Raw genomic sequence first — 72,089 nt, 5'->3', positions numbered from 1 at the left:
TCAATTTATGAAAAGTATTATTGACATTGATTTATGATTATTGAAGGAAAATTTTATTAATGCCTGTTCCACATCAGTTTCTGTTGATCTGAAGATTCTTGTGGTATAATCCAGTAAAGAAGAGTCTGAAATCAAGTTTTTCTCTGATACGGATGAAATTATATGGAAATGGTCAGAAAAATGCAAAGAAAACGCTGCAGAGATCATTCCGGCTGAAATTCAAGAAATGAATGCAGATAATGAATCTTATTCTCCACCAACGAAATTCCTTGATTCTGTGTCATCCAGTATTCCCCCGCTTTTAAAGAATTTTTTCAGTCAGTCAGTCAGCTTCACTTTTAATAGAAGGGATGAAAAAAATACTTTTTTTTCAACGATTGTTAGCTGTAATTTTTTTAAGAAATTTAAAAGAAAAAAAAATTGTGAAGTCCAATATTAATATTTTTTATTGAATTTTCATTTTTTTAGTACTCTGAGCGTTCTAGGGGTGAAAGGGTGCATTTTAAGGGAAAATTGGTCTGATAGAGTTAGGCCTAAAATTTTATGCTCTCAACTTTTATTTGAAATTTTTTTTGATATTTTCAAAACTTAACCCTAAAATTGTATTTCGGGGTAGTTTTTAATTATTTTCACACCCTTCCCGGGGGTTGAGAACTTTTTTACTTTGCCCATCGTTTTCTTTGCATTTTTCTGATCATTTCCATATAATTTCATCCGTATCAGAGAAAAACTTGATTTTAGACTTCTTTACTGGCCTACTAAAAATTAATATACATAAATCTATCATCAACAACAGAAGTTGCCTGTTAAATCTAATCAATATGCTACAAAACCTGAAAAGCAAGAAAACCTGGTGAGATAACATGTCTTTATCCGTATGTAGTAAGCTGCAATTACCCGCTGTAATTGTTAGTATTTAGTGATTCACGATTTAAAATCAGTAAGAGTAAGTATTTTATTGATATTTACATTGAATAAATTGTGAACGAATTGTGTGTACACTATTTAGCCTAGTTGATAAATTCAAATTGGTGAAACATAGAAGTACTGGTCTTAAAAATGCGTGAAACCTCGTTGGATTCAGAATAATGTCTAGAAAAATGTGCTAGAAGTGTCTTTGTGCACATAAAATATTGCAAAAGTTACAATTAAAGATTAAAAAAATTTATTTCGTTTTTTCGTCAATATTTCATAAAATATTAATATTTAAGAAATTGAAAAAAAAAGGAGGAACTTTCCAATGAAAACTTTCCACTCCCGGAAGTCTATCTCCATTATTTATGATTTTAATTTAACAATGAAAATAGGTCTTTTTGAGTCATTTTTTAGATTGTTTGAATAGTGTGTAAAACGAGTGTTCCACATTAAATAAGAAGAAGAATTTTTAAGATATTAAATATTATTTTAAAAATTTGAAAAAAAATGGTATATTCGAAACACTTCAAAGAATTTATTACCGTTGGAAATTAAATCTTAAAGCTAATTTTTTTTTGAAATCTGAAACATTTGTTTATTAAAAAAATTTTCTCGAATTTTTGTTTTCATTGAACCTAAATTAAAAAAGGTGTTTAAACAATTGGCATAAGCTTTTTGGCTTCATGGAGCCTCTCTTACATTCAGGTGTTACTGCAGAAATTCAAAATAAGCTCATTTAGAGCAACCTTGCCAAAATAAGCTCATTAAGAGCAACGAAAAAAACTCATTTACAAATTTGGATCTGTGGCCTAATTTGATAGATACGGGTATAGGAAAAATTGATAAAATTGTTCATTCACTTACTATCATTCAATAACCACTAGCCAATGATAATCAGTAAATCTTAGTAAGTGTCGTTAAATAATATTGGATTTTTGGAGGCGTTTCCATGGTAACGATACACTACTTTAATCATAGAATTGTATGGATGCATATATAATTGTATGGATTGCAATTTTGACTTACATTGAAAATTTAATATTATTGTCTCACAAATTTAAATAAATAATTATGATAATTAATTTTGAATAATAATATTTGTGCAATTTGATTTCTTATTTTCACAATTTTTAATGCATTAAGTCTAATTACTTAATATTTTTCAATAATTTTGATTTGACATTTTCTACAACATTAACATGTAAAGAATTGCAAATTAGTCGTAACAGCCTCCTTTATCGCCAAAATTTTTCACTGGAAGCGCTGGCATCGATTTTATTGTCCCTACCATGACTACGCACACAACGAATAGGGGGATTTTAAAAAAAGTATGAAATGATTTAATTGGATTTGGTCAAATTATCCCACTTCTTTTATTTTTGTTATATTATTGTAAAAAAACAATATTATTGCGAGTAAACATGATATTACTTTGAGTAAACAAACAAACCACACCCTTCAAATACCAGGAACCAGAGCTAAATATTTTTACCGCTTTTTAATAAATGTATCTTGTACAGAAAATCTTATAGATTTATATTTCAGATGTTACCAGAAATTAGAATTCTCCAATTTTTGTAAATGCCTTCCTTTCCACAGGATAGTTTAACGTTTGGAAAAATTCCAAAAAAGAATAATGAAAAGCTGAAAATAAGCTGAAAAACAATGCTAAGAAATTAAATTTTTTGAGCTCATTAAAATCCTAGAATGATCTTTGAACATATTTTATAAAGTTCTAATAAGTCGAAAATTGGGTTGGGATTTCTAGCTTAGAGATGAACTGTCTGGCGTTTATAATTAGACACACGACTCTTCCCAAGAAATTTTTGAATAAAGAATGCTTTTTTCTTGCTTTTGAATTATTGTTTCAAGAAAAAATGTGGGCCATATAAGTTATACAGATAAAGATACGATGTATAGCATTCTGCAAAGGTTTTCTAATATTTTTTCTTAAAATAGGTACTCAAAAGGGTGAAAAAAATATTCTTTTGGCAAGAAAAATTTCTTGTTACGAGAAATGGTTTTCTAAAGTCTAGAGTAAATTTTCGTTTTCTTTTAAATATTCTTGAGCCGAGAAGACGTTTGATCTTATGTATGTAAGCCATAAAATATTATATAATCATTATAAAATATTTGAGAAAAGTGGTGGTATTTTCAATTTTTTGTACAAGTACCTCATATATATACATTTCATACCTTTCCTACTACTACAATTATGTTCTCAACACTCGATTCTCTAGAAATTGTTTTACAAAGTCGACAGCCAATCAGTCAATCCATCTCATTTATATCTGAGCACATATAGCATATAAATTTACATACAACGAACGCATGTTCTAAATATACATAAAAAAAGTTATGCCAGTTAAAGTAATATTAAATAAATATTAGTATTTGAAAGGAAATGATGGTGAAAAGAAAATGTAGCAAAAACAAAAACTAAGTAGAAAATCAATATAATACAATAAATGTTGTTTCTAGGGCTCTGTACTAGGGTTCGGTAAAACTGAAGGGCTCCATCAGCAATGATCCGCAAGAAATAAAAAAATATTCATAATAGTTATACAGATTAGCCATGCCTATACTGGGATTAATTGGGGATGCATTTGAGGGATTTTTTTTTTATGTTCTTAATGAAGTGGTGGTGATTAATAGGATCGGATTGGTCTTTAATTGAGTCGAGTAGGTACTGACTGCTTGGCGTATTTTTTTGTTTTTACTATCATGAGTATGACAGGGTACATGCGTTAAGCAATGTGTCTAAGTGAGAGGTATTATAGATGTTATATGAAATTGCAAAAGTGACTTGTATCGTGGCTTCGATGTCTTTTATGCTATAAAACAATTCTTCTGTTGTATGCCTGCAGAGAGTGGGGGTCTACACATGTATATAATACCTCTCATTTAGATGGATTGCTTAACGCATGTATTATGTCATACTCGTGATATTAATATGCCTAGATGTCAATCGAACTAGTGGGATATAAAATGTATCATTTTAAAACTACTAATTTTACTGATATAACTATTCTACAAGAAAAATGAAACAAAGCTTCAAACAATTCTAGAAAGAGGAAATGGAAAACTTCATTTCATTTACCTTAAACAATTCGTATACGTAACCTTTAAATATTCGCCCTTCTATTTCTTGTTTTTTACGTGGTTTATTGTTTTTTGTATTACCTAACCAAGTAGTTTTCCAATTAGAATCATATCATACAATACGAGATTTGTTTTACTTTCATTTCAAATAAAAGAAAATACAATATTAAATTAATATAAATAAAAGAAAGTATTTGCAGCAGAAAACAAAAAACAAGATTTATTTGAATTGTGAAGAAAATGGGGATAACAAGTGGTTTCTTAACCATTTCTTTAAACACTTTAGTTTTTGTTCGAACTAGTGGTAGTTTATTTACGTATATTTATTGGTAATGATTAGTTAAAATGTCGAATGAGCAAAAAAACAAATTCTTTTGGATTGAAACTTTTTAGGGGAACGTTGCAAGACAGGGAAAATGTAGAAATGCTAGAAAAGTATTATTAAATAATATGCTACATAAACCAAAATTATTATCCGTAAAAAAAGCAACACTTTTATTCTAAAGTTATTTGGTCGGAAGAGTTTTTTTGTTCTAATCGAAATTCTCGCCAAATGTTTCATTATCCATTATGCACGGCTTTTTCGAAGCACCTGTTTTTGCATTCGCAAATTGGGAGAAAAAGTTACATTATTTTGCACCAAAATTTCTTTAACAAATGGATACCATTAAAAGTTTGAGACCGGAATAGAATTACATGCGACGAAAATATTTTCGCGATTAAACCGTGTTTTCTCGTAATGTTTCGAACGGATTTACTTAAGCAAGTCTAATTTTTTCCAATTTCTCAAACTCCTTTGTCTATTACAAACAATTTCCTATACTTCAATTTTTTCTAAAGTACGTTTTATTAAAAACTATTATTTTTCTCGTAAATATGTCGTTGAAAAACCGGATTGGAGAATTCGAAAGCTACAACAATAAAAGAAATACCGCGCTGAAATTTAATAGCGTGGCCATGACCTTAACATAAGAGTTCGTAAAAGAGCTACAATGGTGCAGAAAATTTGTAGGTAGCTTCGAATAGTGAGCCGGTTGATTCTCGTTTCATACTTAGCTTGTGCTTATCGTGTTTCCCGTTTAAGTACAGACCTAACCTATAAATATTCAAATTTATATAAATATTATATTTATAAATAATATACAAAGAATAAAAGGATTATTTTAAAGAAGAACAAAGGATTATATTAAAGGGGTCAAAGACTTCAATTTTCTAGGGAAACATTATTTAATTTTAAAATTCGTTTCAAGGCATGTAGATTCCAAGCAATTTATAAAAATATTACAAGCACTGATATTTAACACTATCTACTTTATAAAGTATTTTAACAATTAACTCTGTCAATTGTGTGTGCACTATTTAGTCTAGTCGACAAGTTCAATTTGGTGGAATATAGAAATGTTGGTCAATATATAATTTCTATAGTTTCTTCTGTAATTCACATAAATTTTTGCTTTTCAAAAAGTTGGGCAAATATTTTCAAATGAAGAAATTATATTTTTATTGTCTTACATCCGAGATTTTTTAATTTAACTAATTAATTTAGGTTAATACAATATACAATAATATACAATTTAGCTGAATAATTATTACAAATTGAAAAAAATATTTGAAATGTATTTCATTCAGTATCAAATTTGTAATAATTATTGAACTAAATTATGCTTTAGGTACTAAAAAAAGTTGTTTTTTACATAAACTTTAAAATTATCATGAAATAATAAGCTAAATTTTAAAAAGTGGCATATGTGACAATTAAAATATGGTTTCTTATACCCTGTGTATATATAATTTAATGCCAAGTTTGTAACGCTTAGAAATATTAATGGTAACAAAAATATGTTGTTAAAAGTGTTCACAAAATGACCTAATTATTATAAAAAAGTAAAAAAATTTTGTTAGAAATTTTTTTTTTTAATTTCCCAGAAGCGCAGAAATTAGGAAAACCTTTTATGTTCATTTCTCCAAAACTATGAAGTTGAAAAACTAACAGTTGAAAATTTGCATCAAGTTTTTTAATATTTTCTAAGTAATTACAAATAATGTAAACACAGATACTTAACACTTTCTATGGTATTTCAACGAGTTACTCAGCCGATAATTTATTTTCATTTATTTTAAGTTCTTGGATGAAAAAAAATATTTGAGGATAATGGTAGAAAAATTCTGAATACGATACACACACAAAAGACCCGACACCTTTCAATAAAAAAGAAAAGTTAAATTAATGGCGTTAGAAGTACTATCTATTAATTTTCAGGTCGGAAATCGAAAATTTATCTCAGAATTAAGTTAAACAAAAAGGTTTTTAATTAAAATAAAACATGACGCACACGGTGACGTCCTAGTATATTTTATGACACATAAAAAAATTAATTTAACATTTTTACACACACCAAATGCGATTGAATTATTTATTTTATTTTTTGTCTCCAAAATAAAATAAAAATATATACACACAAAAAATAGAACTATGTGTATGGTAATTTAAAAACTTTTTTTTCGGGTAAAAATTAAAAAAAAAAGTATAGGTACTATTACAGAAGTTAAGTATTAGGGATGAAAAAAAATTGTTCGTATAGAAATTTCTATGTAAATAGGTTTTAGGTAGGTAGTTATGAATAAGAAAATTACAAAGGGAACATTTACCCAGCCACCCACATTTAGAGTAATATTAAAAGTGAACTTTTTTAACTTTTCCAACAATAGTCTTTCACCATTCTATATAGTAAATTTTACATAATTTGACTAAATGTTTTAGAGACTAATTGGAAAAGTTGTTTTTTTTTTCTTATTCTTAGTACGTAATATGCTCTAAATCAGTTCCTATTTGCTGTTTCGCAAAATATGGCCCATGAATTGTATTATTTATGTTGAAAATAATGTGTTAGAAGTTCTCTATTTAGCACATTTTTAAGTTCTACCTATAGACCCGCAACTCTACTGCTCTTATTTGTCTGACCGTTTTTTGTTTTTAAGTTCCACCATCGACTTCGTGACCATGCAAAATATTATATCGACGGACATTAAAACGCTTTCCTTTTTATACCATGTATACATGTAATATATATCAAGGTATACTAGGTTTAGTCCCAAGTTTGTAACGCTAAAAAATATTGATGCTACGAACAAAATTTTGGTATAAGTGTTCATTAAATCAACTAATTATTCCATTTCCGGTTATCCGTTTTCCCGTTAACACGATAACTCAAAAACGAAAAGGGATATCAAGTTGAAATTGTAACAGGATGCTCAAATTGTGAAAAGTGAGGTCAAGTTCGTAAATGAGCAACATAAGTCAATTGGGTCATGGGTCCGTAGGACCCATCTTGTAAACCATTAGAGATAGAACAAAATTTTAAATATAAAAAATGTTCTTTATAAAAAAATAAACAACTTTTATTTGAAACATTTCTTTTTGTTAACATCACTGTTTACCCACGAGGGCGCAAATTAGATGCAAATTTTATAGTATGTATTATATGGGAATGTCAGTTACAATGTATGTGTAACATGTATGAATATGTAATGTGACAGGGTACTCAACCCTGTCTATACATGGTATTTCAACAATTAACTCAATCAATTGTTTGTTTTCACTTGTTACAATTATCTTATGAAATATAATGAGATAGGTATCTGTAATTTTTCCCATGTAGTGAAGTCTTTTCTTCATCAAAAACGATTCATATGAGATTCATCTTGTCTAATTGACTCTTTTTTGTAAGTGATATTACAAGCGCTGCTTTTCACAACCGATTTTATCTCTTCGTTAGAAGAAGTCACTTTATTCCTTCTCTAACTCCAAAAGTTTCAAAAAGAATGCTTTAGAAGAAAGTTTTAAGAACAATTGTAAAACATACGTGTGTGGTTAAGAAAAGACATCTGGCGAGTATAATTGGTATATTCGCTGTTGCTTAGAGTACAAGTCACTTTTGTCACAAGTCACAGTGTTGCAGCTTCGATTCTACTGCTGCTGCGTGTGCTGTGCTCTCATAATCCAAGTACTATGCCAAGATGGTAAATAAACAGTATAATAATTATATAAATCTGATTATTTTTTAGTTAGATCTGTATGTGAGAAGAACACATATTAAGATTTATTGATTACCATGGACAAAAACGGGAAATACGACCATAGTTACAACAAAAAGTTGATGAAAAAGCTAAGGTTTTACGGCAATATCTCTTATTGTCTGAGCTTTAAATTCTTATTAAAAGTCTAAACAACTGACGAACGCAAAGACAATCAAAATTCAGCTCAATAAATCTAAAATTTATCAGGCCTCGAACAAAAATAGAACAATAACTATATTGTTCGGTTGTATAATACTCGGCAATTCGAACCATTGACCTTTTTACAGTTTTATTAAAAATGAATGCGTTGTAATTGTAAGCCTCAACCTGTCGCCTTTTTTTCACATATTTTATTCGTATATTTCTATTTAAAATTACCATTTCTTCTTCGATAATATGACAAAATGAATTCCGAAGATTTTAAAAATCAATTTTTTCAATTATTAATAATAGACACTTGTTGTAGTGACAAAATATACATAGCACATAAAATATAAAATCAAATATTAAATTTTTCGCAAACAAAATGTAATTCAATTTATTTGAAAAGTTATATAAAATAAAATGTTCATTTTAATAATATGTAAATCAAGTTAATTTAATATTTAAAAACATATATATGATTGCCTTTTTTTTTTAAATCAGCTTGGATTTTTTTTCTTTCAATATAGTAGTAAATTATATTTTAGGATGTTTGTGCTAAAAATATAATAATGCACCTCCAAAAGTAATTCTTTATAGTTTGTAAGTATATTTCTTAGTTATCTTAAATATAGGTTTTATTATCATAAAGTTTGATAGTTTGAAGTGAAACTAAAAGAGTTCAAAAACTCTTACGATATCTCTAAGTTTGGCTCACTTTTAAATGATTTTCTATTCATACGAATGAGTTTCAGACATTGTTTTAAATAAAATAGAGTCTATAAAAATAAAAAATATAAAAATAAAAATAAAACAGTTTTTATGAAAAAAAAGTTAGTTTATGTTTCAATATTCGTAACCATACTTTTATTACTAAGTTATTCTTAGGAAATAGGACTAAGAATATAAATTAATTAATTTAAATAAATTGAACGTTTCGTCATTTATTTATGACCTTTTCAACAACTAACTTTAAACCAACAATGATTTAACAATTATGAAGTGTAAATTATAAGACATAAAATTAAGGTTTCGTCCTTTTAGTTGCTGAGGAAGTCATAACTAAATGGCGAAACGTTAAATTTATTTAAATTCATTCATTTATTCTCCTAGTCCTGTTTTCTATGAATTAATTTGCAATAAAAAGTAGGCTCTTAGATGTTTCTATAAGCAAAAGTGGGTTTCATAAAAAACTTTTACATCGAATTTAATAAAAACTTAAGCCTACTGCTAATTGATAACGTACAACTATGGAATATTTGTAAGTGTCCAGAGAGTTAAAAAATGAAATTTACAATTAGTAATATTTTCGAAACTAGGGTCACGTTTGAGACATAAGTTTTTAAGTTTTCTTTATTTTCAAACTCTATCGATCTGACTTTTCTATTCATGTCTTTCGATGAAAACTTTAAAACGTTTCTACCCGCCAAACCGTGAATCCATTATTTATATACACTTAATAATTAAAGTTGTGAATTTATTCAACGTATTTAATTTTTTATACGTAGCATTAAGGCATAGAATACTTGCCCCCTACTACTGATTAAAGTAAAAGATCTTGTAACATTATTAAACTCAAAATTAAATACCATTTTGTATCGATTATGTTAATAATGAAAAGTTATTTAATAAAATGAAAAGAATTTAATATTATTCTAAAAGTTAATAAAGAAATGTAATGTTTCATTTGATATGTGATGACTCCCACATGAATTTTTCCAACATTCAGCAACTCAATCTATTAATACTCTTGCTACTTTCTCACAAACTTGTATTTAAGGCCATTAACAGTTTATGAAATACAATTTGACCATCAATCTTTGGAACATAATGAGAATACAAAAATTCATCCAAAATGTCTTTCTAGTCAATTTTGATATGACTATAAGTTTTGAAAACCCAATGAGGTTAAAAATTGCTTTGATTGTCGAGCCCAATTGTATTAAGCTTGGTTAGTTTAGTATGTTTAAGATCCTGTTCTGTCAGATATCACCAAGTAGGTAAGAGAGGTTCGCAATTCCTTAGCCTAAATACCTTGGCTTCCTACTTCTAATCGAATTAAATAATGGGGAGTATAATGTAGTAGAGCTAGTAAACCTCTTAAGAAACGTGCTTTGAATTTTATCAGACATATTATCTAGCATAGGTTTCTTAACGACTATGTTTCGGCTTTATATAATAGCGTGCTATTTACAATTGAGTCAAATAATTTAGGCTTTAAGTTTCAGTTGGTACATTTTGATCTCATGAGTATATTCATTACCGATCCTAATGCAAAGTTTAGTTTTTTGATGGAGAGATTTGTCAATTTCAATTTTATTGCTTTTAATGTGGAACGATTTTGTAATTTTCTCTAACCTTCCCCTTTTTTAAAAATAATAATTTTCGATTTCTCTGTGTGTTGACAGTTAGTTTATTATTTATACAATATTTATTAAAAATGTATTCAGTTGACATTGTAAACTTGCGGCTGAGTTGGCTAATAGAGTCGTGTCGTCGGCATAGAGTATGTGAGATTAACTTGTATTTGGTATAGTATACCGTAAATATTATAGGCCATGAGAAATTGGTATAAGTCACTCAGATCTGGCATTTCATGATCTATGATGTCAAAGGCTTTCTTAAGATCAATAAATTCAATGTCTACATCTTGACACCTCCTCCCTTTTCTAAAGCCTGATTGATTTTCTGGGAATAAGTTTATTTTTTCTGCTCATTCTAATATTCTTTGGCTTAACATTGAAGTGTGAGTTTTGATATTGCGTTTAACTAATACCCCTGTAGGTGGCTGGTAGTGTTGGGTCACTCTTTTTAAAAATGAAAACATTTTACCTACTGACCAGACATTTAGAGCCATTTATCTTCAAAATGCATCATTCTGTATATGTAATAGCATATTTTGGAAGGATTGAAGTAAGTTTTTCAGAAATTTTTTAGAGATATTGTTCTGCTCCGGTGCTTTGTTTCAGCTTATACAGCTACATTAATAAGGGAGTCGCACATAATTATACTTGATATATATAATTTTACTCGATTCGTTTTAGAATATTAGTCCAATTTTCGTAGAATATTTGATTTTAAAGTGAAATAAGCTTTTCTAATTAAAAAAACCTTAAATCTAACTTCATTCGATTCTTCTGATTAAATACTGTCGGGTTCGTTCACTTGTATCTTTTGTTATTTGATAGGTGAAAACCTAGAATAATTTTAGTATTTTTAGTATTATGTATATTTCTTAATATGCAGTAAAAATTAATTGATTGTGTGATTGTGCTTTGGATATATATTTCGAAACGACAAGAAAAATTTGTTCCTATAGAAAAAGACACGTTATAACATATTCAAAGCGTTATTATCGAAAACGAAAAACAAAAATACTTGTTATTAGAAGTCAATGTTTCATGCTGTTTCCATTCGGAAACAAATGTTTTTGTATTAAATAAAACAATGTTATAGAAAAATACATAAAAAATTCTTTTTTCAATAAAATCCCATTCAGGATCACTACACATTTCACGTATTTAATTGAAACACTCAGTAATTGTAAAAACATGTACACATAAAAATATTGATGCATATCTATTATGTGACATTAAAAAACAATTATGAATAGCATGAAGCTATAGTTTAGGTACAATACAAACAGGAAATTGGCCTTACTATTACTAACAATAAATGAACAGAGTTCGGAGCATAATAGAGAAATAAAGACACTTCCAGTATATTTTTCGATATACCAAACACACGTCGAATCGATTGTATTAACCAATAAAATGTTCCTATAATAAAATATTGTTGCAGGTAATAAATATACCCGCTTAAAAAAATTGTGGCATTAAAGCACTTCAGAATCGTGCTCCCTAAATCATGACGTCATTTGTTATGACAATTCATGGTGTACCAAAGAGTTTATACAACCAGAGAACGCCAGGGCTCAAAACTTGCGATATGACGAAAGAGAGAGAAGACTGCCAGTGAGTTCCCCTGTGTCCTTGTCTAATCTATATGTCATTGGCTACATATTGCTACATTATTGCTATTAAGTAAATAGTTAAAACAATTTATGGAATATTATTTAATATATTAAAAGTTATTCAAAAAGTAGTAACGTCAAATGAAACTTTATTTACATAACAAACACAATATAAACAGTTTAATTTTTAATAAAATTAACTAAAAGTTATATTGAGATTAATTATTATTTAAATTTAAGTGCACTTTCATCTACCAATATTTCAATTACAATATTTCTGAAAAAACATATTGTGTACTTAGTATAAACTGCGGCCACATATTGGAGAATATGCAAATCTGCATATTAAACATTTTTTCATTTTTCAGAAAAAATAATACAAAACTGTATATATCCTCTTTGTACAAAACAAATGTAACAGCTGACACAAAATCTCTATGCATCATATGATTATGACATATGACTATGACAGGGATGCAGGGGAACTCATTGGCAGTCTTCTCTGTCATTCATTATATCGCATTACCTTACAAGCCAGCAGATCCCTCGCATTCTCTATGTATAAAAACTCTTTGGATTCAAAACCATTCATAAAAGATGTTTATATTTCCTTGCAAAAAAAAAAATTGAATTTTAACATTAAATTTTTAATTAAATGAACGATTAAAAACGGTTTCGATAGCTTAGATGATATTTTTTGGACTTATACTAACTTTTAAGGCCAAACAAAAACGGGGAAACAATTTTTTTTGGAAGTGTCTTTTAAACTTTATAATCAAAATAAATAAAAAAAATAGGACATGGAGTACCAAAAAATATTTTTGAAAAATTAAAATATCGAGCTACTCAAATATTCATTTATCACAAAAAGATGCGACTGCAAAAACTGACTGATACTGTTAAGAAAATTTCTGATTTGTAAATTGCAATTAAGAGTTGGATATAGTGGAATATATCGGGTAAACCGCACGTACTGCGACCAGTGATATTTTACAACGGAGTAATTTTGATGAGACACAAAAAGGCAGGACATCCATCTACTGGAGAGTATTTTATACATGAATTTTAGCTGGATTGTTTGAATATATTTTTTATCGAATTTCGGTTACATGTTTTTAATATGGAATTTTTCAAAAAGAGTGATACTTTAAAAAAATTTAATGACAAAAAAGTAAGTCAACAAATCTAGGTAAACTGTGCCCTATTTTATAGTTTAGGCATTGAAGTTAAGCTGTGCATGAAAACTCATTTAATGCAGTTGTTTTGCAGGTCATATTAGTGTGGAAGTTTTTCATTTAAACACAGTTGCAGCAGTTATCAAAATATTTTGTACGCATTAAAACTTCAGTTTATAATCTTCAAAAAAAGTACAATGTGGTTTGATACGTTGACTAGATGTTTTTTATTCAAATTTTAAAAAGTAACATTTTTAATTGATCACTCTATATGCATATATTAATGAAACATTTTTTTTTTTTGAATTTATGGTTTAATAGATTTAATATCTATATACACACGTACAAAAATTCGAAAATATTTATTTTATATTAATTTTAATTTAATTGGTGCTGTATATATGTGGACATTTCTACATTTTATGTATGTATACTTGTATTCAATAAATCTGAATACATATCTCATGAAAAAATGATTTATCAATTTGGATCACGTTTATTCAAAGATGATCGTTGAGCTGAAATAAAATTTAAAAAAAAAAAATATATCTGTCTAATAAAAATCGGAAGCTATCCGAAAACAGATTTTCGTAAAATTTCATCAGTATTGTCACCTAAGGAGAAATTATTTGTCGTCATTTTTAATTAATTTTCAGTTTAATCCTTGACATTGGCTTAAGGCGACGCGGTACTAAAACGAAAATGTTATCAAAAAACTCAAATTTTGTGTGTCAATTAATGAGAATTTAGTACGCCTTCTGTATAAATTTCAAGTCGATTCTCTGTACGGCTTACGAAAAATTAATTATTACTAACAGTCTTTTTGAGCCAATAAGAGCTTTTAAAAATGTTACCATTTACATAAGAAGCTTTTATCAATATTTCTAAAGTTTTAAGGTTTATAATCATACTAAATTAAGAACTGGTTTACAACCGTAATTGGCTACAAGCTCATTATAAAAATTTTTGGAGGAAATGACCCACCAGGAATGGTGAAAAAGATGCTCCTATATGTAAAAGGATTGCGCGATCACAGGTACAAATGGGAGCACTGCCGCACAAAAGCAGCGTTAGTGGAAAATTTTTGATCTCTCATCAAATTCTGCAGACCTACGAGAATTATTCCTGTACGGAATATTGAAATTCGCTTCGAAAACTTATGCCGAATCATATTATGCAGACTATGTCCAGTAACGCCGAACATATTTGCTGGTGCGGAGGAGCATCTTTTACAACATAATTCCTGGCAGGTCCTTTGACCCAAATAATTTTTGCATGGGCTTGTAATAATAATAATCTCATATAATATTAATTACATCATTCCATTTATCCAAACAAGAGTGTACTTACATATACACATACTTGTTCTAATTTTTGAGTATTACTAAAAATATTTGAAATTATTTTCTATCAAGGTTTTTTTGATTAAAAATATTTTGTATTGAAAACACACATAAAAAAAATTTACAAAAAAAAAAAAAAAAAAAAACAAATGTTGATGATTTAAACTAATTGCTCTGCCACATACAAAAATATTTATGATTCGCTAATTATCTGGCAATTAGTTTAACTATTTTTAACTATAATAATAATGGCATCCGTATTTAAATACATCATCAATAATAATCTGTGTTCAATTTAATAATGAAATTGATACATATTAAAAATAAATATAATTTTTTCGAAACATTAATTTGTTTTTACACGACTGTCAAGGAGTGGTTATGTTTTTTGCGCGTATCTTGTATGTATGTATGTTTGTAAATTTCTTTATTATCTCGTATTTTGCAAACGGCTCGGAAAATTTTGACAGTTAAGAGAAAACAAATTATTGTTTTTTCCCAATTAAATAAGCTGGAATGCTTAACTATTGTTATTTGATTTTACAAATACAAAATAAAAACGTAGCTCTATCAATCATTTGGTAGTGGACTATAACTAAGACACCTTTCGAATATAACAATTCATTCAAGATCAAAAATGAAATTTATTAATATATTTTTATCTTATGCCTGGAAAAAGAAAGATTTTGTCTCAGCTTATAAAAAATATATTTATAAATATATACCCTAAATAATTGTTTCAAAAATATTAATGAGATTTAACTCTATGCCAAATATATTAAATAGGGGAAATAATTGATTAGAGATGTGCCGACGAGATAGATTACAGATTCGGCCCAGCCGATCACTGTTTCGGGGGTATTCGGTAATCTCCGCGGCACTGTGGCCCTTCGTATACAGATTACCGCTCACAAGTCGCAATTGTGTTTGGTTTACCTAATATACTCAACTGTCGCTTATAGAAGTACAGGCAAGCAGCAGTCTCAAAAAGGTTCACGAAGAAATACAGGGTCCTGTTTCTGACTTTAAAAGATTTAAAATAACGGAATCAGACACTTACTGTCGCTTAAGGGGTATTCTCGCTTAGCTAGGACTCACTTTTCCACGATTGGCTGATACAGGAATATGAATTGTATATTCCAAACAATACTCATTCATCTAGAAATCAAACAGATTTAAGTCATTTCATTTCTGCTTAAATTTATTATCATATTAGTTCAATTAACCAGTAGTTATTATTATTATTACTTAATATCCAGTTCAAAGTTCACAAATAATTATTCATAAAATTATATTGTAATTAGATGTAAGAAAGAACATACTGATTAATTATTATTATCACGTTTTAAATTACTGTATTAATATATATGTAAATGTGTCAAAGTACGGGAGCTTTAAAATAGAAACGGAAACATAATAAAACGAATGATTAATAAAAGTTGGTGTGAATAACAACCACACATCCTCTATACGTGTGGGTATACGTTTAGGTTTAGGTCTTCCTAAAACTAATGACTGAAATTTTACGCTATTTGTGCAGTCAAGTATGAGCAGCTCTTGTCAATTTGGCTTTCTAACGAAAATTTAAACAAAAAATAGAAAATACTTCAAAATAAGCACAAGCAAGAAAAAAAAACCAATCAATAATTTCTTTATAAGTAATTACGACTGAAAGGCCACACCAATGAATCAATTTTTAGCTAAGGATATTCGTTGTGTGCGTAGTCATGGAAGGGACAATAAAATCGATGCCAGCGCTTTAAGTGAAAAATTTTTGAGTTAAAGGGGGCTATCATGACTAATTTGCAATTCTTTACACGTTAATGTAATAGAAATGTCAAATTAAAATTATTGAAAAACACGAATTAATTAAACTTAATGCATTAAAAATTGTGAAAATAAGAAATCAAATTGAACAAATATTATTTTTCAAATGTAAATTATCATAATTATTTATTTAAATTTCTGAGACAAGAATATTAAATTTTAAATGTAAGTTTTAAATGCAATCCATACAATTATATATGCATCCATACAATTCTATAATTAAAGTAGTGTATCGTTACCATGGAAACGAAATTCACGCACGGAGCGAATAGCTGACGTAGAATTCAGCACGTACTAATTGCACACAAGGAAATTATTGACAGATGTATTTACTTCAAAATTAAATTTGACTTTTTTGTCAAATATTTGAATTCGGTTTTATTTTTCACCTTTAGACTATACAAGGGCGAGGATTATGCGTTTAACTGCTATGTATGCATGTTCATCTGCTCGGACCTAGGTTCTAAACTACTTATCATAATTCGACAAATGAGGTATTCTTAGAAGCGTCTTGATCGTCCGCTGGTTATAGGCTATGTACCGTTACATTAAATTGAAAACGCCCTATAGAGGACATAAAGTTATGATAGCACTTTTCAAATAAACATATGTTGTTATACTTTCACACGAAATCATTAACACCAAAATGGTTTAAATAAAATAAAGCTCGAAAACTAAAACCCCTGACAATCACAGAAACGCGCTATTAAAAGTATGAAAACAAGAAAATATTTTCATCTGATTGTTATGATAAGTAAAATCGTCATTACAGTCGGGGAATCTCTAAGATTAAACAGTTTTCCACAGGGTCGAAAAGAGGTCCCCCTGTAATAATGATTTTACTTATCAGAACAATTTCAGATAAAAAATACTTTAACAAATAACAAAAAACCCGATGTGTCATATTTATCGTGGGAAACCATCTACACTTTTACCACAGGTTGATTTTTCATCCATACAAATTAATTATGTTGCGGATACAGTGGGAAAATTTATAAGTCTATTTAAAAAAATATTCTCTCCAATATTTGACGGACAGATTTCTCATTGACGTTAATTATTTACTATTTGTACAGTTTTCAGAATGTTTCAGTTTTCTGAAAATATTCAATTCATGATAGGAATTTAGTTTTCAGTTTTTATCCTGACCAATTTTCATTTTTAACGAGGTGATTTAATACAGTTAGTTAGTTATTTGTTTCCTTTACATAAAACTAAACAAACGAAATACCACATAGCTGTTTTAGCATAAAAGCATCCGCACAACGTTTCAATTTACTGAAAGTTCGATATGGGTCGAGGCTACATAGTGAAAAATCATTTTATAATATGCGTAGAACAACGTGTAGATAGAGGTAAAAAAATTATTACTTAGATCAATTTTTATTTTTTATAACAAGAAGAGAAAAATTTTAATAAAGATATAAAACAAATATCTTATACTTTTACACCAGATGTGTTATAGAAGAAGGCGATAAAATATCGTTTGGTTTGATGGTAAGAGGTAAATTCATCCCAAGGTACATAATAGTGCACTTATAACTTCCGACGTGAATTTTTATTATAAAAAATTATCTATCACATTTATTCCTTGACATAATTCATAAATACATTTTTCAATTTGTTTTTGTTTCTATGATCCAGAAATCCTAACTTCTTGAATAACTACACATCATATTATTCTTTGCCTATTTGTTACATGCAAAAAATTTACTACAGTTCAAAAGTAAAATCGTTCCAAAATAAAAGCTTTTCCAGCAGGATATCTCTTGAACTTCATGTCATCTACTCAATAATACATATATCTCCTTCAACCAAATTTCATTGGATATCGAAAAAAAAATTATTTACTTTTATTTTCCATAGGATTGTTCCCTTCCCTTCCATAGGAATTGGGAAAATCTTTTTATCTCGATTCTAGATGAGAATTATTTTTTATTGGAATTTCGGTAAAAAATTGCAAAAACTGGCGCTCTTTGGTCAGCAGGAGGCTTTAATTTTTTTAAAAACTGCAGCAATGGTCATTAAAAGAGTGGGCTATAATATTTCATTACACAATTCATTCATACGTTTGAACAGAATTGTTGTAAATTAATATGGTTTCTAAATATTTATTCTACGCTCCTTGATACTTAATTTAAGCTTATAATAATGATTCTATTTTAAGCCAATGGATGTTGTTGAATTTTGCTAATATTCAAATTTACAAACTTTAGGTACTAATGTGGACGCGAATTTTCATTGTAATGGTTATTTTTAGAAACAATTTTATATGAATCTTGCATATTTAATTACCTATAACTAAACATAGTTTCAAACAAGTGAAAACGAACGATTGACTGAGTTAAGTGTTGAAATGCCATCGATAGACAGTGTTGATTACTTACACACATATTCATACATATACATACATACATGTCACGCACATATAACTGATATACCCATATAATTAATACATATTATACAATTTGCGCATAATTTGCGCTCTCACAGGTAAACAGTGATGTTTATGAAAAAATGTTTGAAACAAAAGTTGTTTAATTTTTTATAGGTAACATTTTTTACCCCATAACTTTGGTTCTATTTCAAACGGTTTACAAGATAGGTCCTACGGACCTAATTTTTTACGTCCTCAGCACGCTATAAAATTTCAGCTTGATATCTCTTTTTGTTTTTGAGTTATCGGACAGACAGATATACGACAGATATAGACAGACAGACAAACAACCGGAAATGGACTGATTAGGTGATTTTACGAACACTTATACCAAACTTTGTTTCATTGCATTAATATTTTTAAGCGTTACAACTTGGGACTAAACTTAATATACTTTGATATATTTCATATACATGGTATAAAACTTAGTATACCTTGATATATTTCATATACATGGTATAATAAATATTAAGCCTAAGATGTTACATTTAAATTAAACTTTCACATTTTCAATACCAGGAGGAAAATTAATAAAGAAAATAACATTTTTAATCTATCCATCATTTCTATTAGAAGTAGGTAGAAAACAACAAACCTGTTATTATGAACGTTACTAAAATTTTATTGTTTAACGTTTCTTTTTTGTTAGTACTTTCTGAATAGAAAAATCCTTTTGTAAAAGGTTTTTTTTTGTCGATTTTACAACATAATTAAAATGGCTTGTAATATACAAAAGATTTGTATAATGTAAAGATTAATCATTTTCTTGTATAGAATGATTTATTCTGGTTTTCTAAACATTAACAGTTGAAAATATAATCTATTGGGAAAGTATTCATTCAGAGTATTTTTGATACTCATTTGTCTCGGATTTAAATAAGAAATTATTTTGCCTTTGATTGAGAAAGTTCGAACAAATATATATAGTTTTAAGTAAATATTTTTGTTTTCCGATCTTAGCAAAGTAATTTTGCTAGAATTAGATTCTTGAGAAAGTTAAACGTAGTTTATTGTTCAATTAGTAATATTATTTAATCTTATTTTCTCAAAAATCTAGAAATAACATTTAAAGTAGGAAAACGTAGGTCAGTGTGAATCTATGAGATTTTTACCACTTATCGGTGAATGTGGAAATTTTTTTTCCGAAATTACACTGTTGATCCAACCGCCCTGAGAATCGAGCAAAGTTGACAGAGAAGACTTGAGAAAAATAATAGTAGGGTTTCAAACTTGAATTTTCTACTTTTAATTGCAGATATTGTGTAATAATTCCATAAGAAAACATCGACTTTCCTACAAATTGGAATTAAACATGTAAGTCTCCGTACAACATTTTGCTCTAAAAAAGACTAAAATAACTTGTTACCCCATTTTTATAAGGAGATCACTTCGTAAACTTTAGCTTCCAAATGCAGACGTACCTAGCAAGTTTCAATGCTATAATATTATAGATGACTTAAATTTATCAAAAACTATGGAGGGTAGAGATAAGGAGAACCATCTCTGTATATGAAAAGTGTCCATCGAAAGGCAGCAAATAAGGGTGGTGCTGCTGTAGCAAAAGTGTAAGTTTTAAAAGAAGTGCTCAAAGAAATAAGAGTAAGATAATGATGTAAAAAAGTTGTTAGAGAAGGATAGAGAATTTCACATCAAACACTTCCTGCTACACAAGCGCCATTCTGGTCAATTTTGTAACTGTTATTTGCTGTTTTTAGATGGGCACTTTTTTATTTTAACTCCTATTTAAGATAGTTCTCCTTATCTCTATCCTCCATATCAAAAACGAATGCAGAATTTTACAAGCTTAAAATTGGACATTTTTTTGTTATTTTTACTAAAACAGTTTAATATATCTCTACGATGTTAAAAACTTAAAATAGGAAAAATTGTGTGCTTTCGATTTAAATAAGAATTTGAAGAGATTCAATGTTTTCTTAAAAATTTTAAAAAATCTTTGAAATGGACTTATCTAAAAATTGGTACTTAATCATATTCTCATATAGAAACGTTTGTTGTGTTGAGTGTTTTTCTAGGGTCTGGAAATAGTTCGTGTACTATGATCTAAAATAAGAACGTTTTGATTTGGATGTAATCGGCAAGTTTTCAACCTGGACACTACTTTTACGCTATTTGGACTGTGATCAGTTTTGAATAATTGCACGTTGAAACCAAAAACCCCAAGGGCTTAAATTATTTTCTCACTAGGATGGTACTCACCCGAGCGCTGGGTTTAAAAGTAAAGATTGATAAAGCTTGCTCCGCTTATCCCCTTTTTATAACACTCGAAATAATAGTAATGATTGTTTTACACAGGTAAAATATCTGTATGGTTTTCTATTTTTTTTAAATGTATTATAGTAATTATTCATTGAGTATTTCAGAAAAGATGGCCGTGAAATATTTTATATTGACTATTTTTACTGAAATCTGTAATTTATGGTAAAGTCAAATGAAATTAATTTTTAAATTAAAAAAAAAATATATCTTTATAAATTATATCTCATGTGTTATATGAGCTATATTGCTATACAGTTTCATTCAAATCCATTCGCTAGTTTTAGCGTGAAAGCGTAACAAACAAACAAACAAACAAACACACTTACTTTCGCATTTATAATATATAGAGATAACTTTATTGCATTATTTTGTTGATTACACTACCTACCTTGTTATATTATTGTTTTGCAATAAACAGAATAGGTACGAAATAAACTAAAACAACATTTCGATTAAATAGTATCCGATAGCCTACCTACACAATTAGCAAGGTCTAAAAAAACAAGAAAAAACAGAAATTGTGTGTGTAGATTGATGGATGTATGTTATTGATGAAAATCAAACAACAGCAATACCAAAAAAAATAGTTTACTTCAAACACATCATTTTTAAACTACAGAAAAATGAAAAAACATAAAAATTTGTACAGAGTAAAAAACACATCTATTGTTTTTTTGGTAAAAAACGCAAGGTTAATAACAACATTTTGTTTTATTTTTGTTTAAACGTTACAATATTTTTATATGATGAGATAACCCCCTGTTAAATTAATATTTAATTATCATTGTAGCTAACTAACTACACACACATGTAATATGTTATGATGATGTAGGCAGGTATGCGAAAAAAAATTAAATAATGATACCTTGCTTGTTGAGTTTGGATAGACATCTGTATAGACTTACTGACTATATAAATACAAAATATTATATTGTACTGGATTATTGAAAAGTTTTTGTCAGTATGGAATAACAAAAACGAAATTGTGTATGATTTCAGGAACGCAAACAGTATATAATAATGGAATAGCCAGACCGAAAAAAATTCGTTGAATTTACTAAAGCTGATAATTTAAGGATTGGTTAAGGTAGTTGTGTACACACATATACTCAGTCAAGCGAATGATAGAATAGGGGTCAGATATATGCTATCGAAACGAATTTACTAAAGCTGAAAATCGCTTATTTATGTACAATGAATAATGAGATTTTGGTAATGAGCGTTTTAATAAGCTTATTTAGAAAATCAAGAGTTCTACATCAATAAGAGAGCACCTTGAAAGTAAGGATATTTGATTGTTTGTGTGTTTGTTACGAATGAAACTCAAAATAACCGCCATATGGGCTTGAATGAAACTCTACAACAATATAGCTCATACGTCAGAATAACAAATGAGTTATTATTTATTACGAAAAAAAATAAAATAAAATAAATTTAATCTGATAATTTACTTCGCCATCTAGGAGCAATATTTTGAACCATAAATTAAATATTTCTGCAAAAATATTAAATGGTAAGCAATTCATGGTCATCTTTTCTGATATATAGATACTCAATGAATTATGACTATTTTACATTTAAAAGATTAAAAATTTGGAGTGTTATGGAAAGGGGATAAGTGAGAGCAAGTGAGGTGAAGGCAATAGCGTGATGATATTTACCAATCTTTAATTTTAAGCCCAGCGAAGCAGACAGATATCAAGCTAGTAGCTCATAGTTTTAAGTTGCAAAAAAATTTCGTAATGCAAACGAATTATAATTTATCTTAATGATACAGATTGAACGTTCCTGCATTTCATTTTTAACACATTTGCTTATTGTGTAAAAATGTAGTTTAAATGAAGAACAACAATTTGCCGAAAATTACTTTGATTTTAATATTTATTTTCTTTCGATTTAATCACAAACACTATGGATACTAAAAAGTATCACATTCATTATCCCCTATTTTACATAATGATCAAAATTTCTATACATTTCTATCCCATCATAAAATAGACAAAACTATCCAACAGGTGAAATAGACAAAGCTAGATATATAACATACATAGACAAGTTTTCATATACATATCAAAGAGTTTGTGAACCATGGCATAAAATATATTGTAAAAACAATATATTAAAATACAATTATATTTTTATATTATATTATTTTTTTACAATATTATAAAAATCAAGCACAGAAATAAATATTCATTCATTTGACCATTCAGGTCCATTCAGCAATGATCTCCTCCATCTTTCTAACTTATCATTTATTATTATTATTGCCTAAAAATATTATCATTTTAAATATAAATATTAATAATTTATAATGATATTAATATATTTATAAAAATAGTGATTCAATAATATATTAATATTTTATTTTTTGATTTTTTTGAAAAAAAAAAAGTTTATTTGTGATAAGTGTGAATTTACACGGGAACTCAGAATTGAATTATTCATTTGATTTTGTTTAAACAAACAAAAATTTCAACAACGCAAAATGTGGAATTTAATTAATGTGAGTTTTTAATTATTTTATTTTATTTTTTAATTTTAATTAATACAAAATAGCAGTTATAAAATTATACAAAATCAGTACGAATAAAGTCTAAATGATAAAATGAAACCAAAATTTTGAACTGATTGAAAAAATATTTAAAAAAATACATGTATATATTTTAGCTATGTTTCTCCTTCAGATCAAATCAAAAATACTATATGGTTTTTGAGTCATAATTTGGTTGTAAAAGTGACTTAAGCAATGCTAGATTTAGGCTTAAGCTCGTGAGGTCCGGGCTTAGGGATACCCAATTTTAGGGGCGGCAAAATAATCGAAAATTTCAAAGGCGAACCAATTCAGGAGCAATCCGAACTTTTTCTATAACATGTATTGAATAATCTAATGATGAAATTTACTTTTTAATTTGCCGCAATGCTAATGTTTTAATAGATCAATTTGCTTTTATCAATATTCGTCTTTATTGAAAAATATTATGGATTATTAACAAAAAAAAAAAGATTGATGAATTGAACAATTTTGAGAAAACATTTACGTTCCTATGTTTTTTAATTTTTAAACAAAAGTATAATTTTTTTTAAATAAAAATAAAATTAGGACAAAACTTTTTCTCCAAAACTATAAAAGATATGCTGTTGAAAATTTGCAAGTAGCTTCAACTAGTGGTCTTGTGAAAAATTCTCGAAAAAAGTCAGAAAATTATATTTTCGAAAATTTTTGAAAGCCAAATAAATGGCGACCGAAAGAGCGGCATATCAAACCGAGCCTAGGGCGTCATCAAGCCTAAATCAGCCACTGGACATAAGTGCTTATTTTAAACGTGTTTGTTACATTGCTTTCCTACATTTTCTATAGAATTAATATTATTTTAAGTTATCAATTTTTTTTTTTTTTAAACTAAGGATCTCTGAAGAAATAATACCACAATTATCCGTAAATAAGAAAATTGCTTATCTGTTTAATATATATTTAATTCATTTATATATCTGACTCTTCTAATGCTATAAAATATCTTGCCCTAGATAGTTGAACCCAAAAGTTTTTTCTTATCTCACGGATCTAGTTTTCACGAATGCTTTTAGGGGATATTTATCCTGATATTAGTATTGAAAATAGCAAATAAGTAAAATGTTCTTAAGCTCAACACCTAAAATTTTCTCTCTGAAAATTTTTGCGTATTTTAACGTATTTCCAGAACTATGAAATATGAATTTGCCTGAAGAAGGAGCAATTAATATAATAAAATTGTAACAATAAGTTTCCAAAACCTTGGCCAAAAAAAATTTCTTTACGCAAATTTTAAACACATGTTTAATTTTACAATAATTGAAAATGAGTTTATTTCGTTGAAGAACAAAATTCGTCAACTTAAGTCGCTCAGTTAGTTACAGCATAACTAATTTTGCATGCGGTATTCTTAGAGTAGAGGATTCAATTCCTGCTGTTACAAAATAATTTAATTTAAATAACTGTGATTGGCTGATGTGCATAGTATATGCATGAAGGGCCGTGTAATCAGTCTCTCAAAAAAATTAAGGAACTGAAATAATCAACGAGAGTGCTGGTATAACACACATAGGATAATACAGTAAATCTCGAGCCTCTGAGTGAACTTGGAAACTTACTCTTCAAGCTACCATTCTAATTTGAAATTCTTCAAAACATAGTATTCCCATAAAATTATTTTGAAGGAAAGTATTTCCAAAGCTTTCACTACTTTTATATTATTTTTGACGTTTTCTGTGATGTGATCATTGTGTATTGTTTTAATTACCGAACATATCTGATGAAGCTCAAAGCTGTAACTTATGTTTTGTTTTAAGACGGTTTTATGCACATTTTTCAATGGCGTGAAATCATTATCTGATTTGCGTGAAACTTTATAATTTTTTTAAGACTCCTCTTAAACATTCGTTGGTGGGAAAAAATTCTCATAAAGTAAAACGGGTTTCCCAGATAAGAATGGTTAAAGTTACAATTGAATTTCAAGCATCGATATCGTTTACTATCGATAGAGTAAAAGGGTATTCAAATGTAACTTTAACCATTTTTATCTGAAAAACCGCTTTTCTTTATAAATATTTTTTTCCACCAATAAATATTTAAGAGGAGTCTTAATAAAACTTATAAAGTTTCACATCAAATAATGATTTCACACCATTGAAAAACGTGTATAGAACCGTCTAAAGGTTTTGTAAATATACAGAGTGCAAAAGCAAAGAAAAATAAAAATTTACAAAAACGATGCTCATAAAAAACCTTTATTAAATACAATTAATACAATTTATAAAACAAAACCCGAAAATTAATAAAATAAATGAAATAATTTAAATTAGCTATAAATTTCATATCAAATACAAAAAAAAAAATTTAATAAAAAATAGAAGTAATTAAAATGTAATTGTTAATATTAATAAATCGGAAGTTCATTATTTAAAAAAAAAAAAAACAAATACTAATGATAATAATAAAATAACCGTACCATATAATTAAGTAATTTTTATTATATGGCAAATGGAAAAACATATAACTTTTGTTTATTCTGTAAAATAATAATTTATTTCAATAATATGTTTTCATCCTCCCATGATTTTTTTTTTGTGCTGTACCCTCCAATTAAACATAATTTTTGTTTTTAATTTTGTTTTCATTTAGCATAAAACAAAATGTAAAATAAATAATTATTTGTCAAAAAACAAACAGAAAAACATTTTTCTGTATTTTATTATCCATATGTGCAGAAAATATAAAGGGTGTTGCAGAATAACATTTCATCATCATTTTGCTATACAGACAGTATAATGAAAAATAAAGTAAAGCTATTTTAATTTAATTCATATTAAAAAACCATTTTGTGACGAAAAGAGAGTTGCAATCTTGGATCTCGAAGAGTTTTTTTTTTTTTTTTTTTTTTGGCTATAAATGCTGTCGCAGAAAAATACAAGCAATTCTACATCAAATTTCCCTTACAGTTATTGAATCTGATTAACAAGAATTAGTTTCGTTAATTATTTGTTAAAATTTCTAAATAAACTGTAATCAAACTTAGAGTAAGCCATAAGAATAAACAAATATGCCTTTGTTTCCCTGTGCGTAGAAATGCAAGGTGAGGGGGAGGGTTAAATCTAAAAAAACCACGCCAATGAACTGATAATAAATCTAATTGTTATGAGAGCATTTCAGTCTTATACAACAATATCAACATATCCAATTTTAGATAAATAGATTGCATTTCACATTTGGAGTTCCAAAAAACAATTTAAATTTTTAACTATAGGCGCACCGCCTAGCTACCAGACGAATTAATTTTTTTCTAAAACAAGTCGATTACGCTGTATTTGTACTGTATTATATCCAGTAGAGCGTTGTACAGACTGTATGCAGGTTCTCTTAGCGATAATAAATTCGTTTCTTAGCGGAACAAAGTTCTCTTTCTTGGGCCATTCCGAGATATTTCACTTCCCTTGATTGAGGATGTTTTTGGCGAAAATTGAATAGAAATGAGACGAAAATATTTTTGACTCTTGTTCCAACACTAATAAAACTCTTATCATCAGAGTTTTATCAATTGCGTGTGATGTTAATACGCTTCAGTGGATGCATTCGTGACTTTGCCATCACGCAGTCAATTTATCTGTGTGGCGACGAGAAATACTTCCTATTGTTGACCACGTGCAGCTGGTGTGTTGATACATTTGTTTGGGAACTCGAACATGAGATGTTTGATGGAAAGCGGGGGATTTCAACATCGAAATGTTTATTTATTTAATTCATTTAGCATTTGGAAAAATTAAACTGGAAATTCTAGGTGTAAGCGTGCAGTGTGAGCCGTAGCTAGTCATTTCGTATGAAAAAGTTCAAAATGTTCACTTGTTTACAAGTGTTTAAAATTCCATATTCTTGAAAAACAAATCTTGAGTAAATTTCAATTTGGAAGCTTTTGAACTTTCCTGCATTAGTGAAACTCTTGTAATTGGTCTGAAAATCCAAATCAAAATTTTCAGCATATCTTTAAATTTGGTCCGGACCAGGGTGAAAGCGATTTCTGCCAATTGTTGCATAATAACATTAAGATTTTTTTTCTGTGAAAATATTTAAAAATTTTATCCCCCCAAGTTCCGGTTTAAGATCTCAGCACCGCTTATTTAATATAAGAAATACGATTATTTGATCTCTGAGCTACACATCTCTATACCAATACAAAAATTAATATTAAAGTGTTTTAGGCACATACAAACTTCTTTTTGTCATCTAAGAAGTTGAATGTATGATTCGTAAGGGTCATGTGAGTGGCTTCTTTTCCTAATATCAGAGCAATTTTTTGTTTTAGTATTATTAAAATACCACACAATATATCGTTTTAAAATATCGCACAATGTTTTCCTGTTACTAGGACATGGGGTTAAAATATTTATTACGAGATATCCCTGTATTTATAATTTCAAGTTCATTAATCAAGTCCATCAACTACCAAAACAAAAACAAACAGAGAGAATACTAATAAAAAAATTATTGTTTTTTAATTTGCTTTAGTTATATAATAATTTTTCTTTGTAAGACATCCCCCAATTTTTAACAACAAATATCTCTCTGTACAAAGGTTCATATTTTATAATTGTTTGGCAATAATGTTTAATTTATATTGATGATTTGTTGCAATAGGCGTACTAATAATTTTACACTGCTCAAACCAAAGAATTTCCATTGTATTATCAATATGGAATATCGATGATTGTTGTGTGATATTTATGTATGTGTTAAATTAAGATTTTTTTTCTGCTTTAATAAAAGCTCATTAACGTAAAAAACAGCTGGGAAGGATTATTTTTACTATTTGACACTCTAAAAAGAAGCAAGAAAAAGCTATCAATGATTTGCTTGTATCTCTTTCTATCAAAACATAATTTAGCATGGAGTTTTAGTAACAACATAACAACAGTAACATGGCAAATATAGTAGATGACGTCAAATACCATGTCCGATGTTTCTATCTAATATGTACCTAATTATTAGTTTCATATATGCTTATATCATTCGTATTTCTTACACGATTTGTATTTTATTTCCCTTTTTTTGTCATATTTTTTACGGTATTTTGATATTTTGTTAAGAAAAAAAAATCATCGATGTTCCCTATTGATCGGACGTCACCATGGCTTCCCATGGCTGTCAGATTTGTACTGCATTTTTTGCCAACTAATTTCACATAGACTTGCTTGCTGACATCATTTCCTATGCCATTTGTGAATATCTTTCAATTTTGAACAACCAACGGATATATTTTTTTGTTTGCAAGTTCACCACCGCTACCTACTTATACTTTCAGTAGCAGTGTTGTCGAAAATCATTTATACATAGAAAATAATCTAAACAGTTCAGTCGTATCAATTTCATCATTGTAATTCAAAAATGGAATAGAAAATCAAAAATTGGGCAAATACGTTTCAGCTCATTTTTAGAGAGAATCACACACGGATGGCCATCGGTGAGGGTTGTCAAACTGTGTTTCAATTTAGCAACACTTTCAGTATTCGATGAATTCGAATTTTGTTCTATCAATGATCTAAATGATGTTTGTAGATTGTAGAAATGAGTAAACTAAAATAAATTTTTGGATAATATCTAAATGATGATATTTGCTGGATTATCACGTTTTTAATAGGTTGATAAACAAATTTATACATAATAAAACTATAATTTATTGTTATTTTCTGTATGTAGGTAATACAGTGTGACTTAAGTGGTATTGTTTTGCTTATCAATGATTTGATTTAATGGTCAAATTGTTGATGAAATTGGACAGTGCTGGAGTCCATTTTCTTAATTTTGACATACGGCACTGTTCTAAAATAAGAATATTCAAGTCAACACAAAAATCAAAGAAAAATAAAATGAGGATTGGCAAGTGAGAATTGTTTTTTTTTTTTAAACAATTCTTTGTACTTAAAAATTAAGTAATTATACCATGTATATATGAAATATATATAGTATATTAAGTTTAGTCCTAAGTTTGTAACGCTTGAAAATATTGATGCTACGGAAAAAATTTTGGTATAGATCTTCATAAAGTCACCTAATTAGTCCGTCTGTCTGTCTATAAGCACGAAAACTCAAAAACAAAAAGAGATATCAAGCTGAAATTCTTATAGCATGCAAAAGACGTAAAATGTGAGGTAGAGTTCGTAAATGAGCAACATAGATCAATTAGTTCTTGGGTCCATAGAACCCATCTTGTAAACCGTTAGAGATAGAACAAACAATTAAATGTAAGAAATGTTCCCTATAAAAAAGCACCTATAAAGAAACATTTTTTTGTAAACATCATTGTTTACGCACGAGGGCGCTAATTATAGGTGCAAATTTTATAGTATGTATTTATATGGGAATATCAGTAATTTGTATGTGGCTATTTAAGAGTGGATATCTTTCTATGTTTACGAGACGTGAAAAAAGAAACATTTCGTCATCAACACTGTCTATACATATATGGTATTTCAAGAGTTAAATCAGTCAATTGATTGTTTTGTCTTATTTTAAATACATAACTACCAATGTTTTGAAATTAACTGCCGATTTTTGTATCTGAAATTGCTAAATTAAGTTTATTATTACACCCCGACAAAATTTTTTGGGTACGGAACCCTAAACTTGCACTTGAAACATAGCTAGTAACACTTTTCATTAAATTACCTTTCAAACGAAACCAAAAAAATCAAACTCGGTTCATCCGTTTAGGAGCTACGATGCCACAGACAGGCAGACACACACTTAGCGGTCAAACTTATAACACCCTGTTTTTTTTTAGGAATTCTGATTGGTATATGTCTCTTTCATAGTGATTTAAAACACATTATACCTGACATGATATCATTTTAAGTGACTAAAGTGTATACCTATAATACTGTAATATATACATTGTATACAATATTTTACAAATATTTACCCAATAATTGTATGTTTATTAAAATGATAATATTAATATGTATTCAACCCTGTAATTAATGCCCTTTATGCTTAAATAATATTCATTCAATTAATTTATATTATATCTCTCTTTATAGGTATATATTTATTATTGTTTATTGTTTTAATTGTTGTTATAATAAATAATATAATATTGTTTTGTATGTTATTTCATACATGAAACACAATTATTTGTTTTAATATTATATTATATATTATGATGAACTAGCCGATGCCTCTGATGCTGCTTTGTAATCTAAAAGTATCTAAAGTATGAACAAGTACCTATGGCAGTCTTTTAATTTTGTTACATGGTCATATTGCCATTTAATACAGCTCGAAAAAAATAATTGAAATGAATGAATAAATAGATATACAAAACTTTGCAATAAAGAAACTTTGAATTTTTGCACCCCATTGGTATACAGGGTATTCTATTATTGACTGTAGATCGTTGACAGAATAAGCTGATAAAGATAAAGGAAAAAGTTATCTACCAATTTTCGATCTGAGGCCTGCTTTGCGCGATAATTAACACAATAATGCAAAGTAAATAGTTTTATGGAATCACAGTTCACTCAGATATTAAAGGCATTACCTGCCTATTACATAAACTTAGTGGGCTGTCAAAAACAAGCATTCATATACACAATGCCAGTTTTCTTTTTTTAATACATTTAAAATGGAATACAACTTAATCTTAACACTTATAGTTTGACTTTCTATATCGAGTATATTCGTATCTATACATTCGGGTAGAATGTAGAGTCAAATTTACTTTTTTTTCGTGAAAAATGCAAAAAATCTGGATGAGGACCCCCATTGCAAATTTTTTTATAAATCATACTCAACACAAATCATTGGTTATTGTTGACTCAGTTTTTATGTCAGTTTTATATAGTTTTAAACATGTATTTAAATTTAGAGGAGGTCAAATTTCCAATAAGCAAAGCGATGAACCTTGAATCTTACAACATAATAGTATCTACTATTTATACATGGTAACAAACAGGGTGTACTATTATTTACTGCAAAACTATTGACTCATGTAAAAGCTAAGAAAAAAAATGAAAAAATGTTATTTACCAAATTTAAAACTGAGGCCTAACTTACGAAATAATTATCCTACTCTTATTATAATCAATTAATAAAAAATACATTCCTCCAAATCAAATTCATCCCATAAAACAAAGGATGTGTTTTGTCCTAGTGGCAGGAGTCTCTAAATGCAAAATTATTACAAAAAAAAAGTATATTTGGCTACTTATTCTATTATAAAAACTAACCCATCAAAGCCAAGTATTATAACACTCCTTTTCTTTGTAAATTAAGTTTTGTACGCGACCTATCGTACGAATATTTTTGTAGTAATTTTGCATTTAGAGACTCCTTGCACTATGATAAAACACCCTCTGTTTAAGTAGTGTTTTATTGGGTTAATTTGATTTTGGGGAATGTATTTTTTATTAATTGATTATAATAAGAGTAGGCAATTATCTCGTAAATTAGGATTCAGATCCAAATTTGGAAAATAACATTTTCATCTCTGTTTCCTTAGATTTTTCAGGAGACATTATTTCTGCAGACAATAATAGAAACACTCTGTATATGCATTAAATTTTGAATCTAGATGATTATTGATTAGCGAAATTTAAGTAGGGAACAGAAGTCTAAAATATACCAGTTGCTGGATGCTCAGAGTATTGGATATCTGTAACAGACATATGTAGCGTTTTCAATATTTCAATCACATACCTTATCTTATGTGATTTCCTAGAGTAAACTATAAAGATTATATTTTATGAGAACTGCTTCATAATCGTTGGGGTTGATCCTAAGTATACTAGGGATATGAACCATAGTAAATTATGATTCTGTACTATATTCACACATCATATATAGATGTTTTATATTTAAATTCTCAACAAACAAATAAAATGTAAATTTTAAGAACTTTAACGCTTTTCAGCAATAAACGCACCAAGCAAAAACAGTCTAACGATATATAATATTATAGATTATAATATAGTGATGAAATATTTATTATTATTGTTTGTATTTCCATAAGAGACTAGATATTGTTATTGTGTTTATTGATATAAAATACATTATTACACTTATTTATATAAACATAGGCATTTATTATAGGTATAGGAAGGGTAGAGAAAGAGGAACAGGGGAGAAATTAATTGTGAATATTATTATGGTAATTATGTATAAATAATTAAATTAAATAATATGAAATATTGTAAATTCAGGTATCAAAAATTGAATCGTTTATCCCTAAAATACTAGAGGTCATTACATAAAACATTCACACTACTGAACATTCAAAACAATTCGGGCCTTTAGACATGAAAGACTCTAACTCATGCAAGTGTAAATTTTATTAGAATAATTATTCAAAAACACTTCTCACGATATCATTTTTTTCTTATTTATACTGCGTAAAATGCATCAATATTCGAATTTTGCTGATTGCTTTTGGCGCATCATGTTTATAGGTAGTATTCTGTTGTTTTAAATTAAAAAGTATTACCGATAAAAAAACCAAATTTACTGCAAATTCAAAAATCAAATTTACATAATTTGCTTGAAATTTTGATTTTTTAACCTCCGAACTTAAAAAAAGGGGGTGTTATAAGTTTGACCGCTATATGTGTGTGTCTGTCTGTGGCATCGAAGCGATTAAACGGATGAACCGATTTGAATGTTTTTGGCTTCGTTTGAAAGGCAATTTAATGGAAAGTGTTCTTAGCTATGTTTTTAAGTGCGAGTTTAGGGTTCCGTACCCGAAACAAAATTGGCAGAGGAAAATGAGAGAAAGGCCCCAACAAATATTTATTTCGGCAAAATAACAAACTAATAATCGAATCTATCACAGCCTATATTTTAAAATATTAGTTTTAAATGCTACAGCCAGGTGCGTATCTCAATCAGTCAATGTTATTGACTTAGACAGTGATATATGTGATGCCATTGACTTAGTGATGATATTTAAAATAGCGATCAATGAACGTACTTTAATAAAGGACACTGACCGATCAAATTAATCCAAACGTAAAAACATTTGTATTTTAACTGAGATAGTAATAGTTTTATCCCACAGTTGCACGAACTCACACATGAAACAAAATATTCTTAGCAAACTTTTAATTAAAAAAAAAGTAAGAAAACAGTTGCAAAAATATATTCGCGTTTATCGTCAATTTTAAAATATTTAATTAACATTTAATAAAGAAAATTAGTTTAAAATAAAATAAAGCCTTAAGGAAAGCAAACTGATTGACTGATAGACTGACACTCCCATTTAAATAAGATACTTCTAGACATTTCAGAGAGTTTAAGACACATTATAATATGGGTTTTTCTTACAAGTTTACTATCAATAAATATTTCATTTTTTTCTTTTTTTCAAAATTCTTAAGTTGTTAAACGAAGAATGCCGAATATTTTCGATATTCATTTCTTGATTCATGAACTATGTTCATATAATTAAAAAAGTATTAAGCATCAAAAACACTGAACACTTGACTTTGACATCCAAAATTTACTAAATGCTTGAAGTACCATTTATAATTACTTCTATGATTTAATAATAATAATTACCCAAAATAAAAACCAACATCTTATAGTTAGCTTAATTATACCTACACGCATTTTGTCAAAATTAATTTCAAATGAATCACTCTTAAAAACATTTATCCACGCGGGAATTTAATAAAAAATTTCATGTCATACTATTTAATTTTTCAATTTTTTTGACCATCATAATTACACAGAATATAATGAGAAGTTTAAAAGACATACGTTTATTATTTCAGTCATTTTGCTTAAACTATCTCTCAAAAGTTTGGACGTATAGTATTTTTATTGAATTTTAGGAGAGAGTTAGTCCCTATCCCTATTATAAATGTGAAAGTAAGGATGTTAGTTTGTTTGTTACGCTTTTACGCAAAAACTTGCGAATGAATTTGAATGATACTGTACAACAATATAGCTCACATATCAGAATAACACATGAGCTATAATTTAAAAACATATATTTAAAAAATAAAATTTTTTAAATTTATTCTGCCATTTTACTGCTCCATCTATGATCATTATTTTCAATTACAGATTTCTGTTAAAATTTAAAATAGTAAATGTAAAATAATATAAGGCCACCTAGTACTTTATAAAACCATAAAAAATTTGTCAAATTGAGGGGTGGATACCATCCTAAGGAGGTTTAACCCCTCAAATGCATATTTTTGTACATATATCAAAAATAATGATGTATACATTGACAAGAAGAGAAAAAAATTTTAATCAGTTCAGTATTTTCGAAAAAATCGATTTTCGTTTAGTAGTTTGCAATCAAAATACCTAATAAAAAATACTAATCTGCACTTGAAAGTATAATAATTCAAAGCATATTTCCTTCATTATTATGAAAACGATTCTGTAAATTAATTGAACTTATTGGACGAATTTTTATGGTTTAATGAAATAATAACTCCTATGAAAAAGTTTACCTTTAAATCCTATGAAAAAAGTATCTGTTCCAGATTCGAGAAGGTTGCAAATTTAATTATTGTTTGATTATATCAATTATAGTTAAACATAATTATTATAGTTTTATGTGAGAAAGTAATAGCAATTTAATTGATTTAGAAATAATTAAAATGGATTAATTAATGATTAAATATTTTTTATCATTTAAAAGATTAAATGTTACCTCTAGAGGTAAAGTGTTAACCTTTTTGTTATCTATAAAATTAATCATGTACAAGGTTAAATACCAACAAGATTTTTATACAGTGTGTTTACTTCACTGTGTCAGTGACTTTTATAGACTGTTTGTCTCAGCTTATACTTACTTTAATTTGAAGGATAACAGAAAGTATGATGTGAGTCTGAACCATTTCAAGCAATTTTTACGTCAACCTGTAAAAGTTTTTCGTTGCTATCACTGAAATTAATAGTGCTATTGTCCAAGACAAATCTACCGATAAGTTTCGTAATCAAGATGTATTAATTCATATCGACTTAAAAAACTGCACTGGGATATAGTAATCCCTAAACAACTGTAACCGATATTTCATAAAATACTCATTCCATCGTCTAAGGGACCCAATTTTTAATCCCCGAACTAAAAAAAATGGGTGTTATAAATTTGACCGCTAAGTGCTTGTATTTCTCTGTATGTCTGTGACATCGAAGTGCCTAAACGGATGAACCGATTTTGAATTTAATTGAGAGTGTTGGTAATTTAATGGATAGTGTTGCTAGCTATGTTTCAAACAGAAACCAAACATTTGATAATTGGTGAAGGTGCGGCAAATCATTTAAACAGTAATTTATCCTTTGATTTTTTTTCTAATATTTACAGAAATGTTTATGATAATTAAATTTATGAATTTTTACAACATTAAAGATATATTTTTCGAAGTGTTGGGTTTGAATCTCAATATCTCTCGCATACAAAGTTAGCATTTTATCGTTAAACTACACATACTGTTTTAGCCAGTTATAGAAAGTTATTTTCATCATCTGAGCAGTTGAATAAACAGCATATTTATGTCATAATTTTCCTTCGAAATGAAATTTTTTAACAAATCGTACTGTATTTGGTCCAAAACCATATGTCATGGTTGAATCGTATCATCTCCACAAAAGTATAATAAAAACCAATGATTATAATGATATGGTTATTTTTATATACCAGTCATTTGGTTATTAATTAACATTATTATTATTATTATTATTAATATTAATAATAAAATAGAACCACAAAAAACACACAGACAAAGCAAAACACTAATGTACTTTTATGTATTTGTTGTACATTTAACTTCTGGTATGAGGTCATTACTATAATACATACGTACATAAAATACATAAAAATAATACAATATGTGTTTGTATATACATTAATCTCTTTTGTTATCACATATTTAACGATTAACAGGATATGTACATCGTTAAATACGTTTATAGACCATAAAAATTAAACTTTTGTTTTTTTGTTTTTTTTTGGGATAGAAAATAAAATAAATTTTTTAACAAACCAATTCGAATTTTCTATCCGGTATTAGTGGTGAATTGCACAAATAGAATTCAGGAATTTATTTTTTGAATTTATCAGGACCAGAATGTATTAAGTCAGAAAAGAACAAAAGCACTGCCTAGGCGCCCATCAGCATGCATTTTCATTGATAAATATATCTCTAAAAATGATAAACATACCCTTCAATTTGACAGATATCCGTTTTTTATTGTTATTCTATTAGAAAGATAATTGAGTAACAAATGCAAATCGTTTTGCTTAACACTAAAAAAGGAAAAAAATTATGTCCGTTGGTTGGTATCTTAAAAATTCCGATTTCTGCAATTTTAAGTTGTTAGGCAACATATTTTCTCTTGCATCTAGTGTTAGACAAGAATATTTTTGTATTTGCTATTCAAGTGCGTATCTTCCTAATGGAATAACAAAATAACGGATATTCTCCAATAAAATAGACATCAGCTCTCCGCTGATGTCAATGGAGAAATGTTTCAATAATTTCTTTTCATCATTAAAATCGTGATTGAATTTTTATTTATGAATATTTCAAAAATTATTTGATTTATTGTAAAAATTTTGAACAAATCTGTTGATAGAAATTTAATACCGAATGTATATTTATTGAATATCCATATCATAATTCATAATCTTATAAAAATTGAAAATTCCATGTAGGTAAAATTTGACAGTTTTGAGGTTGGTTTGATAAAACTAAATATGAACTAATTATCAAAGTGCGTGAACATATGAAAAAGATTATATCAAAGTTTAGAATTACTTACTTTTAAGTTTAAATTTTATATTGAAATTATAAAGCATCACTGGAAACCTGTTTAGGCTAATTATCAAAAATTGGCAGTATATAGTCGGTGTTGTACTGAAGTGGCGTGAGTGCGACCCCTGTAGTTCACACGACTTACTTCCCAGAGGGAGAAAAACATTAAAGAAGTCTTGTTAGCCTTCATAGATTATTCTTCGAACAAGGTTTGCAGCTTATCCTGCAACGATTATTATCTCCATAGATAAATGATGTGTTTTATCTACTTTTCAGATTCTATTTATTCAGCTTTTTCCAGTTTTTCTATTACCATTAAAAACGGTTTGATTAATTATGCTGAAAACTCTTTCAGCTCTTAAATACGCGATTACGCGTCGAATAAGCCCAGTCACTTGTTAATGTCATATCTGGTTCGTGAGATAATCGAGGCGGAAGAATCCGAACGAACATACGCATATACGGACACACACTTTCAAACATCACATTGCAAGGGTTTGCAAACTGCAAAAATATGCAAAACTGGAGATTTTGAAAAAAGGCCCCCTTACATTAACTTCCTCCGGGAAGTTAAATATAATCCCAGGGATCATCTTCATATAAAAACATTTAAAGTCTTTGTGTATATAGAGGTAAAAATAATAGTAAAAGAACTTACACACGGAGAGTAAATTTTTAAATTATGTATAAACATATAAATACTCGCTCGCAATAAAGAAAAATAAATGTAAGAAAATTATTTCCTTGTTGGTAGTTTTCCAGAAATAAATATATTTCACAATCACAATATTATATATAAAGAATTCAATGTGTTTTCTTTTACAGGCAACATCCGCTTTATATCGTTTTACATTATTGTTTATGACAGTTTTGTATAAATTTTATAAATATATATTCTTCGACCATAAAATAGACAAATCTAAACCTATTAAATTATTTATGTATCTACGACAAAAATGTTTTATCAATTTGTTTATTCTGCGTATACAAAATTCATATACAGAATGTAATAGCAGTAACAGAAAAACTAATAATTGCTATTAAAATAATTCGATAAATAGTATATCGACAGATTATCATGTTAAAACCAGTATGCAGGCAGCATCAAATATTACTTAATGCTGGTAGGGAGAAGGAGTTACCACAAATTAACTTTCCATGTTAAAATGATGTTTATAATCACTTAATGATTTCCTTCGAGAACATAATTCATATAATTATCTAAGGAAAACATACCCAATTTATGACCATGCTTTCAATAGGATCGAGTTAGCACGGATTTGCGGTATTTTGTCTTTGCTTTAACTCTGTAAATAATATTAAAAGGCGTTCTACGGATTGGCCATACCTGTAATAGGAGCATGTTAGCATGGGTTAATCGTGCCACTAAGTTAGTAGAGAGAGAATTTGTGTGTGTATGGTCGCGCGTGATATGTCGTGAAAAAATTATCATCGAGTGATTGGTTACGCAGTACAAATAATTACCTCTTAATTTTCGTATCAATTTGAATTTTTGAAATTTTATTCCTATTAATTAATGTGAAAAATAACGAATCAGTGAGGCGTAGCGTGGGGACTCTGAATGCTTTCATAAAGCTGTTGAAGGGGGCTTAAAACGTGATAAACAAGCCGTGAGGTGGGTACGGTGCGACCCTTGAGATATATACGACAAGCATCCCAGAAAAATAAAGTGTAAAAATAAAAAAAATTAATAATAATTAATAAATAACTCGACCGATATGAACCGACTCTATCAAATATCACGACATTTTTTTTCGGATTCATATTGCCATTCATAAGTTTCGATCGACAACTGAGAGAAGTTGATACCATTTTTTGTTCGTACGATATCGATAAGGAAAAAAAATGACCACGAATGTAAATACGTACCCGGTTTGCTAATGGTGGCGGATACGATTCCCGCCGTCATAACAAAAATTAATTTAATAATGGTTGCGATGGGCTAGTGTAGTACATGGTATGCATGAAGAAGGTGTACCCAGCCTCTAAAAATAATTGAGCAAATGATAAATGAAATGATCTGCGGAAAAGGTGGTAAAACATATAAGTATATGGTATCACAATGGGCCCTATGGCCAAAGTGTATCTCTGGTGGATAGCCAATAAAACCTTTGGTTTTTGAAAGTGATAAACAAGTGACCAATTTGTATTTACCGGTATATTAAATATTTCAAAAACATCCGGTGTAAATTGATAGTTTATTTTATTAGGTACTATAAGTATGTAAATGTGTAGTAGTCATATATCTATATTCACATTGCAATTGACATGATTTCTTTTATACTTACTTATCTCAAAACTTTATGTTCACTTCAAAGATATAGTACAAAAGACATAGTAGATTTCCACCCTCACATTCTGGAAACAAGGTAAACTTTTGGTGATATACATAGTTTAATGAGTTGAGCACGGTAAAATAAAATTAGTGTCTTTAAAGTCAACCCAACACCAAAATTTTGGACCATTTCAGAAAAACTTTTATTGCAAATATCTCGAAAACAACTAAATATAAAAAAGCTGTATTATCTGTTTAAAAAACATCATCTCTATAAAAAAATATGTTAATCAAAATTTTTATATCTTGCAAACGCTTATATTTTGAAAACAAAAAATAGGAGACAATGAAATTTATATCAAATTTAAGAAGAATAAAAAGACGTTATTTTTGAATAGTCAGTGCAAAAGATTTCATTTCTTGCTACATAAAAATTTACATTTAGCGTTACCAAGTTGAATTGAATAATAATTATATATTCATTGTTTTCGTTTTCGCAATAATATTGACTTAAATCGCAAATAATATAAAATTCGTAGAGCAGGAGCTACGTTAGCTAAGCGAATTCCCTCAGAGATCGAAAAAATAACACATTTTTCTTAAAATCGAATATTGTTTATTTAATTTTTCAAGAATTTTATTTCGAAAAAATCGCAATAGTACTTTTTTGCTTAACCCTGGTCAAAAAATATACAAATATTTGTATTGTGAACAAATTCAAAATTTTGTACTTGTACTAGTTTTTTCTGTAGCAAGAAGTTGAAACTTTTTAAATAAATTTTATTCATAATAAAAATTTGGTCTTGTTATTCAATTTGGTCAAATCATCCAAGTCATATGTTTTATTTTCTATTCATAAAATAACATCCTTAATTTCTAAAACACACTATCCAAATATACAAAGCTCATTCAATGAATATCAGCAATATATTATACACAGACATTATACAGTTAAATAACCTTTTTCAAATTCGCATTATTTTATAAAATTTATTCTCTAATTATTAGTAAATAATAATTATGAATAAATAATAATAATAATAATAATAATAATAATAATAATAATAGTACATTTTGTTTTAAACCGGACATTTATTAAGTTAGATAGAGAGATAGATACCTTTTTTGTATAGTGCTCCCCGATTTATTTATTATTAATATTAAAACAAACAAAACATGGTACAAAACAAAATTGAATAACAATATAATAAATATAATATAATAAAACAAAACAAAACAAAACCAACAGAAACGAACAACAAATCATTTATTATTAACTTATCTACTACCTACCATCATCATATCTTAGCATCTCATTTCGAAATGAATTTTTTGAAAAAAATTTAAATAAAATAAAAGTTTTACTAGTCGTCCCGTGCAGAATTCCGCCAGTGCATCACCCGTGGCTAAAAGGGGCTATGGATAAATAATATATAGTGATATAAAATATCGATATTAATTTACTTTCTTTTTTATTCTGTATAGGCTATTTTATTACAGATATGATTTACAAATAACAAACTGATCAAAATATATATTAATAACCAAATCGGTACGGTACACGGTACATTTTTAGACCGATGGTCTAGTTTCCGTTATTAGCCAGCATGATAAGTTTTAAAATAAGGGATAATTCATGCCATCAAACGCAGAAAGAGGGGTGAACAATATTGTCCATAGATCCCTGGAGATGCATTCACCTTAAGTTCGTTTTGATAACTGTTTTGCTGTTGGTCACAGAGCTTTTTATTAATTAACGCTGTGGTCATAATTTCTGTGGACGTTATTTTTGAGATATTTAGATCTGTAAAAATGATATCTTGCTGAAAAAAGTATCTTCAGACATAACAGTTGTTAAAATCAATTTAAGAGGAAACGCCTTTACTATTAGGTACTCTAGTGTCTACGAACAAACTATGGCCATAGTTTCTATGAAATTTAAGCGCTAGTGAAAGTGGTCTTGCTTCAAGAGAACTACAAATGGTAAAACAATCTGAAATAAGAAAAGGCGTGATCTGTCTTCCTCTCTATCCCTTTGGTGCATACTTTTTGCATTTTTCTTATGTCTTCCAATCGAAAGTATGAAAGTTGACATAAAAAGCGTACAAAAAAATTGACCGAAATTGACCGATCTCTCAAGTGACAATGTATCAGGCACCGTAAAAATACTTGTCAGACCTTACGGGTACTAATATTTTTTGTACACTTCTTCCAATATTAACTTTCATACTGGATGATTGCAGAAAAACGAGAAAAAAAAAAACAGTAAATTGCCGTGTTTTTATACAAGATCACATAGTTATTTAGTCCTCAATATATCACATACTTTTTCCAGATATTACCACACGTTCAAAACTCTGTGATTGGCTTCGTTTTATGAGTCTACTATACTTTATATTGTGGTGATTCTCGGAAATACTATATTCTCGAGTTTGGCGCCTCTTAACGTATCAATTGAACGATTGTATTGATTTGTTTACTGATTACAACTGAGTGTAGTAACTAAAACAGGTTTTATATTTACTGACATGTTATGTTTCCGAAAAAATCAGTCATGTTGTCATCAGTAATTAAATGACGTGTTATGAACGGAGGAGTCAACTAACGTTGCATAATATTTTTCGAAAAAAAATTATCTTAATATTTGGTATATTAAATAATCATGGTTAAATTGACATATTTAGAGTATGGTAAACAATATAAAGTATGGTAAACGTGTCACTATGGAGCCACTAACGAAGTTTATAACGTGTGCTAATAACTGAAAAAGATGACTGAAAGAAGTACTGGGGACTAATTATTTTACCACGTACACATTACTTACGGTTTGCAAATACATTCTTCCCGCAGAGAATTCACTCAGTGAACGTAATTGACTCGACGAAAACATATTTTCTTCGAAAAATGAAATTTTATATGTCACGCGGTTAAATTTTCCTCACTTAAATCTATAATAAAGTTGGTTCTTCTGAGCCTCATTTTTCTCTTTGGTGACAGAGGCGAAAAAAGTTATATTTATGAGCTAGTTGCTACCAGTACTTAAATAAAGTTTTTGCAGATGAAAGAACGAATGACAAAAGTTAAAAATTAAAACATTTTTCGTAACAACCTGTATAATATTTTCAGTTAGAGTCCAACCACGTTCATAAATTATATTATAAATAAATTAATAATTTATATGCATATTGGTTAGTTATTGTTGATGTTGCTGCTTTATTTAAAAGAGCAAAAGACTAAAATACTCATGTCATAGTTATTTGAACTAACTAATAAATAGGATATATATCGTATTGCTATCTTTGTTTTATATATTGCTATCTTTATTTTATATAAAATTAATATATGTAGGTATATATCATATCTAAAATATAAACTACACAATGTAACAACGGATGTCCTGATGTCAAATCAAATAATTTAATGGTACCAAACCGCTTAGTTACTGTTGAATGTATATATATATTATATGTGTATTGTTTAAGAGTATTAAATGGAAAATTGTATATTGAGTATAACTAACTGATATCTTTTCTCAAAAACCAAACTGTTCCTTTTAAGTCTGCTCTTAAAAACATAATATATTTTGTGGGAATGATATCTAGCAACTTTTTTAAGAAATAATTTTAAAATGGCTGAAGAGATGCGTGCAGGTAAAGTAATCTAATTTTCGTGTAACAAATTAAAATTACATTCTGTAATACTAAAATTAAATCATTGTTGAAACCCCACTTTTTTTAAATGGTGCGGAGCAATAGGAAAACTGTATAACAATTATAATTTACATTACTCATAAGATATGAAATAAGTTAAAAATTGAATTGACATTATGATTTTAAACTAATCATAATTTTCGCTGCTTTTTTTCGGAAATGCACAATAGTAACATAGTTGACGGAATGGTATCGTCAACTGTGCCTGGCAATTACAAAATCAGCCTTCTTAAAATTAACTTTTTCGTGAACGTGCCAGCTCGTATACCGTAGTAATATGTTTTGAAATACTTATTCACTGACACCCTACTTACCATAGTTTGCCGACTTTGATTTTCAGCCTATGTATCAATGTTTTGCCCTTTGCGGCTCATGTGTTCTGACCAAAACATATTCTATGCAACTTTTCTTAATAGTTTTTATCGATATCTCCAGCCATCTCTGACGCTAGACAAAATATTAATAAAATCGGCCCTATTTGCCAATTTGTAGTAGGCTGAGATTTAAGTTCTGATTTCGGTTAAGTATCTTAAAAAATGTGAGCCATAACCCTGAATGACAAATTCATCTTAAACGCAGCACACTATATAAAGACTGATAAACACAATATCATTCCTTTGCATTAGTACTAACTGATTATAGCTTTTTAGAATCGTTGATGATAGAGCACGTTAGTTTTACAATGGTAGGTAATGACTCAGCAGGCGTTCAATCGTTTCTCCCTACAGTCGATGCATTTTTATAACACACCAACATGTAGGCAAGCGAAAAACCCCTTGATAATAACTAAAATGACTGACCAATCACTGAAAATGTGAATGCGACTAAACAGGTTTATACTTTTCGTAAACCTTTGACCAAAAGAAATCAGTTGGTAAAAAAACCAATTGGTGAGAGTCGGCTATTAATTGTTACAAACCTGTAGTATAGTCCCATTCATATTTTCAGTGATTGGTCACTCATTTTCATTTCTACGCACTTTTCCGGTGGTTTGCCGCTTGCCTAATTACATGGTTTTATTTCGGTAGCCTATTATATTTTGTTGGCGAGATTTTTTTATATAGTTTAATATTGGATTTTTAGGTTAGAATTCTGCTCACGAAAATTTCTTCTAATACTACATAATGCAAATATCTGAATATTTCACTCACATATTGTTACAACAAAACATTATATGGTCAGTCAACCAAACATTTCATTTACTTCTGTTACCCATATTTCGTAGTTCTATTAATAAACAAAATTTTGGTGTGAAAATGCTTGGAGGTATCATTTAAATCCTACACTACAACATCACAATTATTAATTAATTAATTATCAAAACTAATACCTATATATCACAGTGTGATTAATTTATCTTAGAAAATATGGCACACGAATATAATGTGATAATAAAATTATTGTATGTTTTTCCCTAAACTTTTTTGTTTAACTTTCTATCAGAACTTTCCAAAACCATACTGTAAAAAACAATGTCAAAAATAATATTTTGATAAATTTATGTATATAATATTACGTGTAAAGATATTATATTATAAAAACGAGTTTAAGGAGTATGAGCATGACAACAATGTTTTTAAAGGCTCCAAATTTTTTTTTTGGTCGACTTTTACTCAAAAAACGACATATATTGAAAGTTTTTGATAATTTTCACTTGTAATGAATGAAAACTAATTTTAAAAAAAAGTTTTAGAAAAAAACCAAGTGTCCCCGTCCATATAAGGGATGTGAGAGCAGGATAGATTTAGGGTTGAAATTATTTTTACCTTATTTTCAACTTTGATGATGAATTTTGTTATAACTTCATGAATATAGACGAAAAATAAATATAAAATTTTTCGTTATGTTGGTTTTTCGAAATGTCGAAAGCTGAATAATTAAACAAATAATAATTTATCACCAAAATTGAAAATAAATATTTTTTTAATTTGTGCCCCCACTACCGTGCTCATACATCTTTAATAAACCTGTAACTTCAAATATATACGAAACAAGCGGACTTGAAAGACGTTGGCCAGCCTCATGTTAGTAGATTTAGCATACTTTTTTTTTTATATTCGAATTTTCGAAAAAAATAATGTCAGATCGCAGCGTCATATACCGAGTTCAACTTTAAATCTAAACAATCCAGAGACCCCCTCAAACCCAAGAACAAAATCGGCGCTACCGTTTATTAAGAGTTCAGTGAGAAACATACGTAGAGAATAATTAATAGGAATAGTAGAAAATTCTACAGCATAAATCAACTTTCTAAAGATTCATTTTTATGATGCCTGACCATTTAAAACGGGAATTGAATGTCTTTTTTTTGTTTTCTTTCCTTTTTTAAACAAAAACTTTTCTAAATATGCAAATTTTTTTCTCAAGATTATAGAAAACTCAAATTAATAAAATTAATTGCACCAAAAAGGATTTTCTTGTTTTTAATATCAGAAACTATATTTTTGCAGGCTCAATATCTGAAACAGAGTTGTACCGGATGTTCTTGACCCTTCATACAACCCTTCCAAAATCGAAAGAATGCTGGGTCCTATAAAAAAATGTCATCTATTTCTAAAACAGCCTCAACTTCTCGATAGCAACCAGAAGTTGGTATTCCAAACTTGTGTTAGTTATTGATAAGAGATACAAAGAAATTATCGAAATCGATGTTTCAAACAAGTTTTTAAATTCCATACGTAGATACCCTTTATACGTAGAAGTAAACGATACCCTTATTAGATATCCGTACACACCCTTCGAAATCCATCCAATAAAAAATTATTGTAAAACTTAAAACCTTCTGTTTGCCATTGTGGATCAATTGCACATATTTACATATTTTGAATATCGAGTCTCAGCTGGAAGTGGCTCTTCCAAACACATACTCGTAACTGGTAAGAGATAGAGGAATACTTTAAATTAGAAGAATGTTTCTAACGTTTTTATGCTTTGACGTTGAATTTTCCAAATTTTGTTCTTATTGTTTGCTCGAGCAACTGAGATTTCTTGCTTAATTTTTGATATAAATATTTGGTGCAAAATTGAATATTACCGACACCTCCGTCAAAAATTTGTTAAATTATTTGTATTTTATTTTTTTGGTCATGCTACCCTCTAATCAATTATAACGGGCTTAATTTGAAAGCAGTTTTATTTAATTGGAATATGTATACTCGCTAATTGAAAGAATGCAACGGTGTATTTGGCATAAAAACATCAAAAAGTAGTCAATTTATTGCCTACGATACACAAGCAAAGCTTGTTGTTCAAAATTTTATACAAGTGCTTGTACAAATTACTCCATACTTGGCAAGTTTTCAATTCAATTAACATAACATTGAAACAATAACATTGCAGAATATAAAACAAACATACAAAAAAAAAACTTTCATATTTTAAGACAAATTATCGCATAGCATAAAAAAAAAATTAAAAACCTTGACAAATTTTTTTTTTTACACCATCTCATATTTTAAAGATGTTTAAACAATATTTTGTTTGTTTACAAAAAGTTAACAAAATAGATAACACATAAAAAACAAATAATAAAATGAATAAAAAATCAAAAACAATAATAATATTATTTCCCAAACTTGTATTATGCTAATTTTTTTTTTACCACAATATATCAAATTTTATTTTGTATTATTACAATTGCATAAAAAACAAGCCGTGATGGACATGACCCTTACAAGACCAAACCACTTACTTTCTGATCAATTTAATAATTTAGTAAGTAACGATTGAAATGAAAAAAATTCTAAAATTAAGGACGGACATGTATAGCCATCGAAGTCGATGATGTCCTACAAATATTTCTATATTGTAAAATGTATTGTACATTTATTATGTATTATGATTGATTTATGTCCATAAATATTTAATAATAATAGTAATTTACATAAATAACAAGCTTTGTCCCTAATGACTGACTTACGGACCAACCCACAGCCAAAACCAATGATCGTAGATATCTGAAACTTGGTCGGTGTGGGTTCTTTGTATGACGTAGGCCTCCGATAAGAAGGATTTTCCAAAATTCTACCCCTAAGGGGGGAAGGGGAAAAAGCTCGTATGGGACAACGTGATTCCTTGGTCCAATCTACTTCAAATTTTGCATAAACAAATTGTCCAGCGAAGCGTTCAGATGGCCGCTAGTAATATTTATCTTTTTAGAAATCAATAACGATATTATATTAATGATCCAACAAAATAAATAGGACAATTTATATTATTTAAATATGCAGTTCTGAATACTTTTACCATATTTTTCAATACAACGACATTTCTGATTACTTTCACCGAATTTTTGAACTATGACAAATGAAATTTTAAAGCTTTGCTAGCCCGTGCATAGAAAATTCTGAAAAATTTACGGTAAAAACAGTACAAAAGTCATTTAAATTGTTTTTAAATTATAACGCCATCTTTGAATCTCTCTCTTTTTTCTCATTTTTTTCTATGAATTGACGTCTCCACCATTCAAAAATTTCACGTTAAGTTAGTTAATTAGCGAAGGAAAGGTCGATTATGTAAAGTTATATTAATCTTTTTTTTCTTATTGACATTTATTGACAATTATGTCCGAATTTCGGCTCGTTACCCTATCAGAGTAATTTTAATTCAACAAACTTAAAAGAGAAACTCAAAACTTTCCAAAGTACCACATTAAAATTGAAAGCGTATTACGATATTTATAATGATATTTTTGTATTGTAGATAGCTGAAAACGTAAATATACCAAAATATTTTCGATTTCATATATCAGGGTGAATACAATAACTTCCTAGCAGAAAGTAAAAAACAAACAACAACAAAAATTAGTTACGATGATTATTGCAGTATTATTTTCCAGTAATATTGAAATAATAATAATAATTATTATTTTATGCAAAAGCATAGTTGTTCACTCGAACTGCTTAACCATTTTATTATGATTGAAAACAATAAATAATAAACAATTGAAAATAAATATGTTTTAATAAAATTAAAAAAAAGTTGGAAATAAAAATTGTATTTAGAAATAATTTTATTAATGCTACAATTTCCCGAGTCAAAATAGAGGTTTACCTTTAAAATCTAAAATAGAGCTCCAATTTTGATACAAAATTTTTGCTCCTGCAAACTTTGATTGAAATATCCTCGAAAGGACGCATAAAATAGTGATGAAACCAATAATTCTAGAGTTGAAAAATTGAGTAAAATGGAATTGAATTAATTATTTATAAGCTTTTACTTTATTTGCTTCGTATATCAATCTGAAAATCGCAGAATATATTTGAATCAGATGACAATTTACTTCCCAACTTGTTTTTTAAATTAAAAATTTCAATATGTTAAAATATTATTTTGAATTTTTAACATTTTTCAATGGGATTAGGCGATTAATAAATAGATGTATATTATGAAACCATAGTAATTTACAACAATACTGTGAAAATGTATGAGTGAATTGTCTAATTAATACTTGTCTACTCTTTTATTATACTCTCCCTTTTGAACAATGCTTTCCTGTAAAAAAATTCCTGATTAAATTCGGTATAAAAATTAAATTAGGTATGTATAAGTAATGGGTGCCAATTAAAAAATTGACTAATAGGATCGCCAATGGTGAAACACTAGGCACAAAAGGTCTAGCACCGAGATTAAACTCTAATTTATATTTTTATATCCTGTATATATGAATTATATATCAAGGTATACTAATTTTAAGCCTAAGTCTGTAGCCGGTTGTTTGTCCGGCTATCCGTCTGTTCTCACGATATCTTAAAAATAAAAAGCTGAAATTCTCATAGCGTGTTCAGGATGTAAAAAGTGACATTGTGTTCGTATATGAGCAACATAAGTCAATTGAATCATCGACCCATAGATGTAAACTTTTAGAGATAGAACAAAAGTTTAAATTTAAAAATGTTCTTAATTAAAAAATTAAACAACTTTTGTTGGAAACAGTTTTTCGTAAACATCATTGTTTACCCATGAAGTTGCGTAAATCAGAATAAAATTTTAGAGCCTATTTTCTTCAAAACTATAAAAAATAGGGAGTTTAAAATTTGCGGGTACTTTCAACCAGTGAATTTTTAAAAGATTCTCGAAAAATCAATGTTCAATCTTTTGAACACCTCTAATTTATTCAAAATAATGTAAGCACTGATATTCAACACTATCTATACAGGATATTTCCACAATTAACTTGGTCAATCGTTTGTTTTCACGTGTTTTGTCTCATAGAAAAAAATAAAAAAATTAAGAAAAATTGGATTGAGTGGAATATGAATAGAAGGTAGTAAATAATAATTTTTTTATTTGTTTCAGACGAAAAATCGACCCAACAAACACACTAATATACTAAGATATCACTGGTTAATTTTATCTATATTATGCATACAATACACGACTTCAATAGACGTCACAACCTCAACGAAATTCACTGCAACACCAACAGTAGCAACGGCACAAGAAAATACAGATCAATCAGGTGCAGCTTCATCAAACAGTGATAATTTCCTTAGTAAATTAATATCCTCAGCAGTAGACACTGTAGACACTCCCAACACTGAAAAAATTGGCCCAAATAAACGTAACGCACGTGATAACCGATATTACTATGCACGTGACTATGGTGTGCGTGAACCGGATCAGTATGGAACATCATCATCTAATCCACAACATTCACCACTACCAGTACGAAATTTAAAAGGCACGGATCAACCAAATCCAACGACGGCTATAACTTCACCTCAACATACCGTAGAACGTCGATGCTTACGATGTGCCGATCCGTACTATGATGACAGGCGAGCATATCCAACTGGATATGATCGTCGTTACGATGACCGTCGAGGCTACGATCGTTATGATGCACGTCGTCCTGATTACTATGATCCATATTACGATGAACGTAGTATGTCAGCTAGACCCGTTGGACGATATGATGACAGATATTATTCTCGTTATGATGAACGCCGCCCATACGATATGGATCGTAGACCACCATACGATGAACCACGCTACGATTATCCACGATCAAGTGTTGGTGGAGGATATCGTGATCCTTATGAACGTGATCCATATTACACGACTGATATGCGTTACGAACCACGTAGACCGGCAACGTATGATTACAGTAGGTACGATCGTTATGATGGATATCGTGGCGGGTATGATTCTCCACCACCACGTAGCAGTGGATTTAGACCATGGGATGAAACTACACGAGGACAATCTGGATGGGACAATACTGGCCGTGGATACTACTTTGCTTCCGGTCGACCAGAACCTTCTGGATATTGGGGCTACGACCGTGGATATGCTCAAGGTTGGAACTATGGAAGCAGTGCTACCGGCAGTGATGCGGGATACAGAGACGATTGGCGGGATCCAGGGTAAGAATTTTTATTATTTTATTTTTAAATAGAAAGATTTCATTCCAATGGATATAATTTTGAGAATTATGCAAGTGTGTGATTCTGGGTAAGTTTTTGTTAGAGAAAGTTTTCACTTCAATTTATGGATTTATGTTATGTAGGCAAAAGCTTATTTAAAGCCCCGAAAATCTGTTGAATCAGAATTTTCAAGCTTATTCCACAATTAAAACGACAAAAGATTTCACTGGTGATCTAACTGTTCACAATCACAAGCAAAATAGATTTTTTTTATTCACAAAGAAATGTGTTAATGTGAATTAATTTGTTACAGAGCGTACCGTCCAAGAGATCCATATTACAATCGAGGATCTAGTGGTAGTGGCTATCGTGGCACTAGTTATTTGTATGATCGTGATGGAAGACCACCACAAACAACGACACCCCGGTCAACATCCCACCCAGATGATTCAAAAGATCCATCAAAAAACGATACTAATGACATGAATAATAATAACAATCCAAATTCAGGTTATAAAAATAAGTAACAAAAATTTATTAAAAAACATGGCGCAAATTAAGCTTATTTGACATTTAAATATAAAACACTGCCAATATAAAATAGACATCCGATTTAATGCAATTTTTGTCAAAGCTTCAAATTAATTGAACTTGTGATAGTGACATCATTTTCCACTTAATTGCCTTTATTCAAGTTCATTTTAGATTTAAGTTGAGTACTTAAGAAACAGTCACGTAATATATATCTATTAACTAACATTATACTTGTGAACTAACATAATACAGGGTTGTTCAATAATATGTTACCAATTATATGGGAGTGGTAGATATATACTATTCAAAAATTTGTTATCACTAAAATGGATGAAACGTTTATTTTAGAAATATTATTTTAAAAATATATATAATAAAATAACTTAAAATATTATTTTTATATTATGTTCTTGAAATGACCGTCCCACCCCTTTAAGTGGTAACATCTTCTTGGACAAAATAACTCCCATTTATGCGGCAGTCTCTTATTGAACAACCATTTATTTCTAATAAACTTATGAACTAACATACTATTATAACCGATATTTATTTTTCTCAAATTTTTATTACGGATTTGTATTAACTCTCTTTGATTCTAATATCATAAAAATATTACTTCATATAGAACAAAATATCTGTGATACTGTAGCAATGATGTCAAATGCTTTCTTGACATTATATTGCCCACAATTTTCAGCACAGTTTTTTGTGATTGAAATTTTTTGATCGTAAATCATAACCACCATCTATATATACAAGGAACGATTTAGCTCATAAAATATTCGTAAAACATAAAAAAAAATATTCAACATTTAAAATTTTACCTTTGCTATGGAGACATTCATTATTTTTTCCAGTTTCTTCGCTTAATGACGGTTAATAAGATGCTTTGTTACCATTATAGTCATACAGTTTTCCTTAATACTTAATAATTGGTATCGTCAATTTTACGAAGCTTTCTGGTTGGTATTCAGGGATAATTTTACTCCTTATTAAAGATCAGCTTATACCAATTTAAGTATCAAACAAAATAAACAAATTTTAATACGGGCCTCAAAATAAACTGTTCGATTTGGGTAAGCTTTTACGTATCATAAAAAAACTGATATACGTTTTTTGAAAAATCCCTCTGCGCCCATCACCTACCTTCAGTCAAGAACTGATAATATAACCTACATGTAATGAAGAGTCGCTTCGGTGATTACCTTTTTAGAAAAATATCCAAAGGGGGTCCGCAAAGCGGTTACGAGTCAATGGTTAACTTAGGTATAAGACTATATCTAAGCAAATGTGAAATCTGGGACTCATAAATAAAAAGCGCAGTTATATTTGTTGAAATCAATTATTTTGTTTATTTTTCAAAGCATCTATTAAGCTTCACATTCCCACACAGACCATGAATTCAGATTAAACTCACACACGTCAATCTTTGAAAGTTTTGACAAATATACACCTTGTTTAATTTAATTAAAATATTAATAATAAATAATTATACCTCATTCATTCTCCATTCTTTGCGCGTTTATTTAATAAATTTTTGATATTAATAAAGTTGACAATACGTGTAGTAGGTTTTAATGTCATCCATAAATTGTACAAAAAAAAAACTATTATTTTGTAAAAAAGAAAAAAAATATATAATAAAACAAAAAAAAAAAAAGTGTGTAATTAATTTAAAGAGAATAAAAAAAGTGAAAAATTAATAAATAATTAAATAAATATTACAATAAACATTTTTAAATAACCTTCACAAACACAATTTATTCAATGTTTTTATATATTTTTTAATGTGTAGAATTTTTTCCCGTTTTTATATCTTAATATATTTATAAGAGTTTACGTTTTCTATAAATTCAAAGTGGCGTTAAATAATGTTCCTGTATAGCATATATTGCGTGTTTACGAAAGTTTCAAAATTTTTTTTATTTATTTAAGGTCGCTTTTAACGTCTAGGTCATTAGCGACCGCAGAGAAGTTTCAAAATTGTTTGCGAAAACAAGTTATGTATCCTAATAGGATAATATTTTACATTAGGAAAAATTTTGTCACCATTAGTGATAGAATTATGGTTTTAAATTCTATTCGCCGTAATTTGACAAAAAAATAGTTTATTATTTATTCTAAACAAGTGAAATTTACAAAAATTAAAAAACCCCCGACAAATGCGATTTGATCCCTGTTTAGCTATAAAATGTTCTCAATCAAGTCGGTTCGACCGTTTTGGGGCTACGATTCCACTGAGAAACCCACAGACGCACAGATAAACACTTTAAACTTATAACACTCCTTCTAAAATGAATATCAAAGTGATGGTCAAGGACATCAGATGAGATTTCATGAGACATCAGGACAAATTTTTGGAAATATTTTCATTAAAATATTTGAGCTAACTTTGTTTTTCTGAATTATTCTTTTAACCTAAAATTACCTGAATTACCTAATTATTTTACCATTTCACTTTTCGAAATGAATTGAGCCAGGTTTATTTGACCATTCATTTCCATAGTAATTATTTATATGATAAAATTATGTGCCTTGCCTTTTTCAAACTAAATTAATTTTGAAGGTCATCGCCAATTTTTTAGTTTTTTTCGGGTACGGAAACCTAAGCTATCACTTTAAACATAGCTAAGAACACTTTCCATTAAGTTACCTTTCATTAAAATAAAAATTGGTACCTCCGTTTAGGTGCTATTGCACCCCTTTTTTTAGTTCGGGGGTTAAAAACCCAGAAGATTTTTTTAAAATTTTCTTTGCTATATGAGCTAAGTCAACAGAAATTAATTTTTTGTTCAGTCATATACAGCCTCCTGACCATTAAGCTACGTTGTTGTCTTAACTCTCTTTTAAACAACTCTAGTAAATATAAAACATTATGTTTATGACATCACAAATTTTATTGCACCGGTACCTACGTTACAAACACCGTTTTGATGGGTTATTCAAATTCAGTATCTTTATTTGTTTGTTTCAAAAAATATACAAAATAATTCAAAGAACAATTTTTATAGTCTTTAAATACAATCTAATTTGAGATTGTTTCCAGAAACCAATCCAATATCCTATTTAATATTATGTTTCCTTTTTCTTTTAACCCAGCAGCGTCTTTCCTCAGATTAGTATTTTGTTAGATTCAATAAAAAAACACGATGTTTCCACATCAAACGGAAATTTTGTGATGAGTAATACCTCATTCAGGTATACATTAAGATGCATTAAGATAAGTTATTTAATGATGTTAATTTAGTTCTACACAAAGCAATATTCTTATGATGTTAAATCACTTCACGGAGGCCGAAGAAGATTAGGAATGAGTAAAACCCGCATCATGATCGTATCCAAATAATTTAGTATAAGAATATGTTTGGCTATCTATAAGCACTACTTAGTTCCAAGCCTTGATCACTCCCAAGAAATCGTTTGTTTTTTCAAAATATGGGATAAACATCAAACGTTATTTTATCATCTAGAATTTCCAAAGTGTCGAGAAAAGAAATAATATTTGCAGACATTTCTACTTTCCAAAATTTGCCTGGCCAAGGGATGTTTAGACATATCGAAAAAAAATATGCAAAAAGTTGTTTTATAATTTTTTTTACACCCATATGTCGATTTTCATAAAAAAATGCGCAATTTATGCGCAAAGTTTATTTAAATATTTGAAAACATCACAGTATTAAATTATCAATTTGTTCAGTTTTTACATTCCATAGTACCTACACTAGTTAAAATTTATAACCATGTGTTTATTTTTTAATTTTATAACTAGTGTACTATGAAATGCAAAAACTGGATAAGTTGATAATTTAATAATGTGATGTATTCAAATATTTCAATAAGAGTAATAGACCAAAATAATGAAAAAATTAAAAATGCGAATTTTGTCATGAAAATCAGTATATGGGTATAAAAGAAAATTTTAAGCAACTTTTTCTACAAGTTTTTAGGCTATAGGCAAAATATTAAGAATCAGTCCCAGTTATCAATCAGTAGCAGGCTAAGTTTATAGTTAAAGTATGATTGTCTTCATCTAAAATGCGACACACTACAAGTATATAGAGTTTTTTCGATAGCGGTGTTTCTTGAAGGATTGAATGTCGCTTGTCGTGGTAACATTTAACTGACCAAATGGTAAGTATATATATGTATACCTTTTATTATCTTCACGTTTTTTGGTTTAATTATGATTTATGTGATTCATGATTTTTAAGTATGATTAATGATGGAACATCGTCCTAATGTCATTTATTTTTGTAATAATTTTTGTTATATTTTTTTGGGTATACTTTTTTTTTTATCTCATGTAATTAATTTAGATTTTTTTCAATTTACGAAAAGTATAGGGACATTGTATAGTAACTACATACTTCTAGGTAGTAGTAAAGTTGGTATCTACTATATTATGAAAAATATAAAATTTAATTTATTTATCTTTCTAAATTTTATACATATATATATTATGGAATTGATATTTATTTTGTTTTAAAAGTTACTGTGCTATTACGATGACGAGGCAAATGTAAAGAAAATGTGTGTAAGTAGTATAAACAGGATGGTCCAAGTTATATCAGCCAAACATTTTCACCTAAGGCTATGAAAGCATTCCTTTTAGATTCCTACAAGTAGAAATTTTGAATAAAAATATTTTTGTGAATATTGCCGTCGTCTTAGTAATATTCACAATAATTCCATTTTTAACCGACTTCAAACAAAAAAGGAGGAGGTTATCAATTCGACTGTATTTTTTTTTTTATATGTTTGGTACCACAGAACTTTCAACTGGGTAAACCGATTTTGATGATTCTTTATCTGTTTGAAAGCTGATGCTTCCCGTGTGGTCCCATTTCATTTTGATCCAGTTCTGACAACGACATCCATGAGAAAACCATAAAAGTCTTAAATTTGCATTAAGTATGCAAGACAAGAGGACGAATAACTCAATATCACGCCAACCGATTTCGATTATTCTTTTTTTAGTGAAAAATTAGTTATTGTACTTCATATTCACTAAACAACATAAAAAAACTAAAACAAAAAAACTTTTAACAAACAGAAAACCGACTTCAAAAGAAAAACTTTTCCAAAAGAAATTAAAAAGCACCGAAAAGTAAAAAAATAACGATAATTTAATGTAGTTAAAATTATTGTTATTTTTGGAGTAGGTGTCAGCCAAGCTAATGTAGCAAACTGTTCTGTCAGAGTTGTTTCCTTGGCTGACACCGACTCCAAAAATAACAATAATTTTAACTACATTAAATTATCGTTATTTTTTTACTTTTTAGTGCTTTTTTATTTCTTTTGGAAAAGTTTTTCTTTTGAAGTCGGTTTTCTTTGTGTTAAAAGTTTTTTTTTATTATCTAAAATTTTTAACATCCTGTACCTTGAAAAGGACGTTTTCCTGGTATATTGAGTTATTGCTATAATTTTACGTTTTTTTTGATGAGTTTCTGTTAATATAACTTGGAATATCTTTTATGTTGTAGAAATTATCTGAAAATTTGATTTTGGGTCAGACGCCGTGATCGAAATACCAATGTTTTACTTTCGGTTCCATAAGTTTTATTCTTTTTGTCCGATGAAACTAAAATTTTAAACATTAATTTGTAATATTAATTGTCCTCTCGATTTGTGGTAGATTTGCTTTCAATTTGAAAAGGCCCACCTGGATGTGGGGCCACCAATAAAGTTATCGTGTTAGATATACGCGACTCAACAACCTACCTAGATGGATGAAACCTAGTGCAAGAAAGCGATGAATTAATCCATTGTTACTTAGATTTTTCCTGTGTAGATCTCCCGGACCATTATAAAATTATAAAGGCACTCGAATTTCGAATTTTAAACTACACCTGTATCTCTTACCAACAACATATCTACCTATACTGTCTTAGATAAGATAAAAGCAAAAAGTGAAAACAAACAATTGGCTGAGTTAATTGTTGAAATACCATGTATAGACAATGTTGATTACTCTGTCACTTTACACATACATACATGTCACACAACTGATGTACCCATATAATACATACTATACAACTTGCGCGAAATTTGCGCTCTCACGAGTAAACATTGACGTTTACGAAAATTGTTTCAAACAAAAGTTGTTTATTTTTTATAAGGAACATTTTTTACATTTAAACTTTTGTTCTATCTCTGACGGTTTACAAAATGGATCCTACGGACCCAAGACCCAATTGACCTATGTTGCTCATTTACGAACTCGACCTCACATTTTACGCCCTAAGCACGCTATAACTATTTCAGCTTGATTTCTCTTTTCGCTTTTAAGTAATCGTGATGACAGACGACTTGGGACTAAACTTAATATACTATGTATAAGTATTTCATATATACATGGTATAAAAATGCTTCTCAATAATTTTCCTACATGTTGCCAAGTTATCCTGTTCTATAAGAGGATAAGTAATTTTATTATTATTATTTTTTTATTATTTTAAATGTTAACCCTCCAGATCAAAAGATACACGTTGAATATTGTATGTGTTTCTCATTTTATTTATATCTAGTTATCTACCCTAAGAAAATATACATGAATAATTCATTTAATGCTAGAATTTTTATGTTAAACGTCAACTTTTTTCTAATCTCTTTTTGAGTTAATTCAACAGTGATGTATTTTTTTCTATGGTAAACATCAAAGATAAATTTCTACATTTTTTTATATTTTTAATTTAAAGGGACGATTTTTATTTATTTATTTATTCAGTATTTCCTATAGATTTACCACAAACTATTCAAAAAAATATTTTTAACAAACTTTATCAAGAAGCGGATGTTGTTTAGATAGTGATCTCTTCCGTGAAGCTTTTTTAAGATATGAAGACGGAAGTAAATTCCTGAATTTCAATTCGATGGCTAGACCACACTTATGGACACACTAAGGACACTAAGAATGGGTATATTTTTATAACAATCCGTGGAACATAACATACCTTTCAAACATATTTAACAATTTCGAAGGTAGATAAACTAATAAGTTTATAGTTATTTAAACCTAAAATCCCTCCAAGTTTTTCTTTGATAAAGTAAGCTGTGATTACTAAATATTTAAATGCAGTTCCCATAAAATTTTATCAAATAGGTATACCAGTAAGCATTGGATATGACATTCAAATCGATTTAAATCTATTTTGGTTTATCAGAATTTAATAAACCAATAAGTGATTTTCATTTAACAGCATACGTATTAATAAATTACTTCATATAAAATAAAGGGTAAGATGTAATACCTTGATTAATCACTATACTTTGAATCATTATATTCTTATTGTACAAACTATATGGAAGAGATAACTGTCCGCAGCGCTGTTTATTATCTTTGGGTTTGTATTTAATATGATTAATCAGTAATTGCCAGCTTGTAAGTTGCATATAAAAAGTCAAATAAAAATTCTTAACAAGGGAAATTTACAAAATTTAAAAAACCCGGCAAATTTTTTAGATACGAAACCCTAAACTCGCACTCGAAACATATATAAGAACACTCTCCATTAAATTACCTTTTTATTTAAAACCTTTGGAAGATCGTAGCCAACTTTTTAGTTTTGTTCGGGTATGAAACCCTAAACTCGCACTTGAAACATAGCTAAGAACACTCCCCGTTGAATTTTCTTTCAAACGAAACCAAAAAAAAATAAATAAAGTCCGTTAATCCGTTTAGGCGCTACGATGCCACAGACCTACACATACACAGACACAGACACATAGCGGTCAAAGTTATAACACCCTTTTTTTTAGTTCGGGGGTTAAAAATATAATAGTCAGTCAGGGGACTTTTGACGGAAGTGAAAACTTAAACCTGCGGAAAAACTTCTTTTATTTAAGTTTTTTAATTAACTATAATCTAAATAATTAAAATTCCATGTATATTGAAATTATTAACGTGTGTTTAAAAATTTTATATAAATTACAAAAACGCCATCTTTGAAAAGTAACCAAAGTTACTAGAAGTTGTCAAAGTTACCAAAGCTCAGAAATTACCAAAGTTACCAGAATCACTTAGTTCATAGTTAACATTTTTCAAAAAGTTTTAGATATTTAGGTTACGCTCTTATACAATTGTGGCTGTTACATTTGAAATTACATAAATGGAAATAAACATAATAAACTGAAACAAAATGCCTGAAATTGTAACAACATTTTCTTCAGGATAGAAAAGAACAAAACCAAGTGCCTCCGTCCATATAAGGGATGTAAGAGCAGGGTAGATTTAGGGTTGAAATTATTTTTATCTTATTTTCAACTTTGAGAATGAATTTTGTTACAATTTCATGAATGTAGACGAAACATAAGAATAAAATTTTCAGTTCCAAGTTCCAAGCCACCCCTAAAATCCACCCTTAGAAGTAACAGAGAAAAATTAAAAATTTTTCCTCGAATATCGTCTTTCGGGGGGTTTTCAAAAAGCAAATTTGATGGTGGCAACCCCATTAAAACTACCCCTAGAAGTGTCAATGATAAAAAAACATTGAAAATTCTCGTATAATGGTATTTATTGAACTAATATGATGCTGTTCCCTAGAAAAGTGTGAATATTTAATATTGAAAAGAACGCCTTCTGACATAATTTGTGAGAATTATTCTAGGTACATTATGGTCTGATCCATGAGATATTATGTTATTCTAACATGGATTACAAGTTTTTAATATTCAATTTCTCAAAATTCTCATAATACATGTACTATAGGAGATTTCTGGTACTCAAGTCTCCCCTATAATAATTTGTGTATGTAAAATAATCCACCTATCCCATTTTCGTTATTAGCAACATTCCCTAATTATTAAAATTACTATGTAAAACATTTTCTTGTTATCCATTTATATACAAAAAATATATTTTGATCATGTTGTATCTAAATATACTTACCTTATAAATGGAAATATATTATGGTGCAGGTAAAATATATGAATAATTTTCACATGTCTATTATTTACGTACAAGTCAAATATTATAATGTATACAAAAATAAAACTTGTATGAAGAAAAAATAGTGTTCTCTAAAGAGTAAAATTATATTAGTGCAGTAAATCTTTCAACGATAAAACGAATGCAATTATATATTGCTCAACTGTGTATACTATAGTAAGCATCTCATTGTCACAGCACATGGAGTAAATAGAGGATAATCCTAATGTCGAATTGGCAACATTCCTCATGAAAATATAAAAGTAGACTTGACATCATGACAAAATTTGAAGTGAAATTAAAATTGATTAAAAAACGAAGAAGTTGTAAGCAATCAAAAATGGTTGAAATCAAAGCTTGTCCATCTCCTTTTACAAAACAAAGTTTTATATGTGATCTTTTTGCCGATATCCACGTATGACGTCATTAGGGGGTATCTTCCTCTTTGTTTAATTAGGAATTTTAGACGTTCATACATACTAGCAAATATTTTTTAAAACTAACTTCACTTTTCTGCACTTCCAGTGAGAATTCTTCACCGTCATTTCTAGATTCGACTAAATATTTGTTGAAAAGTAATCTCTGGTTATTGTTTTTTCGTCACCTAAACGGTCAATTACATCCTAATTAGACTCAAAGCATCTATAATTTGATTATAAGCATGTCTATAGTTTCTTTCACAAAAGTTATGGTAGGGATTGCTATCCTTTAAATATTAAATATAGACAACTTGGAAAATTTATAGCAGTTAATAGGGACTATCCAATATCCTAAAAATTTCTTGCAGCTTTGGGTCGTTGAAAACTACTTCTTTGGAATTTTTCGTCCAAAGCTACTTTTAGTCCATATCGATAGAAATAACTCATGAGATGAATTAACAAAATATTCATGTTTCAATGTTTAAACTGTATAGAATACTTACCGAATAACACTTAACACTGTAATATATTTTTCTGTCTTATAGTGTTTTCTACATATACCCTTTTAGGTCCCTAGAGACTACCTAAAAAATAAATAAATACAGGTACCTATATACTTACCTATCGTACTATAGTATAAATTTTATGAATTTGAAATTTAATATTTCTGTAATTACCATGATTTTGACATGCGTATGCATAAATTAACATGACATGGGTAAGTTTTCACTAAAAACTTCCGAACAAGGAAAAATTTCGTGATAGTTTAAGATAAATATACAGCTGTCGTACATTTTTTCAAAAAGTTGAAAATAAGTGTAGATAGTAAGTATTCTTCCGGTTGTTCAGTAGTTTAAAACCAAATCTTGAAAGGTGTTTTTTTTTTTTTTAAGTAGGATATATTTTCAAAAATTGCTAAGACGATTTTTAACCAAGAAGACACCGTAATTTTAAGGATATCAAATAACAAAACATCGGTTTGTTTTTAACATTTTCACACTTTTTTTAATAAAAATTGCATGTGGTACAAAATTCTCATAGGTAAATAGTGATGTTTACGTAAAATTGTTTCAAACTAAGTTGTTTATTTTTTTATAACATTTTTTATATTTAAATTTTTGTTCTATCTCTAACAGTTTACCAGATATTTCCTACGGAACCAAGACTTACCGCATTTACGAACTCGACCTCATTTTTAACGTCCGTAACACGCTGTAAGCTTGATATCTCTTTGCTTTTTGAGTTATCGTGTTTTCAAACGAACAGGCGGACAGACGGACAGACAGACAGACAACCGAAAATGGACTAATTAGGTGATTTTATGATCACCTATACCAATTCTGCATACAATTCGGCAATCTTTTTGGATTTTAAATATAATTATCAAACCGATTTTTATATCCACAGTTTGCCAGATGTCTTCTACATTGTTCTCCTTGTTTATTAATGATCCTCCGGACGGCATAAACTGAAGCAAGCAGAAAAATGGACATACAATGGTAGGAGAATTGATACAGTCGATAACTTCAAATATCTAGGGCTACACTTCAACTGGAATGGAAAATGGGACATGCACTTTAAGGAAGCAGTAAAGAAAGCAGAAAAAGGGTTTTTTATCATAAGGAGGTTTATGTATAGTAACCAATGGATGTCAGCCAGCACCTTAATACGCATAGCTGAGGTTCTAATAAAGCCGATTCTAACTTATGGATGTCAGATATGGGGCAATAAAAATGGGATAATGAAGTTAGAAAAAGCTAGGAACAAACTATTTAAAGAAATATTAGATGTGAGCGCGGCTACTGTAAATAATGCTGTTTTGATTGAAACAGGAAAATTACCATTAGAGTGTGAAATATTAAAAAATCAAATAAAATACTACTTAAAGTTAAAGTGTAACCCACAAAAAGTTATTCAAAGGGCGTGTGTAGCGAATATTCAGTACGGTGAGCATAAAAGCTGGGGAACCAAAATGGACATAAAGTTAGAGGAATTAGGCATAAAGATTAGTGAAGAATGTGAAGAAACTATGCTACAAAAAACTATGAAAATAGTAGAGAAAAAAATTGAGAATGATGCCTACCGAAAAATGTTTACGGATATTAGAGGGAAAAAATCATTGCAATTTTTCGCCAGAATTAACCACTATAAGGATGGAGCGCATTATATTACTTATATGGAGCTTAATGAAAGAAGGGAATTTGCAAGATTTAGGCTTTGAGTTTGGAATTATGACAGTGCAAAGAATGTAGAAGGAAATAAAATATGTGCAATATGCAGTGAAAGTGAAAGTGAGGATTTGATGTTATTTTGTGAAGGATTGAGTGAGATAAGGGCTAATTTGGAAAGTTGTAAAGATATAATTGAAATGATGGACTATAAAGAGGAACTTAAGCAAAAGGATATAGCTAGAGTTATTAAAAAAATATTAAGCGTGAGGAAGGAGAAGTTAGAGTAACAATTTGTTTAATTTTTTTTTATATGTATGATAGTTAAAAGCTGTAAATTGATAATTTTTAGAGTCAAATAAATAAATAATAATAATAATAATAATAATAATATCCACAGTTAATTAGAAAAAATGAAATCGTTTACGCACATAAAAACTCAGATATTGGTAGTTAGTAATCTATAAATTTTTATACTCAATAAAAACGGGAAGAATTTTTTTTTTTTGTAAATCTCGCAGTATATAAATGAATAATAAATGATTCTAATTTATATTGATATATAAAGTAATTTTTACATTGATATGTAATTATATATATAATGATAATTGGAAATTTATCGACAAAACACAATAATTTGAATCATGTATCGATAAATCATATTATTTTATTTATAAGCATACTGCGCCGTACAAAATTGCCATATAAATGAAAATTCCTTCGAGTGAAATTTATTTTCATGGTAGGTAATAATATATTGAACCAATGTGTATAATAATTTAACACAAAAAGATATATTGCAATACGATATACAACGTGTGTTTTAAAAATAGGGTGGAAATTTGGTTATTTATTGGATCAAAGATGAACGTTGCCTTTTTATATCATGTAGGTAGTTGTTTTATATCATGTACCTATTGCTCGCCAATTAAACACTTTCTTTTTCAGATAAAAACTTTTAGAATAATGACAGTGTTTTGGAAAGCTTGAGCTTTTCTATTTTCTTGTTTTTCAACGAATTTGGTCTGCAATTCGAGTTTAAAAAACAATAACTTAAAGAGCCAGATGGTTTTCAAAATTGTATGTATTTGTATATAGAAAAGATTTTGAAACTCTTTAGTCATTTGCTTTCTTTCTGTCATATTTTATACCATTTTGTACTACGAACAAAATTTTAGTACAGGTGTTCATAAAATCACCTTATCAGTCCTTTTCCGATTATCTGTCCCTCTGTCTGGCCATCTGTCTATCTGTTCGTAAACAAGACAACTCAAAAACGAAAAGAGATATCAAGCTGAAATTTTATAGCGTGCTTAGGATGTACAATGTAAGGTCTAGTTCATAAATGAGCACCAAAGGTCAATTGGGTCTTGTTAACCGTGAGAGATTTAAGAGAACAAAAGTTTAAGTGTAAAAAATGTTCCTAATAAAATATCTTGTATACATGACTGTTTACTCGTAAGAGTCTAAATTAGGTTAGAAACGTTCTATAAAGTGTATACACGTATTGCATATATTAATAATAAGTTATACGTTACTTATATTATGTGTGTATTTGTTTGTTATAACATATACTATTTCCACTGAGGTAATGAAAGATACTCTTATTACTTTGTGTATAAGAGGTGGCTATCATTCTTTACTTCGAAGACGTAAATAAACAAGCGAAAACAACGCTGTCAATAGATGGTAATTCAACAATTAATTGAGTCAATTGTCTGTTTTCACTTGTTTAACATATTGCTAGTTTAACGAAATCCTTTTAAAATGTCCAGAAGCTATAAAAATCGATTTTTTTCGAAAAATTATTCGATACATAATTATCTTAAGATAATAATTTTAAGATCCAGTTACACAATTTATAAAACTTGTTTCCTAGATTTTCCTCCAGAAATTTCCGGAAAGCTTACTCTATTGATTCAAACCAATTTTTATTTTTCATTTTCAATAAAGCCAACACCAAATGTTCTGGAATTATTTGTTCATAGCCTAAAATTTAAAATAGATAAATTTTTGCTTTTCTCCAGTTTTTAAACGACTTCAAAAAAGTAGAAGGTTCTCAATTCGCCTTTTTTTTATGTTTGTTACCTCAGAACTTTTGACTGTATGAATCGATTTTGATGATTCTTTTTTATTAGAAATATGGTCCCATTTCAGTTTGGTCCAGTTTTGACAGTCGCATCCATGAGAAAACCATATAAGTTTTAATTTGCAATTAAGTATGTGCGCGACAAATGGATGAATAACTCATTACCACGACAACCCGTTTCGATGATTCGTTTTTTAGTGAAAAATTAGTATGTGTACTTCAGATTCCCTAAAAATCACCAAAAAATCGATTCAGTCAAGGAAACAACTGTGATAGGACAGTTTGCTACAATAACTTGATTGATTGATATTATTTTATCGTTTTTTCTTTTTTTTGAAGTTGGTTTTTTTTTTGTTAAATTTTTTTATTTATTTGGAAGATAATTGTGTCTCCTGAATTTTAGATTGACTATTTCAGTAATTTCATTGTGGTGAGTTCCTATTAAATTAAGAAAAGCGAGAAATTATTCCATTTTCAGCTTACAGCTTTTTTAATATGGTTCTGTCTCAGTGCTGTATACATAAAAACTTTGTCTGGAAAGATTGTAAGCTTTGAATAAATCATTTTAGCAAATGAACGGTGGTTTCAGCACTTTAAAATTTATTAAAAAAGAAATGCAGATATCCCACCCTATATATATCATTTTCAAGTTTGTACTGCCAATATATTTGTGGTATTTCTAGGTAGATACGTGCGAAAGTGAAGTGTATTTTTAACAAGTTTAAAAAGATAATATATCAGAAACAATGTATTTCACCTTTTTTTTGTTGTTTAGTATAAAAAATGATTATATTTCGACAGATATTTGTGGCTCAATAAAGTATCGAACTATTTCACATCTGTTTACAACTAACTCGGATGCATTAAATAGGGTATGCAAAGAAGATAAAATTTATTTGTTGACTTACAATGCAGCCATGCCCATTTTTTTGAAACATCAGTCTCGGATAGAAAATCGTGCACTAATTCGCAATATTTCATAAAAATTATCAACCAAATTACTATTTCTTTAGTTTTTAGCCCATGACCTAAAAAAAGGGGTGTTATAAGTTTGACCCCTATGTGTGTGTGTCTGTGTGTTTGTCTGTCTGTGGCATCGTAGCGCCTAACCGGATGAACCGATTTTAATTTATTTTGTTTAATTTGAAAGATAATTTAACGGAAAGTGTTCTTAGCTATCTATTCAAGTGCGATATTAGTGTTCCGTATCCGAAAAAACTAGAAAATTGGCGATCTTCAAAATCGATCCAGTTTGGAAAAGGCATGACATATAATTTTAACATATAAATAATTACTAGAAAAAGGAATGGTCAAATAAACTTGGTTCCATTCATTTCGAAAAGTGAAATAGTAAAATAATTAAGTAATTCAAAACAATAATTCAAAAGAACAAAGTCAACTCAAATATTTCAATTAAAATACATATTTCCAAAAATTTGTCCCAAAAAATGATAGCTCACTAAGTATCCTTTTCATCTCATCTGATGTCCTTGACCATCGCATCACTTTTATATTGATTTCAGAAAGAGTGTTATAAGTTTAATGTGTTTATCTGTGCGTTTGTGTGTTTCATAGTGCCTAAACAGTCAAACCGACTCGATTGAGAATATTTTATAGCTAAGTTTCAAAAAATCGGTTTACAAAGAATAAATCGCATTTGTCGGGGGTTTTTTAAATTTTGTAAATTTCACTTGTATAACAGAGATATCTTGACGCTTGACGGAAATATAAAATTTTATCCCGAAATAGTTTTCTTTTAGACACCATAACTAAATAATTGATGTAGGATACTTGTCTTCATACAATTAAAATTGCGTAAAGTAAACGGAGATTTCCATATCTCGCATTTTAAATATTCTTTATTATATCTAATACAAAGTCACGTAGTCAAACCGTAATTTCAAAAAATCTAACAATAAGTATTCCTGATAAAAGTTATTTATATTAAAATATACTTTTTAGTTCAATATAATACAAATTTACTACGAATGTATTTAATATTCCACCTCGGAAAACTTTTTTTATAAATATAATAAATTATTTAATTTTACAATTTCATATGACATTTGTTACACCGTAACAATTTAACAATAAAACAAATTAAATTAAAAATAAAAAAAAAAAACATACATTATGCATAAATATAACACTGTTGCAAAAGAACATAAAAAAAAACACATAATAATTATGCTTTATGTTATAAATTATTTTATAAAACATAAATAAAAAGATAAAATATGGATTTAAAAATGAATAGAAACAAACTGCCTCTTCATGTACCCGAAAAGCTTAAATACAAATGTATGAATGACTAAAGATTGTATTATATGCAGTAAAAAGTTAAATATAATTCAAAATAAATTTAATATACCCAATGACTTTAGTGCCTTAGCTCTCGACGGTATCTACACGCACCAATTTTTAGCACAGTTATCTTATACATTTAAACGAGCAATTCTTGTATATATTAACAATCTCGGAAATAGCTCCAACGATTTTCATGAAATTTAGAATGCGTGGGATTGCGGGGTCGGAGTAAAAACTCCAATTGCATAATATGGCTCTTCTTCACATCTATTTGCGAGTATATACATTGTCCATGGTTCACTTCGTATGTATTGAATAGTGTGAAGTCCATGAGGCTTTGTCAGTTTTGGTTGATCAGTAGCTGTTGTGATATATACTTATATCGTAGCGAACGAAATAAAGTACATTACTGGGACATTCAAATTGGTATTTTTGTGGAGACATTTTAAACGGTTATTATATTAGTGATAAAATATGTATCTTCTTAACTATAAAAATACCGAGCAAAGCTCGGTTATCCAGGTACTTTTCCCATTAAATAAAAACACAAATAAAAAGATGAACATCTTCTTGATCGATATTTTAGCAGATATGCATAAAACATTTCATAGATTGTGAAAATTGTAAGCGCATATAAGCCTGAAAAAAATCACAAAAAAGCAATGAGATTTTATAAGGAATGAAAAATAACAAAGTGTTATCCTCCGATTGCGATTGCTTTAAAAAATTTAGCTACCACGTGATGATGTTTGTGAACTGTATATCTCTTGATTTGAGAAGATTTCGACACACGAAAATTTGAAGGATCCCTAAGTGTTTAACTTGGATTTACATACTGTAGTTAATATAATATATCTTATATATTTAAACGAGCAATTCTTGTATATATATAAATATATATATATATATATATATATCAACGATCTTGGAAATGGCTCCAACGATTTTCATGAAAATGAGTATGTAGGGGTTTTTTGGGGCGATAAGTCGATCTAGCTAGGTTTCATTCATCAGAAATGTCGATTTATCCGTCTTTTCATGAAAAATTCATCAGACATCTATTGGTGTATAACGTAGTTAATGAAATACAATGCAAATTATAACATAACAAAAAGGAGGCGTTTGAGTAGTCTAAAGTGAAAAAAATTCATCAGACATCTATTGGTGTATAACGTAGTTAATGAAATACAATGCAAATTATAACATAACAAAAAGGAGGCATTTGAGTAGTCTAAAGTGAAAAATATGACTCTTGCTGACATCTATTGGCGAATAACCGAGCAAAGCTCGGTCATCCAGATATTATCTTATAAACTGTGTAAATGACCATAGTTGTTAGACACACAGTATAAAAATATATATATATATATATATATATATATATATATATACATATAGGTATATATAAAAAAAAAATACTGTCGGAAGCTAACCGTCTAATTCTTCTGGTAGTTAAGTAGCTATAAGGGATTAATGGAATGGCAGAATCAAAATAAAGATATTTCGCGCAATGCGAACTTTTATGCGATCGTCATGATAGAGTCATTTGAGATAACTGAGTGCGATGGGTAAGTGAGTTTATCTCTGAAACGAAGTATGGAAGAAGGGGTGGGTTCATTTGACATGAAACAAAGTCGCTGAAGTGGCAAATTAGTTTAGACATTAAAATTGTGACGTTTTCTTAACATTTTATAAGCAATAAAATTGCGAGTTTCAGTGGAAAATTAACATTAATTTGTATAATGGCTTCCTGGGAAAAGTGTGCTCATGCATTTTTCAGTCCCACTAAGAATTACCTGTATTTAAAATATTTGAAAGAGCAGTATCTATTATAACTCATCTCAAATTTTTAAAATACTCTTTGTCATCTAATGCGAATCTGGACTTCGGACAAAAAAAAATTTGTAATATGAGTTTTAATCTTTAGTGTTGATTTAAATAAATTAAGTTGAAGTTGATTTATTTACAGAACATGTGTATCATTTTTTTTTAAATTTTTGGAAACAATTTAACGACCAACTTTGCAAGTTTCAAAGGATAGTAATGAAGAATTCCTTAATTTTTGGAAATTATACCCGAATCTGCCTACATTAAGAGTGTGAATGCACACAGTGAGTGAACACATCAATGAATTCGCGCATAAACTCAAAAAATATCTCTAAATCCGATCTTTACCAAAACAAATTAAAACATTAATGGCTACAATAAAAAATTATAAAAATCTATATTATTATTTAAGAAAATAAACAAATATTTCCTATTATTATGATGGCTATTGTAGTCCAGGCTACAGAATCATTTTGGTTAAAAGCATCGATGGTTGTGAACTTAAATTACTTATTAATTCATGCTCACAATTTAACGATCATGATTTTCGAATCATTCACTAGAAAATAAATCAACTCTTGTAAGTGAAAATGAAAAAATTGTTATAAAATAGTAGTTAAAATAACTATTGTGTGTTGCTTATCAAAAATTATACAAAACTACCAAATGTTTTGTCTAACGACACTTTGAGTAATAGTAGGTAGGCATCTGATCAGAGTATTGACCTTCTAGCCGTACTATTTTGAAATAATTAGTCTCTTCATTGTGTTAAAGTATTTATTTTTCTCACCTCCATGCAGAAAGTGTCAATTTATGTCCCGCTTTGCAAAAAGCTCTCTACCTCCGTCGGAGAGAAAAATAGTATACATAGAACGGGAGTAAGTAAAGAATGTCTCAGATCTTATGTTTGTCAACTACGGCTTGGCCTAGGGCGGTAATGAACATCAGACCTAAGACATTCTTTAATTTTGCTCCCTAGATGTGTAATTTACTATATGATCGTAAAGTTTTCCATGGTAGGTTTGTATCCCTCAAATGAAAATATTCACTTCTTTCTTATTAAACTGAAGTAGGTAGCACCACCACTTCAATAAATTCATTATGAAAATCGTTGGTCTCTGGCTCTAAATGAATTATAATCAACGATAATAATTCATTTTCATTGCGTATAAAACTTCTATTCATAAAAAACTTATTAAATTCTAAATAGATTTTATTCTTTTTAAAACATACATTGAAATGTCTTTATATATTACAAAACAATTTATTTATTCTATAATATAAAATGCTATTAAGTTGTGAGAGACACTGAAAAAATTAAAAGAAGACAACAACAGCATCTTACCGTGAAAGCTATGATCACAAGAGGCTGAATCATAAACTTTTAAATTTTATTTAATGAACTGAGTGATAAATAAATTCGTTACTAAATTGTTCAAGATAAATATTTCCGTTCTATCAATACTCACGAATTTACATATTTTTGATTTAATAAAATGAAACCATGATTTCTTTGATAATTTGATGTATACAGAAAACTTGATTTTATCCGCTCAAATTTGTTTATGATAAATTAAAAACACGCCTTTTTGTGACGTAATTCGTTTTTTTACTAATAATCTAATGTTTTCTTGCAAAAATATAATAAAAATATAAAAAGTAGGGATTTAACAAAAACTAATGAAATAATTTTTTTAAATGTTTTTTAAAATAATATAATCGAATTAAATCAGTTTATATCATTTCTTAAGTTGAATATTATTAAATGGAGTTTACTAATATTTACTGATTATCATTGGCTGCTGGTTATCGAATGATATTCAGTGAATGAACAAATTTATCAATTTTTGTCATACCTGTAGCGCCCAAATTAGGGCTCAGATCCAAAATTGGTATATAACTTTGTCCACCGTCTTTATGAGCTTATTCTGTAGGCCCACGATCTGCAGTCAATAACAGAACACCGTGTATATCATCGAAGCTGTAACACAAGTAAAAATATTTACTTAAATAAAATTGTTACCTAGATATTTCCGTTGGGTGCACAGTCATGGTAGGGATAATCAAATGGAAGTCAGAACTTGCAGTGGATAACTTTAGCCTTAAAGGTGGCTGTTAGGACTAATTTTCAATTATTTACATGTAAAAAGACAAATATAGTAAATATCAAATTAAAACTGGTGAAAAATAGCAATTAATTAAACAATTGTTGCATTAGAAATTGTGAAAAAAAAGATACTAAATTGCATAAATAATATTTTTTAATTGCAATTAGCTTGTCTTCCTCCAACCTCAGTGGCTGCTCATTTAATTTTTTTTTTTTTTTTTTTTGGTATATTACCAAGTTTAATTGTAATTTGTTGAGCAACTGGACTCAAAAGACTGGGTCTCAACTATTAGAATCGCTATATTTCAGAAACGGTGGCTCTTAGGAAATTATTGAGACATTTTTTATGTTTATCTGAATTTTTGTATGAACTAATTTTATTGTAAAATTTCCCTTTAGCCGAAAATCGCTTGTTTTTGTGACCTTTGACAACTAGTAAAGCATCGGATCGATGAGGACTTTCTGGAATACATTTATAATGGTGTATTGAACAATTCTACCAACTTTAGGCTGGGTGCAAATTTTTGTACCTTCACTTTTATTTTTTGTTTTAATTTGACTGGATAAAGCAAGTGGCTATCATTTGCAACTTTGCTAATTATAAATATTTCCATTTTAATAAAACTATTTTAAATTAATTAATTTTATTTTTTGAACGTTCTCATTTATCAATGTCAAAATTTACGATTGAACACAGTCCTGAAATAATCGAATTTCAAATTATTCAGTTTTTAATACGTGAAAATAAACAATGTTTTATTTGTTTATGTCATAGTTTT

The 72,089-nt window shown here is 28.6% G+C and overlaps 1 protein-coding gene across 1 annotated transcript; it reads left to right on the top strand.

Annotated features, from left to right (window-relative positions):
- Nucleotides 1-23,646: 23,646 nt before the first annotated feature.
- On the top strand, nucleotides 23,647-51,815 carry LOC123301146. Its single transcript, XM_044883883.1, has 3 exons — nucleotides 23,647-23,773; nucleotides 49,864-50,933; nucleotides 51,247-51,815. Exons 1-3 carry the CDS (start codon nucleotides 23,756-23,758, stop codon nucleotides 51,458-51,460), a joined length of 1,302 nt encoding a protein of 433 aa, XP_044739818.1. The 5' UTR covers nucleotides 23,647-23,755; the 3' UTR covers nucleotides 51,461-51,815.
- The last annotated feature ends 20,274 nt before the right edge of the window (nucleotides 51,816-72,089 follow it).

The sequence above is a fragment of the Chrysoperla carnea genome, chromosome 1 (assembly GCF_905475395.1).
Source record: "Chrysoperla carnea chromosome 1, inChrCarn1.1, whole genome shotgun sequence".
In the NCBI taxonomy this organism is placed as follows: domain Eukaryota; kingdom Metazoa; phylum Arthropoda; class Insecta; order Neuroptera; family Chrysopidae; genus Chrysoperla; species Chrysoperla carnea.
The sequence above is the reverse complement of the archived record's forward strand: the minus strand, read 5'-3'. Positions and strand labels throughout refer to the sequence as shown.

What these genes read in the sequence shown, in the direction of transcription:
- LOC123301146 (XM_044883883.1), top strand. An exon ending in GACGATTGGCGGGATCCAGG is followed by an intron (nt 50,934 to 51,246) that starts GTAAGAATTTTT and finishes AATTTGTTACAG; the next exon opens with AGCGTACCGTCCAAGAGATC.